Source organism: Leptopilina heterotoma, unplaced genomic scaffold, assembly GCF_015476425.1.
Source record: "Leptopilina heterotoma isolate Lh14 unplaced genomic scaffold, ASM1547642v1 Lhet_181, whole genome shotgun sequence".
NCBI classification, from domain to species: Eukaryota; Metazoa; Arthropoda; class Insecta; order Hymenoptera; family Figitidae; genus Leptopilina; species Leptopilina heterotoma.
In genome coordinates, this window is record NW_025110898.1 from 73,315 (window position 1) to 143,443 (window position 70,129).

The 70,129-nt window shown below is 26.3% G+C and overlaps 10 protein-coding genes across 13 annotated transcripts; 6 read left to right on the forward strand and 4 right to left on the reverse strand.

Annotated features, from left to right (window-relative positions):
* The first annotated feature begins 3,238 nt into the window (after positions 1-3,238).
* On the forward strand, positions 3,239-7,917 carry LOC122500075 (neprilysin-2-like). The gene is made up of 10 exons (XM_043608798.1): positions 3,239-3,576; positions 4,544-4,641; positions 4,812-4,943; positions 5,093-5,341; positions 5,480-5,697; positions 5,811-5,951; positions 6,103-6,555; positions 6,672-6,963; positions 7,070-7,320; positions 7,464-7,917. Exons 1-10 carry the CDS (start codon positions 3,545-3,547, stop codon positions 7,800-7,802), a joined length of 2,205 nt encoding a protein of 734 aa, XP_043464733.1. The 5' UTR covers positions 3,239-3,544; the 3' UTR covers positions 7,803-7,917.
* A 1,084-nt stretch (positions 7,918-9,001) lies between these two features.
* LOC122500082 (protein takeout-like) lies at positions 9,002-17,220 on the reverse strand. The gene is made up of 4 exons (XM_043608807.1): positions 16,842-17,220; positions 11,558-11,650; positions 11,044-11,325; positions 9,002-9,927 (listed from the first exon to the last, which is right to left on the reverse strand). Exons 1-4 carry the CDS (start codon positions 16,969-16,971, stop codon positions 9,623-9,625), a joined length of 810 nt encoding a protein of 269 aa, XP_043464742.1. The 5' UTR covers positions 16,972-17,220; the 3' UTR covers positions 9,002-9,622.
* A 2,099-nt stretch (positions 17,221-19,319) lies between these two features.
* On the reverse strand, positions 19,320-21,759 carry LOC122500070. Its single transcript, XM_043608792.1, has 4 exons — positions 21,157-21,759; positions 20,690-20,804; positions 20,313-20,609; positions 19,320-19,870 (listed from the first exon to the last, which is right to left on the reverse strand). Exons 1-4 carry the CDS (start codon positions 21,190-21,192, stop codon positions 19,710-19,712), a joined length of 609 nt encoding a protein of 202 aa, XP_043464727.1. The 5' UTR covers positions 21,193-21,759; the 3' UTR covers positions 19,320-19,709.
* Positions 21,760-22,059: 300 nt separating this feature from the next.
* On the reverse strand, positions 22,060-27,933 carry LOC122500058 (F-box/LRR-repeat protein 2-like). Its single transcript, XM_043608774.1, has 7 exons — positions 27,763-27,933; positions 27,000-27,091; positions 26,431-26,558; positions 23,947-24,215; positions 23,267-23,781; positions 22,913-23,189; positions 22,060-22,844 (listed from the first exon to the last, which is right to left on the reverse strand). Exons 1-7 carry the CDS (start codon positions 27,836-27,838, stop codon positions 22,336-22,338), a joined length of 1,866 nt encoding a protein of 621 aa, XP_043464709.1. The 5' UTR covers positions 27,839-27,933; the 3' UTR covers positions 22,060-22,335.
* Positions 27,934-28,473: 540 nt separating this feature from the next.
* LOC122500060 lies at positions 28,474-30,288 on the reverse strand. Its single transcript, XM_043608778.1, has 2 exons — positions 30,086-30,288; positions 28,474-29,220 (listed from the first exon to the last, which is right to left on the reverse strand). Exon 2 carries the CDS (start codon positions 29,217-29,219, stop codon positions 28,650-28,652), a length of 570 nt encoding a protein of 189 aa, XP_043464713.1. The 5' UTR covers position 29,220; positions 30,086-30,288; the 3' UTR covers positions 28,474-28,649.
* Positions 30,289-30,898: 610 nt separating this feature from the next.
* Positions 30,899-33,759, forward strand: LOC122500059 (reticulocalbin-2). Of its 3 annotated transcripts, none has more exons than XM_043608777.1 (5): positions 30,899-31,691; positions 32,346-32,493; positions 32,675-33,130; positions 33,219-33,409; positions 33,480-33,759. In XM_043608777.1, the coding sequence occupies exons 1-4, from the start codon at positions 31,478-31,480 to the stop codon at positions 33,388-33,390; spliced, it is 990 nt and encodes a 329-aa protein (XP_043464712.1). In that variant the 5' UTR covers positions 30,899-31,477; the 3' UTR covers positions 33,391-33,409; positions 33,480-33,759. The 3 variants fall into 3 exon arrangements, with proteins under 3 accessions (XP_043464712.1, XP_043464711.1, XP_043464710.1); XM_043608776.1 differs by having other exon boundaries at positions 33,219-33,404; positions 33,475-33,759; XM_043608775.1 differs by having other exon boundaries at positions 33,219-33,759.
* Positions 33,760-35,906: 2,147 nt separating this feature from the next.
* On the forward strand, positions 35,907-51,392 carry LOC122500061. Of its 2 annotated transcripts, XM_043608779.1 has the most exons (9): positions 35,907-36,167; positions 37,438-37,462; positions 40,085-40,286; positions 40,442-40,694; positions 48,646-48,900; positions 49,756-49,860; positions 50,367-50,549; positions 50,654-50,962; positions 51,032-51,392. In XM_043608779.1, exons 2-9 carry the CDS (start codon positions 37,444-37,446, stop codon positions 51,200-51,202), a joined length of 1,497 nt encoding a protein of 498 aa, XP_043464714.1. In that variant the 5' UTR covers positions 35,907-36,167; positions 37,438-37,443; the 3' UTR covers positions 51,203-51,392. The 2 variants fall into 2 exon arrangements, with proteins under 2 accessions (XP_043464714.1, XP_043464715.1); XM_043608780.1 differs by lacking the exon at positions 37,438-37,462.
* A 4,533-nt stretch (positions 51,393-55,925) lies between these two features.
* Positions 55,926-56,866, forward strand: LOC122500068 (odorant receptor 9a-like). The gene is made up of 4 exons (XM_043608790.1): positions 55,926-55,949; positions 56,291-56,427; positions 56,530-56,662; positions 56,816-56,866. The coding sequence occupies exons 1-4, from the start codon at positions 55,926-55,928 to the stop codon at positions 56,864-56,866; spliced, it is 345 nt and encodes a 114-aa protein (XP_043464725.1).
* A 728-nt stretch (positions 56,867-57,594) lies between these two features.
* LOC122500083 (pescadillo homolog) lies at positions 57,595-59,699 on the forward strand. Its single transcript, XM_043608808.1, has 3 exons — positions 57,595-57,657; positions 59,171-59,470; positions 59,550-59,699. Exons 1-3 carry the CDS (start codon positions 57,643-57,645, stop codon positions 59,697-59,699), a joined length of 465 nt encoding a protein of 154 aa, XP_043464743.1. The 5' UTR covers positions 57,595-57,642.
* Positions 59,700-67,757: 8,058 nt separating this feature from the next.
* On the forward strand, positions 67,758-69,264 carry LOC122500084 (odorant receptor 9a-like). The gene is made up of 5 exons (XM_043608809.1): positions 67,758-67,766; positions 67,901-67,991; positions 68,661-68,797; positions 68,907-69,039; positions 69,208-69,264. Exons 2-5 carry the CDS (start codon positions 67,962-67,964, stop codon positions 69,262-69,264), a joined length of 357 nt encoding a protein of 118 aa, XP_043464744.1. The 5' UTR covers positions 67,758-67,766; positions 67,901-67,961.
* Positions 69,265-70,129: the final 865 nt, after the last annotated feature.

Here is a 70,129-nt window from a genome sequence, read left to right on the forward strand (position 1 = left end):
AGCATTGAACAGAATTCTTGAATTAAGAATTTAGTATATGGCGGAACTAAATATGTAATTATTTCAACCAAATATTTTACTTTTCCGAAGTACCAAAAAGTATTGAATCTAGAATATCATGTTCTTAAGCGAAATAATAAAGTATTGTGTGGAGAATTCATGTTTCTTGAATCGAATCATTTTATTTATTTGCTTTAAAACTTTTTTTTACTTGACACAATGCCGGTGTTCTTGATCCAAGAAAATATTTTTCTTCAAATGTATATGCAACTTAAATATCAGTTTTTGAAAACTGTCCATTGAGGCTAGGATGGCATAGTGGTAGCGTGACGGCTTCTGGTGCGTGCAACCCGAGTTCAATTCCTCCGACCGTGGATAATTTTCTTTCAAGGTATATTTGTTGTATTTGTGTTAAGTATTAATTAAATGTAAATATATATGTAAATATATATGTAAAATAACAATTATTTAATTATTTAAATAAAAAATATAAATGTTAATTAATTATATAATAAAAATGTTTGACCTAAGTATTAGAAAAGATGGGATAGGGGTAAGGGGGAGGGGTAATTTAAGTAAATAATTTACTTGTATTGAGAAAGTATTTTTTTGATTGAAAACTATAAATTTTCTCAAATCAAGAAAATATTTTCTCGGACAGAGAACATACTTTCTTGATTTGATACATAAATGATTTTGAATTAATATATTCTGCATTTCTTACATGCTACTTAATTTCTTGATCGAATTCCATATTTTCTTGGATCAAGAATATCTGTTCTTTTCCCAAATATCCTGTGTCAAGAAAATCGTTTTCTTAAATCAATACTTTAATAGTCTTGGCCGTATTCAATCCCACGATTTGCTTCAACCAAGAAAAATTTTCTTGGTTCAATACTTTTTTTTTTCACTGTACTATGAGTCACAAAATATATAATGACTCGTTAGAAAAGTTATACAATATAAACTGAAAAAAACAGTCAATGTCACACACGAGAAACTGGCGATTTCGTCACTTTTACTTACTTTTGTCGTTCCCTACCTAATTAAACTGATTATTATACACAAGGTTTTTATATTTAAAGAGCACAAAAATTTATCAAATTATGGTACTGCAATATTATTTTTATAATTTTTAAAATATAATAATAAACGGAAACAGAAAGTTTAAAAGTTCTAGAAATATGCCCATATTTTCTAATGCCCACTGGATTTTTTTTAAGTCTATATTCTAATATATACCCAATATACCTGAATCTGCATCTTGAAATTCTGAAACATTTAAAAAATTTTTAATGAATATTATTGATAATACTTTAGAACTTGTTAATGACAAAGTTACTTAGAATTTTCATCATACCAATTCCGTACATTTCCAGTTCATCTGTAAAGTGATATTGCATTTTATATTTTATGTGTAATAATGTATAGATATAAAGAATTATAATATAATAAATATATAAAAAATTCATACCTCTTCCTAAATCTGGCAATTCGTCTATAACATGAAAATATAAATATTTAGGATTCTCAAAAACTGATATTAATGGATAAAAGTTATAGATTTGTGCAAAAAGCACGAAACTCGATAGAATTTTTTTAAACTTAAACTTACTCAGATTATCCCATTCATCCATAGTGTTCACAACAGTGTTAGACCATATTGATAAAATACAGAAAATAACGCAAAAATTGCGCAATACACGATTTGATGCCATTTTGTTTAAATGAATAATTACAAACAGCAACAGCGTGGTATCCTTAATGAATCCTTTCAATTTAATCCACAAAGTCTCGCCCCAAAAATCTATTAGTTGCAAAATTTGAATAAATATTGTATTCTATGTTAAAAATCATTATTTATTGTTAATATTTTTAAAAATCCAGTAAAAAATTATTATCTATTAAACGTGAAGTTTCAATAAATTCTACCATCCCATAAACATATAAAAAAAACTTAATAGCTTCAAATACTTTACGTAAATTTCAATCAGTTTATCTTTTTTTTCAGTTAAAAACATTTTCTTATATTACTTCAAAATACTTTAACGATTTTAAAATTCAGAGTTTTGTTTTATCAAATTTTTATCAAAGAAAATTTCACTATTGCCAACTTTTGTGAAATTTTTAAATTCCAATTTCCAAACTTACAATGAATCAGAATTGAATTATTTTATAATAGGTATAATATTTTCCTATATCACTCTTTTCTTTTTTTCAAATAAAACTATTTGTTTAATATTTATTATTATTCTTCAAAAATAAAAATTACTTAAAAAAAATTTTTAAATCAGAAAAATTCTAAAAAACAGTTATAACATCTAAATAGAGAAGTTCTAATATAATAATAGTTAATAGTTTATTTCGCGTATAGAATAGAATCAATACATTTCGTTTCCTGTTAATTTCCTTTGAGAAAAGAAAAAAAAATGCATAGAAAAGAAAATCGATCCCCTTAGCTTTTCGCTACAAGTCTGTGGAGGTAAGCGCAATCAACCACATAATCTTGGAAGTACATTCACAAAATTAATCTTTTGAAATCAGAACTGAAAAGAAATTAAATGGGATTGAAAAAAAAATTCCAAATCCTGTATTTATTATAGGTAGAGAGATAATTTCTTATTTCTTCTAATTATGAAGCATTGAATAAAATTATAAAATACACAACTACTTTTTTCTATACTAAAATATATTTAAATATATTTCCTTTTTTTTTTGCGACACCCAAAGCATGATTTCTAATTTTTGGTGCAACGAAGGTCTGGATTATCTGATAATAATGTAGCTCTTTGAAGAAGAAAAAACACAAACGAACAAGTAAAGATGATTTTTTTCAAATATTACGATCCACGTACCGGAATTATAGTAAAAATTGTTTTTTTGCATTAACAATTATTAAAAAAAAGCTTAGAACTAAAAGGCTTAAAATTAAAAACTGACATCCTTCATTTAAAAAAGATTAGAAAAATAAGATTTGAAAAAAATTTAAAAGATCAGTTAAATTCTTGGAGGTACAGTACTTGGAAAACCACAAACTCTCTAATTTGAAGAAACGTAATAAATACCAGTGATATCATACAATAGTTACGATAGGATTGAAAGATAAGAATTTATTTGAACTCTAGTAATTAAACCCTTTTACAATAAACGCTTATAACGATATTTTAATCTGAATTTTAAATTTATTCTTCGAAATTCCATAAATCATAACGTATTTGTTAATGGCCTAGTAATATTTGATTATAATATCACTTTTGTCATTATAACTCGATCTTACCTTTATTTAATTAGTCACACTCAAAATTCTAGTTAAGTGGATGACAAATTAATGACGTCCCCAAAAGTATATTAAGATAATTTGTACAATGGTTTGCATAGATCTCGTCTCTATATAATATTAAAAACACGTAGAATACATAACATTTCGAGTTTAGACTGAGACAAGTGAACATATTGTAACTAAAATATATTATTTTGCAAATCTATAAAAGGTTAAATTTATAATTGTATGTGGTTAAAAAAGTTTTTTTTTTAAATTTGCAAAATGCTCAATAGCGAAGAGGAAAATTCTGACAGGTAAGGTATTTTTTTTAATAAGCAGAAATAAATTGAAAAATTTAATTTATCTAAAGGTGTGAAAGTCAAAAATTTTATTGAACATTTAATTCAATTGACATAAATTTCATTTAACGTAAAATTTGCATTTGATATAAATTTCATTTAACATGAAATATATTTGACATACATTTCATTTAACGCATGTAATTCATTTGACATAAATTTCATTGTACATAAAATTCATTTGACATAATTTTCATTTAATATAAAATTCATTTGACATAAAGATCAATTGACATAAATTCCATTTGATATAAGTTTAATTTAACATGAAAGTTGTTTGACATAAAGATCAATTGACATAAAATTAATTTGACATAAAGATCTATTGTATATTAAATTCATTTGACAAAAATTCAATTTAACATGAAATTCATTTGACATAAATTTCATTGCATACAAAATCCATTTTACATTTTCATTTGCATATAAAATTCATTTAACATGATATTCACTTGACAGAAAATGCATTTAACATGAAATTCACTTGATATAAATTGCATTTAACATGAAATTTATTTTACATAAATTTCATTTAACATGTAAAGATCTATTGACACAAAACTCATTTGACATAAATTTCATTTAACATAAATTTTATTGCATATAAAATTCATTTTACATAAATTTCATTTAACATGAAATTCATTTAACATCAATTTTATTACATATAAAATTCATTTGGCGTAAATTTCATTGCATATCAAATTCATTGGACATAAAGATCAATTGACATAAAATGCATTTGACATAAATTTCATATAACATGAAATTCATTTGACATAAAAATTAATGCGCGAATTTTAAAATTGTCAAATCCCAATTTCCTGATAATATCAAATTATAGCTACTTTTAGAATTCGCTTAATTTTTTTTTTAAAAAAAGATTTATATTTATTTATTAACAAAAATCTGTTTTCAAAAGGTGTCGAAGACGATTAGGATTAAAACATGGATTAATAGTTTTATGCCTTGTAGTCTTTGTTAATTTATCAGAGGCACAAAATTATAATTCACAATATAGTAAGTGTTTTTTTTACCAAAATATAATTAATATTCTATATTTATTAACATCAACTTTAAAACTTTCCTGTGTGTTAATAAACAGAGTGTTAATTTTTAAAATATTTTTACTTTTCTTATAGAATTATTATTAAGGAATTATTTTTAAAACTTTCTACATCATTTTTTAGATTTCAATTTAAATTTATCTCCGTATCCATTATCAAAGACTATCAATGGAAGCATTCCAGAAATAAATGGTGTTCAAAAAATATCAGATGATACAACTAAGTATTGCATTAAACCTGAATGCATTCACACAGGTTAGTATATTCATTTTTAAAAACTATTTCTAATATTTACATAATTTTTTTTTTTTATTATTTATAATTATGTCATAAATGTTTTCTAAAATAAGAACTAGAACAAGTGTATTTAAAATCAAATTTTACTGAAAACGATTCATTTACAGCATCAAGAGTAATGAATTATATGGATGAAAGTTTAGACCCTTGTGACAATTTTTATAAATTCGCCTGTGGTCAATACATGAGAAAACAAGTACTTTCTAATGACAATATTTTTATAAAGAACAATTTTATTTCTATCGATAAGGAAATTAAACAAAAGATGAAAAATATTCTAGAACAAGATTTAAAACCTACTGATGCAAAATATGTGAAATTAATTAAAACATTTTACCACAACTGTATGAATACAAGTAAGTAATATTTCACATTATTATTATTTTAATCGACTTTTGATAATTTTTTTTTAAAAATATTTATACCGATAAATAATTTATATAACTTTTTCGTCGTATTCTAATTTTTAATTTATATTTTCCGTACATATAAAGCATTTGACGAGAAAGAATTAAATTCAAAAGTGACCGTTGATCTTATAACAAAAATTAATGGATGGAGCTATTTAAAAAAAAGTCATATGAAAAATGAGAGTTTCCATTGGGAAAAATATCAGTTGAAAATAATAAAAGAGTCTAGTATCTTAAGCACAGCTTTTTTTAAGGTGAACCTTATATTGGATACGAAAAATAATTCAAATATTGTTCTTAGGGTATGTATATGAAAATATTTTCTTATAGCAGATAAAATTAATTTTTTAAAAATTAATTTTCAAGTGCAAGACATAAAAATTTATGTTAGAAAATAATTAAGCTCTTATTTTAGCTTGAACAACCTTCGGATCTTACTGCGTCTATCAGTGATTTTAGTGGACTAAAATACTTTCTTCCTGAACTTATAAAACGCAAAGTACCATTTGAAGATGTAATCAAAAAAATTAATGAAATAGACAGTATGCTCATTAATGTAAGTATATTAATTTTTAAGATGAGTTCTGAATCTATTTTTATTTAGATTTTTAGTTCTTGTTTTAAAATTAGAATTAAAAAAAAAAAATTTTTGTTTTTTTAATTTTTACTTTTAACTATTAAGAAATAATTTAATTCTTATTTTACAGATGTCTATTCCCGAAAACGACAGACAATCGCATATTTACGATAGAATCACTGTTAAAGAACTTGAGGGAAACTATTCGAATATTTTATGGAGGGAAATTTTTAATGGAATATTACAACCATCGACGGAAGTTAGAGATGACGATATTGTACTGGTTTCAGATAGCAGTTTCTTTAAAAAATTTAACGAACATATTAATAACATTTCAAAAAGAGATCAGGCAATGTATGTAATATGGACATTCGTTAAGGATATTCTCAATGACAATTCTGAAGTGAATCTCTCTGAAATCAAGGAAAAGTGGGGGAAATGTTTTATATTAACGAGAAAAGTATTCTTGTCTAATTTAGGTACTCTTTATGTCAAAAACTACGTTAATGAAGAATCTTATAACAAACATGTTGAGGAATTGATGAATAATATTTTCCATCAATTCTATATCATCATTAAAAATGTAAGAACAGTATTGAAAAATCTGCCATTGATATTGGTGTATAGAAACATTAATAATAATAAAAAAAAAAGTTTCAATGTCAGATTTTTAAATTGTTTAAATTCACTTTTATTCAGGTGGATTGGTTGGACCAGAAGACAAAGGACTATGCTCTAGAGAAACTTTCCTTACTCCATGCTGAACGACAAAGCAATTTCCAAATTTCTGATGACAATGAAATTGATGAATTTTTCAAAGACTTGGAAATTACTGCAGACGATTTTGACCAATCTATTTTGAATATTACGAAATTTGAGCATAAATTACTAAGTAGTTCGTTTAGGGTACCTGTAAATAGGTCCAGCATGTTGTTTCGGGAGGATGCAACACATGTAAATGCATTCAATGTTATCAACAAGAATAGTTTTAGTATGTTAATTATACTGTTAAATTTTTTTAAAAATAATTATCACTGTTAATTTTTTTTTTTTTTTTTTTTAATAAATATGAAAATAAAATTTTTCCCTTAATTTAGGTATACCACCAGGAATTTTTCAAGGAATATTCTTCAATGAAAGCAGACCAATGTACATGAATTATGGTGCAATTGGAAGTATTGTTGGTCATGAATTTACACATGGTTTTGACTCTCAGGGTAAACATTATGATAAAAATGGAAATTTAAACGATTGGTGGGAGCCTACGTCTCAAAAACAATTTGCAACAAAAGCACAATGTTTTATTTCTCAATATGGAAACTATACAGTTGAAGATGTTAATTTGAATGTTAGTATAAAAGAATCTACTTTTTTAAAAAAAAGTCTACTTTTTTTTATTTAATTTTTAACGGTTAATTTTTTAATTGTAATCTTAAAATTTATCTTATTTTTCGGTGTCATTTTTAATTTTCTATTTCTTCATATCTCTAGGTAAATGGCATAAAAACACAAGATGAAAATATTGCCGATAATGTAGGATTAAAAATAGCATATTTAGCTTATCAAAAATGGGTGAAGGATCATAGCTCAGAGCAAATGTTACCTGGTTTGAATTATACGCAGTCTCAACTTTTTTGGATTAGTTTTGCACAAGGCTACTGCGAGAAGGTAACTCCAAAAGTTCAAAAATTATTACTCAATCAAGATGTTCACAGTCCAAAGGAATTTCGAGTAATAGGTTCCCTAGCGAACCGTCCAGAATTTGCAAAAGATTTTCAATGTCCTCTGGGTTCAAAAATGAATCCTAAAACAAAGTGTTCTGTTTATTAAATTTTTATATGCTTTTTCTTAAAGATTTTTGAAGATTTTTGATGATTTTTTGATGACTTTTGATGATTATAGAAGATTTATTGATGATTTTTAAAGATTTTTAAAAATATTTGATAATTTTGGGAGATTTTTTATAATTTTTTGAAAATTTTTTATGATTTTCAATGACTTTTGATGATTTTAGAAGATTTTTTAAAGATTTTTAGAGATTTTTTATGATTTTAGAAGATTTTTAATGATTTTTGATAATTTAAAAAGATTTTTTTGCTGATTTTTAAAGATTTTTGAAAATATTTGATGAATTTTAATGATTTTTGAAGTTTTTTAAAAATATTTGATGATTTTTAGAGATTTTTGATGATTTTAGAAAATTTTTTGAATAGCTTTGAATATATTTGAAGATTTTTGATGATTTTAGAAGATTATTTGATGATTTTTGAAAATAATTCATGATTTTTGGAAATTTTTGATGATTTTAGAAGATTTTTAAAAATTTTTTGAAGATTTTTGATGATTTTTTAAATAATTTTGAAAAGTTTTAAAGATTTTTTATGATTTTAGAAGATTATTTGATGATTTTTTAAAGATTTTTAAAAATATTTGAAGATTTTTGATGACTTTTAATGATTTTTAAAAGATTTTTAAAGAGTTTTGAAGATTTTTGAATATTTTTGATGGTTTTAGAAGATTTTTTATAATTTTTTGAAGATTTTTGATGATTTTAGAAGATTATTTGATGATTTTTGAAGATTTTTGAAAATATTTGATGATTTTTGAAGATTTTTGATGATTTTAGAAGATTTTTTGATGATTTTTGATGGCTTTTGATGATTTTTAAAATATTTTTGAAAAGTTTTGAAGATTTTTTAAGATTTTAGAAGATTATTTGATGATTTTTGAAGATTTTTGAAAATATTTGATGATTTTTGATGATTTTTGAAGATTTTTGATAATATTTGATGATTTTTGATAGTTTCTGATGATTTTTGGAGATTTTTGATGATTTTAGAAGATTTTTGATGACATGATGATTTTTAAAATATTTTTGAAGATTTTGGAAAATATTTGATGATTTTTGGAGATTTTTGATGATTTTAGAAGATTATTATATTTTTGAAGATTTTTGAAAATATTTGACCATTTTTGGTGATTTTTGATGATTTTTTTGTAAGGGTAGGAAACTGTCATGTAAATAAATGAGATATTTTAGAAAGTATGGAGTAAATTTATTTCTTTTTAATTCAAACCTTTTGTCGCTTTTTGACGTTATCGTTTAAAATTTTATTGCTCTGTCAAGTATTTTTAGCGAAAATAAATTTTCAAAACCATATTGTGAACAACGAATTACATAGAATGTGCGGTTTCTTATAATTACTTTTTTTTGCAAAAATATCCTTTCTACTTTTACTTATTTTTTAAACATAAACTAATAATTTTTTTATACAAAATTCGATGAATTTAAAATTGAAAAAAATTTTCTAATAAACACTTTTAATACATATAATACATCAGACATTACATTATATAAGATAAAAATTAATTTTATAACTACAGTCGTTTTCTATTTATATAAATCTTAACTAATTCCTTAAATTATCTCAATTTGGTAGATTTTCGATTGTCTAAATCTCTAAATTAACTACTTATTTAACAAAAACATACTTTAGCAATTATATAATTTTCACATGAAGTACGATTTCAATTTGGAGTGGCCTAATTTTTCCTTATTTACCCTCGATTGTAATAATAATTGCAATGTTGAAAAAGTAAATTTTGATAAATATTACAATTGTGATTTTTAAAAAAATTTTCGAATTTTATTAATTATCTCTTAGCCAAACTTTCATTGGAACTTTAGTAAAGGCTGTATTTAAAAACGATTGAAAATGCTTTGCAATACTTGATCTTGCTGCTGGTTTCATTTCATCGATTATTTCTTTAGCATTTTCATTTAGAAATTTATTCATTGCTTGGCCGAATACATTATTGATTTTTAACTGATCCACCACATTGAATGCGGCTGTGTCTAAATTAAAGTCAACCAGCAGACGTGCTATCCTCATGTAACTAATTCCATCCCTTATTTCTTCGACACCTTGTACTTTGGCGAGGGCTACAACATCACCTGTAATAAAAAAAATAATAAATTTTCATTATCTACAAGAATTTAGCATTTTAAATTACATTAAATTTAAAAAAAAAATTTTTTTATTGTATTTTAAAATTTAGTCGTTTATTATAGAAAAAAACTTGTTGAAAAAGGCATTTGCTTTTCCAAATGGTGTTTCCCCCCTTAAATAGATATTTAAAGCAAGAATAAATTTACTTCTATTAAAGAGAATGATCAATCAACATCTATCTATATAAGGCGTTTGCGATTAATTTTAAACCAATGAAAAAACGATCAAATTGATCTAAATTACTAATCGTATTGATGGGCTGATTTAAGTAGAAAATTTTTTCTTCCCTAACAAAGGAAAGTAGGCCCAGTGCTGCCAAATGATTAAAACGACAAATCTTTAAACTTTTCTTTTCTATCTTCAGAAATCTTTAAACTAAACAAAAAAATTTTTTGGTTATAATTCTCGCAAAAAATATTATTATTTATAAAAAGAATTAAATTCTTCCAAAAAAATGTTATGAAAATAATTTAAAATTCTTAATGAAGAAAGATGAATTAAATTTTTTTGGGGGGGCCACTGTTTTATATTTTTAAAATAACATTTATGTATAGAAATGAATGCTTAATTGCTGAATGGCGCGGTGACATGTTTTTTATAATACACAGGACAGGATATAGAGAGATTGTTGACCATACTGATAGTACTTAATGTCAAATCAATCTCGGGTTGATTGACAATTTACTATTGAGTGCATACATAACATGATTTCTTTTAATTTATTTTTAATTTCATTATCTCGTTGACTTCAAATATAAATGAAGAATTATTAACTTAATCATCATGATTGGAATTGGAAGTTAAATATATAATCATTTTTAATTAATTAATAAAATACATATTAAAAAGTCCTGGGGAATAAATTTTTTTCTTCGATTTTAAAAAAAATTGTGTATTTTGCAAAAAAAAACAGAATTTTTCATCTAATCGTTTGTAATAAAAAATACTCTTTAAAACTGATAATAACATTTTTTTTTAAATTCATTCAACTCTGGCAGTTTTTTTTTATTGACCCCAGTGTTAAAATTCATATTTTTACGTAAATTTAAAACCATTCTTACCGAAAGAAGCCCAAAAGTCGCCTTCACTTTGAATGGGAAATAGAAGGACATTTCCAACCACCTTATAATGTCCTTGCAAGTCAATCTTTGGAATTTTTAAATGAAGATCGAGTCTCAACGTTGTTATGTTTACTCGAACTTTTGTGATGGAATAATTTCCAGGTCCAAAGGCTGTAATATTGGAAAATAGAGCATGTACTCGAACTGCACCCTGATCATTTTTCATTCCCAATTCTGGAATAGTTAACGGCTCGATTGGTGGCAAATCCAAGTCTGATATTCCTGAAAAAATAAATTAGAAAGTAAAATTTTTCATTTCTATCAAAATATTTATTGTTCGTGGCATATGAATGTTTTTTTTTCTTACGTCATGAACTAATTTTGATAGAAATGACACGATTTTTCAAAATTCAAAGATATTTGAATGTTTTTAATGTTTAAATAATGTTGATGAAAAAAAAAAAAAATTTACACTTTTTTTTTAAACTATATATTACTTAAAATTAATACTTACCTTTTACAAGATATGGTCTTAAATGATTGAACGATTTTTGAATGCAAACATCCAGCTTTACGTCAGATTTATTGCATGGAAGAATGTACTCCGCTGCAATCAGAAAAGCAAAAATTAAATATAATATAATAATAATATTAAAAGTGATTAAAAATTTAATAATTAAGTGAACAAAAATAAAATAATTAATTGTGAACAAAAATCAAAAATAATGATTTGTGTTTAACTTCAAAATGTGTTAAAGATAGTGTTAAAGTGAATAAAAAAAAAAAAAAAAAAAATTAAAAAATTATTGTATTTAAGTGAACAAAAATGAAATAATTAATTGTAAACAAAAATAAAACAATGTTTCGTGTTTAAATTAAAAATGTGTTAAAGTGAATAAAAACAAATATAAAAAAATAAAAAACAATGTTTCGTGTTTAAATTAAAAATATCTTTAAATGATTCTTTTTTAGTATAACAGAATAAATGAATAAACCCACTATATAATGTTATAAAGAATAAAATACTATACTATTATTTTTTTAACACGATAATTGAAAAATTTAATTAATACTCCACGATTATATTAAATGCGCATATGATATTTAATAAAGGATATTTTTTTTTATCAATTAGGTGACATTATAAATTGTTGGACTTCCGTCAGGGCAATTTGTTTTCAAGGTAAACAGATTTTAAAATACCTGATCACTGAAAAAAAAAAATCTGATTCAATTAATTTAATAAAAATGAAAACTGGATAACATTTTTTTTTTTGGTAATTCTTATACTTACGGAAAGTGTTCTTTAATTTTTTTCTTTCAATAAAAAATAGTAAAAGAATTCATAATTTAACATATTGTTACTTTATAAAATCGTGATAAATTGATTTAATCCGTGTGAATTACAAAGTGGAAAAATCTTGCGACTTGTATAATTTAATGTAATGAAAAAAAGAGTTAATTAAATACAAGAGACTGAGAGTAAAAAATTTTTGAAACTTTGTCATAATCTTTGTTTACAATCTATTACACTGTTTTACTAAAAAAAAACATGGAATTTTTCAATTTTCACATTTTGAATAAAAAAAAATTTCACAACTTTAAATAAAAATTTTATAAAGCAAATTAGATGTAATGTAAAAAATGCATTACAAATGAAAAAATCAATACTAATTTTCCAGTTAGAAATCCTTTTGAAAATTTCAATTTTACAATCATTTATTTAAAAAATACCAGCCATATTGGATCCGCCATTTTGAATTTTCAAAATCTGATCTTAAGTTCGTTTTCAGACTCAAAAATCATGTCAGAATGTATGGCATATAAAATTAAAGAAGAATTCTCTTTACTTTAGTTGCAATTTATTTTTTTAAGTAGTAAAAATTTACAAATATGAATTATTTGAATACAAAAATTTTTTGCATCGTTTATTTTAGTTTCAAAAGAAGAATAATTTAATAAATGCAGTTAAAATAAATTTCAACTTAAAATAAATAAAATAAATAAAAATTGACCGCATGAACACTGTATGCATAATATAATGTAATGATTGTAATGCGTCTTAAGTGGTTGAATGAAAAGAGCAATAATAACACGAATAAATGAACACAGGAAATAAATCAAGTGACCACCGTAGCAAAGCATAAACACAAATTAAACTACAATTTTGACTGACATGTGAACAACTTAAGATTTATTTTTATAATTAAAAATAATTATATATTAATAATTGCAGTCATCAGATTTTTTAATTTTTTTCATCGACGAGGTCATCGATATGGGCATCGAAAGTATATTTAAAATAACACAAAAATATTTTAAACAGAATTATTTTCTTAAATATTAAAAAAAAAAATTTTTTTAATATTAAAAATAATTTTTTTTAAATATTAAAAAAAAATTATTTTATTTTCTTAATTGAAAGTGATAAAAAAAACGACGCTGCGTCAATGTAGTTGAACCTAGATTTGCAAGTTTGAAATCGCAGATACTTATAGTCAAGTTGCAACCATCACTCACAATACTATTTCTTTCTGTTTCATATTTTAACGAATTTATATTCATGAAATTTTTATGGTCGAATGAATCCTATAATCTATTCCATTTTGCATACTTTAAAAAAAAACGTGATTTTTTTCGACACTTGTATACATTTATATTGAAATGTTTAAAAATTTATTCTACATTTTTCTGCTTTAATTATTGTATAAAAAGTTTTTATATCAATTAATTCAAATAAAAACAATTCTTTTATAACTCTTTTTTATCTCTTTTTTAAAGAAACATTATAAGTTTTAAAAAAATTTTTTTTAAAAAAACCAATGACGACTTTAATTCTTTTTAAACTAAATTACAAAATTTTTGATAATAAATTTTTATTTTAAAATAGAATAATCGAAAAATTTAATTGAAAACAATTAAAAATTTCGTTAAATTTTATTAAAAGAAATTTTATATTTTAAAGAAATTATTATTATTTTTAAAAATAATCTTGCGCAAAGAATATTTAAAATTGGGAAAAAATTATTTAAAATTAATTAAATGTCAACTTAAAAAACAAAAAAAAAAGCAAAACATAGGTACGAGAAAATGAATCATTTTAAATGTGGACAGAATATATGAATTATTCCGTGTGGTAAAACCAAACTTGGAAAATCCCAATCTGCTTTGGATTGCTTCGGATTTCTTCAAAAATTTAATTACTTTTTTCATATTTTTCAAAAATTCAATTATTTCCAAAAGATTTTACGAAAATTTAAATTATTTATTTTCAAAGGGTTTTACCATAAATTTCAATTGTTTGGAAATTTTTCAATTTTATATAATTGGAACACAAATTTTTAGAAATTAAAAATTAATAAATATATTAGCTTTCAACAATTATTTTTAAATATTTAAAAAAAAAATTAATTTCATGAAATTCCTTATGATTTTACCGAAATAGCAGTTATTTTTTAAAAGATTTTACAAAATTTATTGTAAAATCTTTTTAAAAATAACTGCTATTTCGGTAAAAATTTAAATTATTTTTTAATAATTTTATCATATTTTAATTATTTGAAAATTTTTCAATTGTATTATAATTTATAATTAAAGAGAAAATTTTGGAAATGAAACGCAGATAAATAATTATCTTTCAAAAATAATTAAAATTTGGTAAAATTATAAGCAAATTCATAAAATTATTTTTCAAAAATTATTTTAAAATACTTTTTAAAAAAATTAATCTTATGAATTCTCTTATAATTTAACCAAATTTCAATTATTTTTTAAAGTTTTTATCAGATTTCAATTTTTTTTAAAGATTTTATCATATTTTCGTTTTTAAAATTTTTTTCAAATATAATTATTAATTAAGAAACTATTATTTTGAAAATTATTTAAAAATATTTTTATTTTAAATTAATTTCAACAATTTCTTTATTATAATTCTTTAAAAATATTGTACCTTACTAACTTTTACATATATAGTTACAGTTACAATTATTATAAAAAATTAAATTTTTGTATTTAAATATTTATAAATTCTCGAGGAACTTTCGGAAAATTATTATAGAAATATTTGCTCCAGAAATTTAGTTAAAGTTTAGTTGAAAATTGTGTAGAAAATAATTAAAGTTTAGAAAGGATTATATTTGTAAATTTTTAAAATTATTAAATTTGAAAAGGTTTTATTTAAAAAATTTTTTTTTTATCTATTAGCAAGTGAAACTTCAACAGAAGTTTATTCCAGCTGAACAATAGTTTACATACTTAGACACAATAACTGGTAAAAAATATATTGAAAGAAATAGAAACTGTTGGAATAATTTTTAATATACTGGAGTATAGCAAGAATTACCAGACTATCAATGTGTCATATAGTGCCCATACGCTATTAATCAAAATCAATGTCATTTTGGTCCATTTATATTTAAATAATTTAAAATCTGCATTTAATTATAACACTTTTTTGTCATGATATTCTATAAAAACAAAACAATCAAATTTTTTGTTCTACTTTTTTTTTTTTTTTTTTTTTTTTTTGTTCTTGTATTTCATAATTTATATTTGGATTTTTTTCCTTTTCTTTAAACTTAAATTGCGTTATGGTTTATTATATAGTGAAACAGTAAATTTATGATGCATACAGTGTATAAGTTGAAAAATGCATAATTGTAAGAGATTGTGTACTATCAGTTTCAACTCTCACTGATTTTGTATATACACACATAAAAGAGGTTGTGTGTCTTATATACACTTTCACTGACTCATCTGTTTCATTGAGTGATGTGGATGAGAATGTGTCTTGGATAGCTCCAAAGTAGCACTCATATATATATATATATATATATATATATATGAAAGAAACTAATGCTTACTTTAAGTTCATAATACTTTCTCCAGCCAATTCAGCTGAGTAACTTATGCAATCTCTGACATAACCTTCGGCATACCAAGTTACGCCACATTTTCTATTATGCCTTATTCCTTTTTACTGGATTACCATGCCTCAAAATTACTTTACACAAATACACGATTCCATTATTGTTTTCAAATACCAATAGAAAAATTGTTTTTAAATCCCAAAAAAATAGTTTTTTCCCCATTTACAATGTTAATGAAAAAAAAAAAAAAAAATGGGTCTTTTATTATAAGAAAATATTTTAGAATTTAAAACTCATTGTTGATAATTATTTCCAAAAATGGTCAATTTTAACACACGTGATGAAAGGCTAAAAAACTACTGTCTTATTAAAAATTGTGCAATTTTTTGGTAATTGGCAATTAAATTAGAAAGGAAAATAAATAAAAAGAAAATATTTGATTATACGGTCTTTTATAATGAGGAAGACGGGTAATTTTCGAAACGACAAATTGAGTGTATAATAATATAAACAATTTGTTCGTGACTGAATGTCTTTTAAAACAATGTCCAGAAGAAGAAGAAGAAGATGATGACTATATTGTGTAAGAATTTACTTAATGAAAAGTTATTAACGAATTTTTATTTTCATGTCAAGTGTACTTTATAAAATTCTTCGAAAAAAACAATTACTTTTCTTTTCTATACTCAAAAAAAAAACCATTACTTGTCTTCCCTGTACCCAAAAATCATATTTTTGTTCTTTCTTCACCGAAAGAATAATTCTCTAAACCAGAGTTGAAAATATTGAAAAAATTTAAGACTAACTGAATATTTAATGATTTTAGACCGAAAATTCAGTTTAGATTCAATTTTCAGCAACAATTTAAAAAAAAAAATTTTTTTTTTTGAAAAGTGGGGTAAATTTTAAAAAAAGTAAATTTTTTATTACGTGTGTCAAAATTCGGTTCTCTCGATGTCTGATCAAACTTTGTTTGAGCCGTGATAATAGTTTGACCCACAGCACTTTGGTAGTATAATCCCAAAATGAGAATAATCATCATCCTCACTGGTAAACACATTTTAAATTTCAAAAATTGAATAAAATAAATAGTAAATAAAAGAAGTAAAATGGAAACAAATTATATCCAGTGTCTATAGAAGCAAATTCACGGAAAATTTTTAAATTTTCATTATTAAAAGAAAAAAGAAAACAGTCTCTTAATTATTTCTCACGAGCATTTTTGCAAATCACCGGATAATATTTTTTTGTTAAAATTAAGAAAGAAAAAGTGATAATTAATTGGAAAAGAATGAAACGCGATCTTAAATTAAACTAAAGTCGGATCAACTTTATTTCTGTCTTATATGCTAAAACCCCTTCTCTTTAGGTATTCTTTCGGTTGAAAAGGCGCAATACAACATCATTTCTTTCTTCATTTTTTTTATTATATAGAGAACGCGTGGTTATACTCTAAAATGATGAATGCTTCACATTTATGGGCGAGATATTTTATTTGGACGCAATTTTTGAAGGACATTTGTATCTTTTTTAGAATAGCAGAAAAAAATTTAGTTAGTTATATTCGTCACACTATTGTGATTATCAAGAATTATGTCTATAATGGAAGTGTGGATCAAATTAAGTTTGTACAAAAATTGAAGGTACAAAAAATAAATTGATGATAATTAAAAAAATAGAATATGTAAATAAAACTTCTACGATATTTTATTATTTTTTCATTTTTAGCTAAATCCAAAATATAAAGAACCATGAAAGGTAAAAATAGTTTTAAAAAAATAAAAAAAAATTTTTTTTTTAATTTAAAATTCTATATTTTGACTATGGTCTATAATTATCGAATCATGGCCAATGACAAAAATATTTAAAAACCCAAAAATTTCTCTATTTTGGTTAAAATCTTTCGAACCGTGGCCAACGACAAAAATATTTCATCAAAACCATTAAAATTTTAATATTTTAACTATGGTTAAAAACTAGCGATTTTTATTAGTTTAAAGATTATTATGAACATTATCTTATCAAAAGATTATCAATACAACTTTTAATAGAAATTTTAAAAAATTTTGAATTTATAAATTTAATTAAAAAATTAAATTAAATTTGTTAATTGATACACTATTTTCTAAAAAAAAAAAAATCAATTTATAATCATAAGAATTTTAATTAAATTAATTAAATTTATAAATATTAATTATACAATGTACAAGGTCTTAAAAAAACTCTTGTTTGTTTTTTGCCTTTTTAAATTATTTATAACTTTGCTAAAAAATTCAATTAGAATTTTTTTAAAATTTTAATTATTATTTGTTAAATATATATATCTAGTGCGAAAATAAATCGATTGGTGTATATAAACTATTTTACCACAGTATTTATAAAGTTAATCGATATTTTTATTTTTAAAAATAAAATTTTTTTATTTTTTCAAAATTTATTTTTAAAGAATTTAAAACAGATACTCTACAATTAAAAATATAAAAATATAGCAATTAGACTACAAACAAGAAAAAAGTTATAGTATAGTATAGTAAATTTTAAATAAATCAAGCGAATTTAAAAAAAACCGCCATATTGAATCCGCCATTTTAGATTTTGAATAATTATAGAATAATTATGAATATAATTTGACATTCGATTTTCATAATCTATTAATTATGAATAATTATGAATATAATTTGACATTCGATTTTCATATTCTAAAATGTCGGATTCAATATGGCGGTTTTTTTTGTCAAAATTCGCTTTTAAAATTCGGTGACGAAAAAAATTTCAAACTTCGGTTACGGATGTAACCAAAGATCGTAGGAAACTTAAAGTAAATAGTTTTCAAGCGAATCTAGTGAAAATTTAATAAAAATCGCTCCATATAAGATCCGCCATTTTGAAATTTAGAAATTTAAATTTTGAACGAAAACAAAATAATTAAAAAATTAGAAAATGTTACATAAGTATTAAAAATATTTTGAACTATTTGTAAAATGTAGATTCTCCTAACATCTTATAACAGTATTTTCAAAACCAATAATAAAATATTCGAACAATTAGAAAATAAATCGAGAAAAAATTACAAAAAAATTTTCTCGTATTTTTATGAACTAAGGTTCATAAACCAATTTGTATTTTTTAAAAAATAATTATTAAATAAGCATCACGATATGGCCTCTCGTATAATCACTTAGATCTCCATATAAGGCATGACCTTTGAATCAAGTTGTTATTTTTAAAATTAAAAAAATCTAAATTTGGATAACATACTGTGCTAATTTACGTATAATATAATATAGGTATATAATATATATTTCCAGGAAATTTGATGATATAATAAAGTCGGGAAACGAGAACAAAGAAAAAAAATTTTATGTTTATGATAATATGTAAATCTTTACTATAATGCGTCATTAACCTGTAACAGTCGAATTTGTTCTTTATAATGTAAAACAGTTTTTAAAAAGTGTTTAATTAATTTTCATGTGTATAAAGGGGGTTTTTTGTGTCAATTTGAAATTTTTAAAATTTGAATTCAAACGTCTTTTTTCACAAATTTTTATCTTCTGGTTCTACCAGCTACGACTTGGGTTCATAAAGATTAAAAGTACTATAATAATAAATGTTTTGGTACAACAAAATAGTTTTTTAATTAATTTTTTTTTCATTGTTTAAACAAATATCAGTTTATTTTTTTAGATATAATTAAAAAATAATTAATTATTTATTCCATTAGTTATAGACATCAAAAAGTATAAATTTTCAGTAATTAATTTCTCGGATATAAAAGTTTATTGGGTTATAATTTTATTAAATTTTTCGATATTCAGGATCACCGGGCCATGGACCATTTGGTCCGGGAGATCCAGTTGGCCATGGACCACGTGGTATTTCAGTCGTTGTTGTTGGTCTTTCTGTTTTTACCGTAACTTCAAGATCCTTATGTAGTTTCCTGGGTACTGGAGAAAAATCTGTAAAACAATGTTTTATTAATTTAAATATTTTATCAAAGATTAAACTTAGAAAAATTTATTTTATTCACTAATGACCAAATTAAAAAAAAAAAAAAAAAAAAAAAAAAAAAAAAACTTTTTTTTTAAATCTTGATTTATAGAATTTAGGTTTTACAGACTCGAGTAGTGTCACAGACTTGCAACATTCATAGAACACAACGTGTAAAAACTGTGGGTTCCTATTTTTTTTTTTTTTTTTTTCAGTATTAGATTTCGTTTTTCTTAACAAAAAATCTTGATAAAATTTAGGTTCTAAAGACTCGAGTAGTCACAGGACTTGCAACTTTGATACAACAAAACGTGAAAAATTTGTAGGTTCCTAAAAAAATTTTTTTTTTTTTGACACAATAGAGATTTTTTTTCAACATTTCGATAAATTTCGAATGTTCTACTTAAATACCTGTATAGTTTTCACAATTCGATGGAAAATGTAAATTTTCCCAAGAAGTTGGTGTTCCTTGTTGAGGATTGAATGGTTGCTCTTTGTTTGCCGAAGGTAAATCATCATAAAGCACATTAACTTCTCCTCTAGGATGTATCACTCGATATCCCCAACTATCACTAATATAGAAAATTACTGTAAAATTTCCATGGGCATTGATGTAACCATAACAACCATAAGTTATTCCTTTAATGTCTTTAACTTGATGGTGAAACTGATTGTGGAAATTTACATTGTATCCATAATTAAAAGTATCTGCATAATATATTTATATTAAAATGATATTTAATTTATATTAAAATAATATTTAATCCATAAAGGACGATTTTACTCACCCCGATTAAAATTTTGATTTAAATATTGTTCTTTTTGTGAATCTTTAATAAGTTCAATCGATTCATTTATATCCTCTTCTTCTGCTATTTTTACATTTAAAGCAAATATCTGAAACTAATTAACAATTTCTAAGAAAATTTATTTTTAATTTATTTTTGAATAAGTGTCAAATGATCACTCCACCCATTACACTTCACTTACATTCCTTATGGAATGTAAAAATTTCACTAAAACTACATCTTAAAAAAATATTAAAATTATTTTCTACTTGTGATTCTTAATTTTCATAAATATTAAATCCAATGTCGTTAAATTTAAAGTAGAATTAATTATTTTTCCCTTAATTTCTTATGCGAATAATTAAAGACTTCGAAGCACCGATAAAATTTTTACAACTTCTATTAAACTTGACAAAATTAAAAATTCTGAATATTTACAAATTAAAAAACAAAATTTTTTTACATACCATTGCAAAAAACACCATAAACAGATGTAAAAGCATTATTAAACTTATTGTTAATTATAACTATTTTTTATAATTGTAAAATTTTTAAAAATTACGTATTCACCAGTCAAGAGGCGACTTGAGGACTAAAGTTATGAATAAATATATATTAGATTTTATGCTAACAGGATTCAGCATTTATATTAACGATTTATTTCGCACTGTACTTCGACCTTTTCTCGCACTCGTCCTCTTAGTTTCCTTTATTTCAATATGACTCATTAAACACATATACTAAATCTTTATATAAAGATTACACTAATTGAAGATACAATTATTTTTTTTTTTTGTTCAATTAATTTATAGGCATCATTTTATCAATATAAATATATCTACTAGTAAAAATAATTAAATAAATTTTATGTACACACAATTTGTTATGATAAGTATGCGGGTAGTTAATTTTCAAGTTCAAGGTTCTGTTGTTACAAAACTAATAAACGTGCTAAATTAGAAATTAATATTGCGTATTCCAAGAGAGACATAAGTTAAATTTTTTTTTTCGTTGTTTTTTACAGAGAAAAATGTGACTAATAAAATAGTTTTATCAGAAGTAAGGAGTGTCTGTGTTAGAAAAATATATTTACTGGAAAATCATCTTCTTAAAAGTCTTGATAAATTTAAATAATATAAACTAGTTTAAGCATTATGCAAAAAAGATTTCTGATATGGAAAAATATTGCATATGGATGTTATCTTATTTTAATGTTTAGATAATGTTTAATGTTTTATATTAGCGAGAAAATAAGTTATCAGATGTACTGGAAATTTTATTTTCATGAAATAATCAACTGATGCGTGAAATCTATGGCTGTATTTTTGGAACAGAAAGTTGGAAAGTATTTGAAATAATCAAAAATTAGATTTACAAGAAGTCTTCAATTTTTTAATAGAATTAGGCAGTATATTTGTATAATTGTACAAGTTTATTATAAGGAACATAAAATAACAATTGACGTTATGACATAAAAGTTCAAAAACAAATTATTCGTTAAATATTATTTTGTAATTAACTCTTTACATAAATTAAAATCTTCATCTTTACAATAACTGTAAATGATAACGCAGGCCTTTAATATTCCTTAATTTTTTAAATATTCTTAAATATTCTTAAATATTCTTAAAGTTCTGAAATATTATCTAAAATTCATGAGAACTGTTTGATGACCAAGAGAGATTATCAAAATCATCTTCATAGTCCGAATCATCATAATCGTTTTCTTCGGGAAAAAAGTAATGATCAAAATCAGGTCTCAAGTGTTTTATACAAAGATCAACATTTATAAGCTGAAGAAAAGGTGAAACCTCTTTAACACTACCAACATCAATTCCTGAACTTCCAATAAATACTTTTAGAATAATTCCATTTGTTCGACTTTCAGTATATCTTATGGCGCAATCAATCCAATTATTCGTGACACAATTACATCCGGAAATGTCCAGTAATTCTAATTTAGTTGCCATAAACGCAAGAGTACATAAACCCATATCCTTAATATCCGGACAACCTCGGCATTCTAAAATTCTTAAACTTTGTAGATTTCCTAAATGCTGATCCGTTACTTTTCCCAGATAGCTTATTATTAATACTTCTAATTTTGGTAAAGTGACCAGACCTGCAATACCATTATCAGTAACTGCTTGACAACCTAAAAGAAAAAAGAAGCTGAGATTCTATTTCTATTTAAAAACAATTACTTTGGGAATAGTAGGTTACCATTAATATCAATTGATTTCAATTGTTTGCAGCATTCACTGACGACTAGTAAACAATCGTCCGTTACTGAAATATTCTGTCCAAGATTTAGTTTCTCTAAATTTACTAATTCGGCAAGATTCTTTAAGGCCTGCGATGATAGCATTGGAAAGTACCCGCTTAATTCCAAATTCTTCAGACTATTTGTACGTAAACGTAGTGCTTGCACTACACTATCGTTAAAACTCACGCAAGTTTGTAGCGTAAGTGAATGTAAATTATCAAATTTCTTTAAAGCCTGAAATTTATTTGTTTTTTTTTAATTAAAATAATGAATAGTGAAAATGAATAGTTTGCCAAATAATATCAACTTACATTTAAAAAGAAACATGGTGACACCATATTACATTCGGAGAGAATAATTTCCTGTATTGAATCCTTTGGCAGGTATGAAAGACATTTTCCAGTCAAACAATTAGAGCTAATTTTTAAATACTTCAATTCCTTGTTTTTAGTGAAAAGTTGTAGTAAATCGTTGTCACATGAATTTGAACATGAACCCAAGGACAATTTCGTGATATTTGAGCAATTTGCAGTTAGTGCAAGTATACCAGAGGATGATACGTTTAATGACGATAAGTCAATTGACTGGAGATTTGGACAAAATTTACTGACAATTGTTAAAGTACTCTGACTCAAACGATGTAGGGGTTGTGAAAAATCGATGTGATTCAAAAAGCGACCACATCGTAGTAATACTTTTCTCAGAGTTGGTGTATCGACATATTTCTTTTTATTTTTGATCGTGAAACCCCAAGTTGTTTGAGATAAATCTAAAGTTCGAAATCCACGCCATGCTTCTTGACATACTGCACGCCAACGTTGACAAACTAAAGAGGAAGTTAAAAATTTTCAAACAAATAGAATCCCAATTGATCCAACTCTCAGTTAACTTTACAACTAAGGAAGTGGATCAATTGAAAATTAAATTAAATTAAAAATTAGAACAATTAAAAAAACTAATTCTACTTTTCGTTAGGATGTTGATTTCTTACCACTTTCTATTTTAACTCTATCTACAATGGGAAGATAATGAAATATGTGAATTAGGCAATCATCATTTAGTCTATGAATTGGAATTGTATCATCTGTCACGTAACTTGTCTCTAAATTACTACTATCATCAGTTTCTTTTTCTTTCTTTTTAAAAGAATTTTTTTTTATATTCTCTATACTGTCGGGTTGATGCCAGGAATCTGCAGGCATTACCCTCAAATCCCGATTATGTAAATGAATTAATTTGTTATACCCATCTTCTCTAGCTCTGAAAGAAAATAAACTATTGAAAACTAGAAGAGAAAAAGCTTTGCTATTAAATGATAGCAGAACATCTTAAATTTCTTTAAGTTATTTAAGATATTCTTCGAAATATTATGTTCAAAATATTTAAGATATTGTTTAAGATATTTAGGATATTGTTTAAGATATTGTTGTAGATATTGTTCAAAATATTGTTTAAAATATTATTTAAGATATTGTTTAAGATATTGTAATAGATATTGTTCAAGATATTGTTTAAAATATTGTTTAAGACATTTAAGATATTGTTATAGATATTAAAGATATTGTTTAAGATATTTAAGATATTGTTATAGATATTGTTTAAGGTTGTGTTTAAGATACTTAAGGTATTTAAAATATTGTTTAAGACATTGTTTAAGAAATTTAAGATATTGTTATAGATATTGTTTAAGATTTTTATGATATTGTTTAAGATATTTACGATATTATTTAAGATATTGTTTAAGATATTTAAGATATTGTTATAGATATTGTTTAAGATATTTAAGATATTGTTATAGATATTGTTTAAGGTTGTGTTTAATATACTTAAGGTATTTAAGATATTGTTTAAGACATTGTTTAAGAAATTTATGATATTGTTATAGATATTTAAGATATTGTTTAAGATATTTAAGATATTGTTATAGATATTGTTTAAGGTTGTGTTTAAGATATTGTTTAAAATACTTAAGGTATTTAAGATATTGTTTAAGACATTGTTTAAGAAATTTAAGATATTGTTTAAGATATTTACGATATTATTTAAGATATTTAAGATATTGTTATAGATATTTAAGATATTGTTTAAGGTTGTGTTTAAGATATTGTTTAAAATACTTAAGGTATTTAAGATATTGTTTAAGATATTTACGATATTATTTAAGATATTTAAGATATTGTTTAAGATATTGTTATAGATATTTAAGATATTGTTATAGATATTGTTTAAGGTTGTGTTTAAGATACTTAAGGTATTTAACATATTGTTTAAGATATTGTTTAAGATATTGTTTAAGATATTTAAGATATTGTTATAGATATTTAAGATATTGTTTAAGATATTTAAGATATTGTTATAGATATTGTTTAAGGTTGTGTTTAAGATATTGTTTAAAATACTTAAGGTATTTAAGACATTGTTTAAGAAATTTAAGATATTGTTTAAGATTTTTATGATATTGTTTAAGATATTTACGATATTATTTAAGATATTTAAGATATTGTTTAATATATTTATGATAATGTTATAGATATTGTTTGAGATATTTAAGATATTGTTATAGATATTGTTTAAGATATTTGAGATATTGTTTAAGACATTGTTTAAGAAATTTAAGATATTGTTATAGATATTGTTTAAGATTTTACGATATTGTTTAAGATATTTACGATATTATTTAAGATATTTAAGATATTGTTATAGATTTTTAAGATATTGTTTAAAGTTGTGTTTAAGATATTGTTTAAGATACTTAAGGTATTTAAGATATTGTTTAAGACATTGTTTAAGATATTTAAGATATTGTTATAGATATTGTTAAAGATATTTAAGATATTGTTATAGATATTGTTTAAGGTTGTGTTTAAGATGTTGTTTAAGATACTTAAGGTATTTAAGATATTGTTAAAGACATTGTTTAAGAAATTTAAGATATTGTTATAGATATTTATGATATTGTTTAAGATATTTACGATATTATTTAAGATATTGTTTAAGATATTTAAGATATTGTTATAGATATTTAAGATATTGTTATAGATATTGTTTAAGATATTGTTTAAGGTTGTGTTTAAGATACTTAAGGTATTTAAGATATTGTTATAGATATTGTTTAAAATATTGTTTAATATACTTAAGATATTGTTTTAGTAATTAAAATATTGTTTAAGATATTTAAGATATTGTTTAAGATATTTAAGATATTGTTTAAGATATTTAAGATATTGTTTAAAATATTTAAGTTATTGTTTAAGACAGTTAAGATATTGTGTAAGATATTTAAAATATTGTTTAAGATATTTAAGATATTCTTTAAAATATTTAAGATATTCTTTAAGAAATTTAAGATATTCTTTAAGATACTTCTGTATGCAATGTAGCTTTTCAATTATTTTTATTCTTTGACAAAATTAAAGTACTTTCTATACTTTAAACATTGAATTAAAACCGGTTGGGTGTATAAAATTACATTTACCTTAAAGCATCTTCAACATTATTAAATGTTACAAAAGCGTATTTATTTTTGCTAACGTTCCTTTTCAGGTAACACCCATCTAATTTTCCATACTTGGAAAATATCTTTTCTAAATCTTTATGGGTTGTCTGAAAAAAATGCGCAATGATTATGAAAAAGCACCTAAACTTGGAGTATATTTCTTCACCCTTTTTTAGTGAAATATTTTATGACTTAAGGATAGGATATTTCAGAGTATGGACGTTTTTGCAACTTTTAAATCACCTTATATGGAGAACTTACAGGGCTCGAATCATAGTGAAAGTTTTTAAAAATACGGATGTATAATATAAAATAATTGAATTATTTAGAAGAAATTTATCAAAAAATTAGTAAATAATTTTGAATTCTTGTGAAATTTTTATTAATTTTTGAAAATAATAGAATTTTTGCGAAGAATTTTAATACATTTTGAAAATAATTGAATTTCCGAAATTATTTGTATGATGGTAAAAATGATATATGTAGAAGGAGAAAGATGTGTTTTTTAACTAATGAAACATTTTCATTCAATAAAAAATAATACTAACCCTTTGAGCTATGTTGCCAATAAATAGTTTCCGAATTGGAATTCCATCCTTAGTGAGTGAAAAAGCATCTTCGTTACTGGATAAGTCATAATCTGAAAAAGAAAATTCAATCGTGAATTTAGAATATTAAACGATGTAAGATCGTAATGATTGTAAAGATGATTGTTTTTAAAAATTCAAAATGGCGGATCCAACATGGCGGCTGAAAAAGATAAAAATCACTGCAACATTGGCAACATTGCAGCAAGTTTAAAAAAACGACTATTTTACATTTCGAACTTTTTTAATATTTTGAATTGTTAATCATGGAACATCTTAAGTTTTGAAGTTGCACTTAAGTTCATAGGAATTAATTTCATATTAACATTCAAAAATCGAAAAATTAAGTTCCTAATAAATTTTGTTGCTAAAATAAATAAATAAAATAATTTATTTTTAAGATGCCTTATTTTCTCAGAGAATGACTCTAATATGAAAAGTAGTTTTAGCATTTAAATTATAAAATGAATCTTATTTTAAAAATAAGAATTAATAAATTTTGGGTCTGCTGTTCTTCCGATAGGGTTATAGTTTTAGATCTGAATTTGTAATGTGTATCACCTTTAAATAATTTAGTAACACATGTAAACAAAGCTAAATATTATGTTCTAATTCAAACTCAACTTTTCATAGAAATAGTATATAGCATAATAAAAGAAAACAAAGAAACAATCTTTTGAGTGTCGAATCTTTAAATTATGAAAATATTTTTAAAAAAACTTACCGTCTTGTGATAGAATACTTAAACGATGAAGATAATCTAAATAATATTGTCCTGGCTTTCCTATATCTTCGTTCATTTTTTTTATTTCTCCTTTACGAGGGATTTTTGTAGTACATTATTTTTTTCTAAAACTAAATAGTAAATTCGTCATGAAGTATCTATCAACTATATTCAACTCTGACCTTTCTGACGGAAAAAAGTGTCTTTTCTAGTGAATTACACTTTGAGCTGCAAAATATTGTCACCAGGGCAGCGCTACACTACACGACTCCGATTCTTATTTTTTTATTCAAACTTTTTTTTTAATTATTTCATTCATCAATTTTTCCTAACTTATCGTAATTAAATTTTCCAAAAAAAAATATCGAACTTAATTTATTTTGAAAATTGTAAAACATTTAAAAACAAAACCATGACAATTTAAAAAAAAAAGCTTCTCTAAATAAATAATTTTTTAAAACTTTCGGAAAATTCTTCGAGAATTCAATTATTTAAATACAAAAATTCAATTTTTTATAATAATTGTAACTGTCCATGTTGAAAAAAATTATTATGGGTTTAAATATATTTTCAAAAAATTATAATAATGAAATGCTTAAAATTAATTTTTTTTAAATATTTTAAAATAATTTTTGAAAGTTTTTTAAATATAATTGAAAAATTTCCAATGACGAGAAATTTCGCTTTTTACAAAAATGAGTAATTTTAAAATTTTGTGATTAAAAATAACTTATCTTTATTATCATATGATTATTAACTTAAAATATAATTTCACATGTATAAACAAAGTAAATAGTACAGAATTAAATAATTTCAGACAAATGTAAACGAATAAAAATTTGTAGTTACAATTTTTTAATTTCGATTTTACATCAAAATTTACAAAATCAATCGATTTGCTTTTTAGGCATTGCTGCAATTTCAGCAACTGTGACTTTCGAATCCATTTGAATGAGTGTTTCAGAAATACTGTTAATTATAGAATTGTATTTATCAAATAACTCGTAAATTTCGCTATTCAATGCCTTTGATTCTTCATTCAATGGCAAATATTTAAGCGTCAAGCTATTTAATTTTTTCGCCAATTCAGGCGCTTCTTTCATACTTTCTATTTCAAGGGAGGGATTTAATTTTTCAATTTCTGTTAATAATCTCAAATTTTCCTTTATTTGCGACTCAGAAGCGAAAATATATTCTAATTTAGCGTCAATTTGCGAGCCACAATCTTCAAAATTTGGATCTAAATAATTAGTCAATTCCGGTAGTCGATTAATTAAAGCATTTGTACTCTCGCGGCCAGAAAGCGCTGACGATATAAATGTATTTACATTCAGTAGATTTTCAATAACTGGAGTTTCTGAAAATGTTTCCTCAGCTTCTGATAATGAAACATTTCCGTAAACTTGCTTTTCAACAGCTGCAACTCGTTCCTCTAATATTTGAAGACTATTCGACATTCTGAAATGAAATATTAGGAAATTTTTTTTTTATTTTGCAATTTCGATAAATTTAATAATGGGGGTCAAATTAAATTGAAATTAACATCGGTCTTTTTGTCGAAAATTGTTGATAAAATTCTTCAAATGACTAATTATTTTAAAATTTTTTGATAAAAGGTTTGTAAGAATTTAGTAGGTTTCAGTGCATTAATTTTAAAATTCAAAACATTTGAAAAAGAAAATATAAAAAAGTTAAGCAAACAAAAACTAACTTCAAACTGCAAACAGATTCAAACACAAAAATATTAATTTATTTCTTTGAAATTGCTTGTGAAATTTAATTTATAATATTTTAGAAAAAATTATAACCAAAATCTAAAGAAATTTTTTTTGACTAGTTTAAAGATTTCTGAAGATAAATTTGAAGATTTATTGTTTTAATCTGGCAGCACTGATTGTTCGAGAAATCGTGAAACAAAATTTCTTGTAAATTTGGAAAAGCTTTTGTCATTCTTGACAATATTTCTTACATAACCTATAATATTTCCATAGTGGACAAATAGACCCATATTAATAATGGTAAAGTTTGTCAAAGTCTTACAAATTTGACTCTTCGAAACCAGAAATATTAATTTTACTTCGTATTTCTTTAAAAAGATGGATTTTTGCAGCTGTCTCATTATTCGATTTGTTTAGATATTCAAAGAAAGCATTTAGAACGGGTACGAATTTGTAGCATTTACGGCTACGAGTTTAGAATCTCATTTTATTGCATTATATAACTATAATACAAATTTAATTAAGTTTGATAATAAATAAAAAAAATTTGTCATCGGTAGATGAAAAAAATGTTTTTTGAAAATATAATTTGTTGAGAAACTCACTTTCAAGAATACAAGTATTCACAGTTTGATTATTAATGCATAAAATACTTTTTATAGGAACAATCTTTTGGCAATTTTAATGCAAATGTTTAACGATTTGAATAGGTAATTATCCTGTGTATCTAATTCAATTCTTCAAATTCTAACAGGAATTCTGATTCCAAATAATTCTCAATCAAAACAACTTTTCTTTATGTCAAGCATAGAGTATTCGCTACCTAGATAGTACGACTCATAGTCTCTTACACTTAAAATATGTCGACCTTGAAGACTCTTGAAACGTATCAGTTTCTGTCCGCAGCGTCACTACTGTCACTAGGTTGGAAAAAGAAATTTTTTAAAGAAAAGTGTATAAACTGTATAAATTTATAAGTTTTAATAATAAATTTAATAAATTTCTTTATAAGTTTCTCGATATATATTTTTTCGTATATACTTTTAACCTATTTAAAAAAATAGGTTCTTTATTTACAAAAATGTTATTTATTTATTCTAACGAAATTATATTGTTATTGAATTATTTATTATTTATTTTTATTTATTCGTTTTATTTATTTTAATTATTAATTAATTTAATTATTAATTTATTTATTAAATTTCACTAAATAATTTGTTAAAGCTATTGAATATAAAATTCTTAATTAATTGATTTGGTTAATGAACAAAATAATTTTATCTTTAAAATTCAATACATGTTTTCAATCTTATTATATTATAATGAAATTAAAAAAAAATTGAAAAAAATATATTTTTTGAAAACTCCCGCCTTTTTTAGCCAAACTCATAGCTCTCTATTCTAAACAAGTGATCACTTTCGTAAACACTTCTATCGCTACGGACGACATTTTACTGTACTGAAAGTTTTCAAACCCTAGTTTTTCATGTATACAACTGTGCTTCCGGAGTAAACAATCCAAAAGATATTTAAAAATTTAAACTAATTAAAATGTGTAAATTCTCTACCCTTTAAATAAAAGTGTAAAATATTAATTTCAACGAAAGTTACCATTTGTTAAATTTCAATCTAAAACAGCACACTTACAAAATTATTAAGAATTTCTATAAATATATAATTTCTGCTTAAAATTTTAAGTTATAAATAGATGTGTTTAAAAAAAAAATATTGACATTTTCTCTCTTTCTGTCTAGCCATAGCTGTGAATAGCTATTTTACAATTGCTTCCGGCTTTAGACTCTCGATTAATTCATTCATAAACACGATCAGGGTTTGAATCCCTAAGTTGACATATAGCCTCTGAAAGTGTTGCACGCAGTAATTTAATGTTTATAGATTAATAAATCTGCTTTTTAAGTATTAATAAATCTGTTATATTTAAATTAATAAATCTGTTTTTAAATTAATAAATCTGTTTTATTAAAGTGTTGTAAATTATGAAGAAGTATAAATATTTGGGATTTTTGATTTATTGTTTAAATTTTATTGACATTTCACAAATATTTTGTGATGCTGCATCAGCACATATACATCATCATAGAGAATCGTTTGAGAAAGAAAGAACTGAAGATGGTGCATTTAATCCAAGAAGTAATAATCATTATGTGAATGGCGAACATCATCAAGAATTTGACCATGAAGCTATTTTGGGTAAGTAGACAATTATTATTTTTTACTTACAGAACCTCGAAGTAGTGATAAGCACATCAAGACAAGATTATTATTTATATATGTTGATTTTTAATAATTCTTGATCTGCTTTGTTGATTTAAAGTCAGAGATTTAATAAGAATTGAAAAATATTTTAAGGGTGCCCCAACATGGAATTTGTAAAATGCAAAGATCTTTTATTGTAAGAGGCGAAAGGCTGTGGAATAAGCTTTCAAATAATATTCGAGATGCAACTACAGTAGAACCTCGATTATCCGAGGTAATGTGGGGAAGAGGTACCTCGGATAATCGAAAACTCGGATAACACGGAACCAATGAAAATTTCAAAATTTTAAATTATTTTTCATGTGTTTAAAGTGTTAGAATAATATTAAATGACAAAAATGGACGAAATTTTAAATGCAATGATCACAAATAGTGGTTTTGTAAAATTTATTTTCCAAATTTAGTCGCTCGATCCGTTTTATCCGAGTTATTCCACATTATCCGAGCATGTTTAGTGCCTCGGATAATCCGGAATCTCGGATAATCGAGGCTCGGATAACCGAGGTTCTACTGTAATCTTAATTTTTACAAGACTGCTAAATTACTTACTATTAATTTTTTTCTAATTTCTTCAATGATCCCAAACAGGAAGTGTTAAAGCAGCTGAAGAATTCGACAAATTACCAAAAGAGGAATCGAAAAGAAGATTAGAAATCCTCTTGACCAAAATGGATCGGAATAAAGACAAGTACATTGAAAGGAATGAATTAAAATCATGGATTCTTCGATCCTTTAGGTAAGATCTTACATTGGGGGCCCGACAACGTCTTTGTTCTGGGAAAGTTTGTAAAACGTTTTTAGAGCATAAAAAGTTTTTAAAACGTTAGGTGGAGGACCTGAAATGTTCTAAAAACGTTTCAGTGCCCACAGGGTTCCTAAAGGTTTTTTAAAATAATAATTTTTTATTTTTTCCACAGTATGTTGTCAGCCGAAGAGTCACAAGATCGATTTGAAGATGCAGATGCAAATGAAGATGGAAAAATAAGTTGGGAGGAGATTCTTCAAGACACATATGGCTCGGATTCGGAAGATTTGGCAATTGATGATAAATTAGTGAATGATGATAAAATGACCTTTGAAGCTGCTGATTCCAATGGCGATGGTTATTTAACAGCTGAAGAATTTAAAGCCTATACACATCCTGAAGAAACACCAAAAATGTTTCCTTTACTATTGAAACAAGCAATTGCCGATAAGGATACAAATAATGATGGTTTCATTGATTTTCAAGAGTTTCTTGGTAATAGAGCAAAGGGCGAGGATAAAGAATGGTTATTAGTTGAAAAGGAAAAGTTTGATCATGAACATGATAAAAATCAGGATGGTAGGCTGGATGATGGGGAAATTCTTTCCTGGTTGGTGCCAAGCAATGAGTAAGTATTTTATATGGTGATTTTTAATTTAATATTTTCAATTTTTCCAATTTTGTTTCTTTTTAATAAATGAAAATGAAATTTTCAGTGACATTGCAACTGATGAAGTGGATCATTTGTTTGCGGCCGCAGATGATGATCATGATAATCGTCTGTCGTATGAAGAAATATTAGATCATCATGATACATTTGTTGGAAGTGAAGCAACTGACTATGGAGATCATTTACAAGATATACATCGCTTCGAAGATGAACTTTAAAAATAATTTATAATTTTAGGATAAAAATATTTTCTAAAATATTAATATTTTCTGAAATATTAAAATTTTCTAAAATATTAATATTTTAGAAAATTTTAAATCTCTATATTGAAAACACCACGCGGACTTTGGTTTTGAATTAATTTAATTCTAAACTGTTTTTTTAGCGCCTCCAGGTGATTTCAATGTGGAGTTTAAAAAATGACGAATGAATGTGACGTAATTTTAAGTTTTAATTAAAATCTATATAATTAATTTAATATATAGTAAATTTGACTGATTCACTTTTTGTAAGACTCACATTATTATTTATTGTGCAGTATGTTCTTTGACCAAAGTAAATATGAGGAGTTATTTCTCAAAATTTTACAAAAGTGTTTTATTTTCCAAAATTATTTTTCAAGTTCTAGCTTCTATTTGCTTTAAATTTTATTTTTTCTATTTTTTAATCAACAGCTTAGAAGAAGAGGAAATAAAATTTTAAAAATTTCAACTTCTGAAATTTAATAATTTCTAAAAATTAAATCTATAACCCTTCCGAAAATTCAATTATCTTCTACAATTATCTTATATTAATTTTTAATCTTACGAAAGTTCTTCGAGAAATTCAATTATTTAAATACAACAATTTAATTTTTTTACAATAATTAAAACAGTCCATTTTTCATTAAAAAAAAATTTTTTTTTTTAATTTTTAAAAGAATTTTTCAAAACTTTTTAATAGAGAAATTCGTAAAATTAACTTTTTAAAAATATTTCTAAATATTTTTTGAAAGATAATAGTTTTACAATTACCTATCTACTTAATTTAAAAATGTCAAAAAAAAATTGAAATTTGGTAAAATCTTTTTTTTTATATTTCCTTTTGTTTTTTTATCATACCAACCCCACATAACCTTGGAGTGCGGAATCCAAGGTATCTGTAGGCAGATTTCCCAAAAGTCCCTAAGCAAAAAAAAAATAAATAAATAAAACAATTCTAAAATTTAGTTTTTTATAAATATTGTTATGTAATTTTGCGAAAATAATTAAAGAATTTAAAAGAAAATAATTTTTTGAAATTTTTTTTTTTATTAAAAATTTTGAATTATTTTAATATTATTTTTAGAACCCAATTTTCATTAATTTTCATTTTTATTGAATTTACACTTGAATAAATTCATTAAAATTTTTTAAAATTTAATTATTTACAAAATTTTCGAGAATTCAATTATTTTTAAAATTTTTAATTAAAATTGTTCAAAAGTTAATTTTTAAAAATTGTAATACAATGCTTTGAAAAAATTATTTATTTCCAATTAAATTTTACAAAATTTCAATTATTCAAAATCTTTTTAATTGTATATTTCAAAAATTAATTTAAAAAAATTATTCAAAAATAAATTTTCAAACATTTTTATATAGTTATGCTTTTCAATAAAAATCGAAATATGTTGAATTTTTGTACTAAACATATGGTATTTTGTCGCAGAATTTGGAAGAAAAGTCGAAAAAGTCGCAATTTTTTTAATATAAGTCGATAAAAGTCGCATTATTTGAAAATAGTTCACAGCGCATGCGCATAAATGTATTACGTGTGAATTTGTTTTTTTTATTAAAAACTTTTTATTTTACCTACTTTTCAATACGTGACATTTTTTTCTCTTACTATTCAAAAAAGTTTTAAAAAATAAGTATAGAATTTTTTTCAAATTTAAATTTTATGGGTAAAATAGTTTTTTTTATAAATAAACAATTCTTTTGTTTTTGTAAAATTCAATATATCTTTAAACAAAATTTGAAATTTGTATTCAAGACAAAAATAATGCCGGTAAAATCATTGAAATCGGTCAAAAATTTTCTGTGAAATTAATTTTTTTAAAAAATAGTAAAAATATTCAATTTTCAAAAACAAAATTAAAAAATTCTTTTTTTCTTTTTGCAAAATCCTTTTTCTTATAAAATGCTAGTGAAATGCGGTCTTCAGGGCCGCTAATTACGAATATAAAGTCAGATTTTCAAAATTCAAAATGGCGGATCCAATATGGCGGACAGTTTTTTTTTAAATGTTCAAATTTGCATAAAATTTGGTACTCGGGGGTTTTTAGGGTTGCTGATTACGAATCTAAAGTCAGATTTTTAAAATTCAAAATGTCAGATCCAATATGGCGGACATATTTTTCAAAATTGATCAAATTTGCATAAAATTTGTTATTCGGGGTTTTTCAGGGACGCTGATTACAAATCTTATATTAGATTTTCGAAATTCAATATAAAAATTCCAAATTTAAAAAAAAGATGCAAAAAATAAGAAAAATCGTGTGTGAAAAAGAATTTTTTGATGCTTTTTAAAAATAATTATAAATTTTTATTAAAAAAAAGGTATTATTTAATACATAGTTTATCGTAGTTGATAAAAAAAAAACTTAAAATGAGAGTACATCGTATTGAAGGAACATAAGAGTCTGGGCAGGTTAGGTGGTTGGTGGAGATGTGAACTCTGAGAGGGGTCTAAAAAGGGGTTGGGTTGGGCTTGTTCCAGGGGTTAGCATTGTCGAAATATAAGTCACGTTCTTTCGTTCCGCGTATTAAGAAATAAAAAAAAGTAATAATAGAAAACAATGTTTTTAAAAGGAAATAATTGCTATTAAGTATTTTGTGTGATTATTTTGTAATAATTTGTTTAAAATTTTACAAAATTCTGTGAATTATCAAATGTTGCTTCACAATTTAAAATTCATTCTGTATCATCTTATTTGCGTATCATCATGTGTTAAAAAATAAATCGAAAGTACAAGGTACGTAATGAAAACACATTCTTTTGCATAGCTTGAAAAATATATTGAATTTTTTCCTAAAATATATTTTAATATCTTAGGCGAATAATAAGCATCATTATTTTTTTAATTTTTAATTCGGATGATAGAAAATCGTATTATCTCATAAAAGTTTTTATATATGTTTGGATACTTTCGAAAATTTTATATATTTAAATTTTAACTTAAAATATAAGCGAGGTCGTGAATATTCTTTTAGAATCGACATTTTATTCTTGAAATTGTATGAAACGACATTAAAATTTTATTGTCTCGCGAAATACAAAAAAAAATTGCTCATGGTTTCGCAAGTTCTAAAAAGATATTTTAAACGTAAAACATTTATTTTAATAAACTATTAAACTTTGTAAAATAATTTTTAAAAATGGAATCAAAATTATAGAAATTTAAATTTAAAAAGTTAAAAAAATTTTTTAAATTTTATGTTTAAATTTAAAAAAAAAATTTTTTTAACAGTTTAAATGTAAAAAATGAAAAATGTTAATAACTAATTAAAAAGTATAGATACAAGCAAAGATAGTTTTCAGGGAGGTACATAAATAAAATATTTATAATATAAAAGGTATTAGTCTTTCATTTATAGAATATATACAATAAGAGTTCAAATATCTAAACTTAGCCACTTAAAAGCATCTTTGCTATTGTTACCATTTCTTTTACGCAAGTTCGTTTAAAAAAGGTCAAATAAAAATTTTTACAAAATAAAAAAAAAAATTCAAATTCAAAAAAGTTTCGTGAATTTAAAAATTCTCTAATTTAGTATATTATTGGTAATCCAATTTATCAAATTGATAAATTAAATTAGATTATAAATTGAACACGAATAGAGGAGAATAGTCGGAACACCCGTATTTCTCTGTAAATTAATCATACTATATTACTAATAGAGATACAGCCATCTATGATTGGTATTTTCCCTATCTGATTTTCGTTGACAATTATATATAGAGATTCAAATATACTATATTAGCAAATATTAAAATTCAAATCATGGAAATAAATATGTAGATAAATAAAACAATTATAAAAATTTATGAAAATTCATAAAAATTCTTAAATATTCTTAAATTGTTACATATAATACCTAATATAAAATATGATGCAATGTAAAATTTAAAATAATCCAATTTATAAAATAAAGAATACGTCATCTGCAAAACTAATAATATAAGTAAAAAACACTTCTTAAAAATTAATAATTAAATAATTATTATTTATTGCCGCATGGCAGACTATCATGGCAGCTGGAATTGCAAGTAAGGTTTTTTATTTTACACAAACATTTTTTTCATATTAGCAAATTTTTTTTTATTGTAAGAACGTATATGAATCCCTGCGGTGTAATCGATGATTTTCTTGCGATGCCTACAACAGGAAATTTTTAGAAAAAAAAATCTTAAAAAACATTAAATTTTGACGTAGAAAGAATAGTATTTATAAAATAAATTTATATTTTCGCATTTTTTTAAAAATCTTTTATAAATTTTCGATGAAAAATCAAATAATTAATCTTATCTAAAAATCTATAAATTTTTATAATAAAAAAATACTTTAAAAATAAAATTTAATCTTATAATGTATTGTAATTAACCTCTTCGCTGTTTGAAAAAATATTCGTATGATTGTTTCAAAATGTCGGCAGCAAAATCTGGTCGATAAATTTTTATGACACTATGTATACATGCATTTTTGCGGTCGCTGAATTCAAATATGATGTCAAAAAAAAATTCAAAATGGCGGATCCAATATGGCGGAAAATTTTTTTAATTTTAAACAGATATTTATAAAAATTAGTATACAAGAGTTTTTTGGGTCGCTAAATTTAAAAGTGACGTCAAAAAAATTATGTCCGACATTTTGGATACTCCATTTTGAATTTCTAAAAATGAATGTTAAATTTGAATTCAGCGATCCAAAATACCCCTTGATACTGAAATTGATAAAAATCGAAATAAATTTTAAAAATTATGTCCGCCATTTTGAAATTTTAAAAATGAATATAAAATTAGAATTATGTCCGCCATTTTGGATCCGCCATTTTGAGTTTTTAAAAATGAAGGTCAAATTCGAATTCAGCGACCCCAGAAACCCTTATACACGGGGTTAAGTTAATTAAGTTATTCTACTAAGGGGGTACAATAGCCATAACAATTTTTCTTTAACGAGGTTATATACAGTTGTACCGCGAAAAAAGATGAAATTTTCTCCATTTTTTTTTGACACCATAAAAAATATTTATTCTAAATCAATTATTAGATTTTGATCTTTTTCTCATATTCAAAAACAATATTTATTTTATATTATTGATAATTATCAAATTTGCTTGAACATGCAATCTGATCTTGATCACTTGACTTTGTGGTGTAGGAACAATAGAGTCTCTGTGAATGTCAATAAATGGGACGTTATCTAGTTCTACCTATACGGGCACAATATTGTATAATTATAGCAAGCTATATGAAGCTCTTGGCTTTATCATGTTTAACGCAATTAATATCTATAATTTAATTACAAAATTAACTTTCTTTTAAGGCTAAAGATTCAACAATTGTTACCACTAAAAATGTTCTAGCTTTCGATTTTTGTGCAATTATCTTTTAAATTGTCGACGTCTGTGAAAAAAAAATTATTCTAACCTATTTTTCTTTGATTTTAAGAATATTTTCTAGTTTTTCTATCAATGGGACGATTTTGATATTTTTTATAGCGTATATCGAAAGCTTGACTTTTTTCCTACGAAATTATTTTTTAAGAAAAAATGAAAAAAAAAAAAAAAAAAAAATGAAAATGAAAAAAAAAAAAAATGAAAAAAAAAAAAAATGAAATTGAAAATGGGACTGAATGGATTAATAAAACTGGAAGGAGGTTGTAGTTGTCTTGTCTGAGGAGCAAGCGCCTCGAAGTGAGTCCGCAGTGAGACTGAGGAGCAAAGTAGTGCGTCGCGGTATATAAGCAGTTGGCGGTGAGGGTGAGGGAAGGAGAGGAAGAGGCGCAAGCGGTATGCGCCGACGCGTCATCGTCAGTCTCGCTCTGATTGCGAGGTGTACACAACTAACCTTCTCCCCATAGGGAACTCGGTCTTTTATAGTAATTTTGGTTTCTACAAACTTCCACGACAATTTTTTTCTTTTTTCTTCTTAATTCTCTTCCGGACCAATGGTACTGAGGAGACTTGCCAAATCAATTACAATTCTCTATGTAGTGTAGTAATTTCTCTAGAAAGTAGATATCTGCTCTTAAAATCAGGAGTAACTTTGTGGACCCAGGTATCCTAATCGACACAATCTAATTTTTTATACGACATCATGTCTGTGCTGTATAATGTATGCTATTGCTATATTAATAACACAAAAAATTATCGAAAGCCAAAATGATGATCCAGTATTAATTTCCCTTCAATAATAATATTTTGACATCTAATAGATGTCACTATTTTCCAGGGTCGGATCCAGCATTTACAATAGGGGGTTGTCAGCTTATATAAATATTTCAGAATTGGGGGTGGTCAGCTAATACATATAAATATTAAAAAACAACGTTAAATTAACTTGAAATGTTCTTTCATAATATTTACTTAAATAATAAATACTTAAAAGCCTAGGCTTTCCATAAAATCACTTAAGCTTGAAGCCAGTAAACGCATCCCACCGCGTCTCTAAAATGACGCTTATGATGCCAGCGAGCTTAAAAGGTTCCTAATTAATGAAAATCCTAATAAAACTATTCTAATATTTAACAGTACATTAATAACATAATTTCCATAATGTTTTGTAAATATTTATAAAATCTTACTAAATCATTGCAAGTCGAAAGATGTAGCATAGAATTAAGACTATCAAAGCAAGCGAATGAATAATTAAATGTATTGCCTCTTTCAGATTCTTACAATACAATGATTGGTGCCAATTTAAGATTCGGAATTGGAGCCTCTGGAAATGTTACCTCAAATGCAAGTAAAGTTTTTCAGTGTCATCCAGGAGGAAAGACGGAGGCAACAATTATTTTTGGCTTGGGAACTTTGGGAATGAGTGCTAATATTTTACTGATGTCGTTAATATTAATTAAACAACAGCTACGAAGGTATTACTAAATACCTAAATATTCAAAAATATACCTAAAACCTAAATATACCCTTCAGTTAAAATTTTGTCAAAAACTATATTTCCAGACTCGGATTTTAAGTCAACATTAAATTTTTTCCATAGGCTAAGTTAATTACTTTTTCTCGGTTATAGATGGTCCCAGGGACTATTATTCCATCAAGCATTTATTGATTGCTCAAGAGCTGCAATACTTTTACCTCTTGGTTCGAGTATTCTCAAGTGTCAACCGATAAATAAGTGTTCTTTAGTTGAAACTGCTTTTTTATTATTAGTAACTGTTTCAACAGTCAACATGCTAACTATTGTACTGAATGATAGTCCAGTATTTCCAGAGTGTGGAGAGGAGACGGATTTAATATTTCCCCTACTAATGGATTCACCGCAGGTAAATTTTAACAAACTTTTAATTAGACTAATACTTTTCAGCAGTGAATTTAAGATAACAGTTTACAAAAGTTTCTGTACTGAAACGTTTCCAAGTTTTATTGTACTGATTTTTTATTCAAAGTACTTTTACTTGTATGACAATTTAAAAAATGATTTGTATTCTAAAATTGGTTAGAAAATAATAATTATAGAAAAGGATTTAATGTTTCTTGGAGGGAAACCCCTAGAAAGTCTCTTATTCGAGTTTAGGTTCGAGAAGGCAGATGATAATCTAAAAATGATATTTCCAAATAGTTGTTGCAATACTCCAATGATTTCCTTTGCTTGAAAACATATGTAAAAGTTGTTTCATTTCCTAATTATGGCTTTTAATAGTTAATTTCTTTCTTTAATACGTGTCCTAAAATTGTGCATGACTTTGTAAGGGAAGTAGCACCCCAAGTGGGAATTTTTATTTAAGTACTAGAATTATAATAAATCCGCTAAAGAGGAGTTAATAGGTAAAGACGCTATTCTGCTATTTGAACCAGTGTGAAAGTATAAAAAAAGTATTTGTTTCCAAAGGTGTGGGATATGAAAAATTAGTTCAAAATACGTGCGATTTTTAAATAGTGACTTACTAAGAAATCAAGTGAAAGAACAATAATTAGGCACATATTAGAACTTTAAAAACAGTATTTGGCGTATAGTAAAGGAAATTATTTACTAAATCCTAAACAACAAAATGTTATGCTTAGATTTGAGTTTAAAAAATTAATTTTTTTGAGTGTCCTTTACGCGAATACGTTCAGAAATAAATAATAACTGCATTGATGAGGTAAGTATACTCATAAGCATTTATAAAGTAGTCTTTCAAATTAACTTAAACATAACTGAATGGGAATGCAAAGCAATTAAATATAATGTAAACCAAATAAAATAAAAATAATGTATAAATACATGTGTGCTCATCTTAAAAAAAAGAGGTACCTTCAATTATGCATGAAAGTAAAAGTATTTAAATTTAAAAAAAATTGTTTTTTATCACAATATCCTGAAAATGCTTATTAGTCTTTTGGCTTTAAGGATATGAACCCTTAATCCGCTTTTGTCATATCGAACTTGTAGAAGTATGTGACTAACAGAACATATCATGTAGTTTAGTATGTTTAACCACTAATTGTTAATTAGTGGTTACATCTACCCTGATTAATTTTAACTAAAATAATTTAGAATTGTTACCAATTACGCAGCACCCATATGGACACGGTAACAACATCTTTGTTCTAGAAACGTTCCTAAAACGTTTCATGTCCGCTACATAACGGCTTAAGAACGTCCAATACTCCAAAGAGTATTTTAAATTTTTTTCTATCTCCACCTTTTCGCGTAGGTGAAATAAAAAAAGTCATTAACTTTTTCTTAAGATGAATAAGCACACAGATAAATAATAAAACAATAAAATAAAGTGGATAGTCACAATAATTATAATGTATTATCTAAATAAAAACACATTGTAAAAAAATTTTTTGTTAGGATTCTGTTTTATATTATTTAATAATTTTGTGCATTAAAGTATTGTGTTATTCTATATACATAGAATGTTGTAGATTGCGTTGATTTTCATAATTTCAAAAATTACTTTATTAAATACCTCTAAATGGCTTCAAACTAAGGGATAAAATATTTAACACTCCATCCTGCTATAATCGCATCAATGAAGACTTTTTTTTGAACAAGTGTCTGCGTCCTGTTAGCCAAATACAACTCTGCATATTTTTTCTGTCCTACTATGGCAGAACATTTCAATGTTCTGACAGTGTAAAGCGCATGAAAACTTCTTGACAGAAATGTATAAAATTATTTTGAGTACTTTGGATTATTCTTATTGTTAGTTATTAATTATTTTCCTTTACGGGTGCTATTGAACTTTGTAGTTTTCATTGGTCCTTATTAAGTAAAATAGCTGCGACGATTCGTTTGTATAATTAAAAATAAAGTTTGTTCTCTTAGGATTTTTTTACGTTTCAATATTATTTGTTATTAAATGTAATTGTAATTTTTACTTATCTGAATATTCTTTGTAGTACAAAATATTATTTGGTAATTTACATAAAGTACCCTACCGTGATAAACTTCTGTTGTGCCCAGTAGTATTTTGAACCGTTCTTCATAAAAATTTAAAGTTGATGTTATATTTTACCCAGTGTATTGAAAACAGTACTCCCATTATTTCCCATAAAGTGGTCAGGAGAAAGTAGTTATCATTGTACTATTATTTAATCTTAAAAAAATGAAAAAAAACAGTGAACTGGTTGAATAGTTTACGAGAAAAATGATGTCTACTATCCCCTATATTTAAATTTATTTTTATATGATAATTTAGAAAATGCTTTTAATAGAATTTTTGCCTTTTTGGGTCAACTGGTAGGGACGTATGATGGACCAAAAATTTTTTCGTGGAGTATTATTTGGTAATTTTTCGAACAAACTTCTCTAAATTTACTGTTAGACGGCTTGAAGCGTTACTCAGACTTACGTGCCTTGAACTTGGAGTCACTGGAAGAAATATTAGGTTTATTCTTCGGTCAATTCACGGCACAATACTGGTTTAGACTTACTCATCAAAACAACTTATTTTTATCAACTTTTCTCTATTTCACAACACAATACTGGTTTAGACTTACTCATCAAGACAACTTTTTTTTATTTCGCCAGGAGTCAAAGTCAAGGCAACTAAAAATAAACTCGGAACATAATTGAATAGTTTAATTAAACAAAATGGCTCTTCAGCACTTTTAGGCGTGCTAAATACCATTTTTGTCAGCCCTTTGGCTCTTCAATTCAGATTTTTTTGTTCGGGTCAGGCCTTCCGGTCAATGACTCAGGTAATATTTTCTTTTTCCCTTCATCGCATGGAAGAATATAGATAAAAGTATGAAACTTAAAGCGTTACTCAGACCCAACGAAGGATTACCACAAACAATACGAACCCTTGAACTATTAGCCTTTCTAAATGAGGATTAACTCCGAGAACCCAGGTAAACGATTTGTTATTAAATATATAGTTAACGTAAATTTGTTAATTCTTCCCAGGCGCGAAAGACCAATGCTGACGATGGATTGAAGATTTATTGAGCCTTGAACGCCCAGCCTGGGTAACCCAGTGTTGAAGCAGTCTTTATACCACTGTCACTCAATGTTGATTCAGCATTGGACACCAATGTTCGTTCCATGCTCGATTCAAGACTCGGTCAATCTTCGTGAGTGAAGCTCGAACATCTGATCTTAATTCAAGCCTGAATCAATCTTGACAGTTTATTTATTGACGTGTGCACTTAAAAATATTAAATATAAATATTTATAATTTATAAATTAATTAATATTAAAATATTTTTTATGATAATTTTGTATACTATTTAAAAATTATTATTAATTATTATTATCAAGATATCAATTGGTAAATAAATATTAATATTTATTTAGTGTATAATATTTATATTAATTATTAATTTATTAACCTTGAGACGGCCGGGGTGGCCACTATAGTGGCCACCATTAATTTTCACTACTATTTTCATCGAATTGACTTTTTATTTAATTTTACTTATTAAAAAACTAGTAAAATTTTTAAAAATTTTCCGGCCCTCTAAAGGTTAATAATAATGATTATTATTATTATTATTATAAAAAAATATTAAATTAAAAATAAATATTAAATATTATTATTATTATTATAATAATTATTATTATTAATTATATAAGATTTATATAAATAAAGTTAAATTATACATTATTATTTTTTTCTTGCACAGTGTCAAATAATTGTATTCAAAGTTCAAGAGTTTCGTTTGTCTGAAAAATTTTTAGTGAAAAAAATGTTTATTAGGGTGTAATAAATATTTATGCCTAGTAGTTTTACACTAGGATTAACTGTTTAGTAAATATGTATTATCAAAAAACTATTTTTTGTCAAACGCGTGCGATTAAACACAAATAACCTTGAGACTTTAGCATTGCCAACTCAAGAGTTTAACGTATGTGTTGAGTTGGTAATGCTGAAGTTTCAAGGTTATTTGTGTTTAGTCGCGCGCGTTTGACAAAAAATAGTTTTTTGATAAAATTTACTAAACAGTTAATCCTAGTGTAAAACTACTAAGCATAAATATTTATTACTACCTAATGAACATTTTTTTCACTAATAATTTTTCAGATAAACGAAACTCTTAAACTTTGAAAATAATAATTTGACACTGTACAAGAAAAAAAATAATATATATAATTTAACTTATAAAATTATCATAAAAAATATTTTAATAATAAATAATTTATAAATATTGATATTTAATATTGTTCAGTGCACACGGTAATAAAGAAAGTGAATATTGTATCAAGATTGACCGAGTCTTGAATCGAACATGGGACGAACATTGGTGTCCCATGCTGAACAAATATTGAGTGACGCGCCGTATATACAGAATATACTGCGCTGGCATTGAAATAGTAGATTAGGCGAGGTGCCTTCCAGCCTTCTGTGGCCGAGCGGTTTAAATGCGTGCGTTTAGGACTTCCGGTATGCGTTAGGGGCGGGGTGCGTGAGTTCGATCCCACATGCGAGCGAATATTTTTCATTCTTTGTTTTAAGCGTTATATCTAATAATAAAATTGTGTGTTGTGTTGTGAATAAAAAATGTGAATATGTTTGTAAATAATATTAAAAAGTCTGCTGAAAAATCGAGAAAAAAATGTACCGATTAACAGAAAAATTGTTTTCTTTTACTAAAATTATTTTTTTAATATTACTATTTCAAATGACATTTATTGTTATAGTAATATATTATTTATATGATAATAATATAATTATTATAATAGTAACTTAATGCCATTAAATTAACAAACGCATATAATATGAATAAAAATAATAACAATAATATTCATTACTATTATAATTATAATTATTACTATTATTATTATTATATACAATTCATATATCCATATTATATTGAATGAGCGCGAGAGACGCGTAAATTTGGGAACAGTGGAAGCAGCCTTGTTTCAGTCCTGCATTATAGGGTTCCGCAGCATTGATTGAACATTGAACGCCAATCTACAACAAAGACTGGAGCGTCAGTCTTAAATAAGTGTTACATTATAGCTAGAAGCAACCTTCGTTCCGCCGTCCCACCAAGGCTTGATCAATGTTGACCAAGCCTCAACGAAGGTTCCGTAAAGCCTGAATCCAGCGTCAGTTCTCGCCTGGGTTATTGTTATAAATATTCACGAACCCAGGTCCGACGAGCAAGTTAAAAATCATTGCAAGTTAAACATAACGAATGATAATTAAAAATTAAGAGAATACTGTTCTTTAAATTATCAAATAATACTACAACTTTGAATTGCTAAAAAATATTGGCCAAAGCTTATATGACGCCGAATTTTATAATAGCTTACGAACCCAAGTAAAATAATCCACAGAATGTCTACAAACTAATAATTACTGTAATGACTAATAATTTTTTAATCTTTTAACCACCACACTTTCGAGAGAGACTATCAGTCCACGTAAAGTTTGCAAACACTCTCTAGACTATTTTACTTGGGAACTCCATAAGATTTAAGTATCTATCTTCATTTCTGTCCAAGAATATCGTTTTGACATTCTGGACCATTCTGGACTACACAAAATAGCGAAATGTGGAATAAGTAATTCGACATCAGGAATGCGTGATCGGATTCAAAAAATTGTAGAATAAGGGATCGAGAATGTGAAATACGGCATTCAAAGTTTTTAGAATCGGGAACGAAAAAAATCAACTTAAAATTGTTTTTACATGGTGAATTATGCGTAAACCTTAGGATTTTTGGCATTTTGGACACTTTTATTGTCCCAATGGATATTCTTTTGTGTCTGCAACGGTTGCCGTCATTCGCTGGCTGCATTTAAAGCAACTAATGTTACTTGAATTTTTATTGAATGCAAAAATTTTTAACTTACATTTATTGTCGAAAATAACCAATAACAATATTCATTAAACTTCGTATTCTGTACTTCTACAGAATTCTATCTGCAAAGTATAATTATTATCTAAAAATAATCTATATTTTGCACAACGAAAATAGATATAAACCAAAATATTTAAATAGGATTCAGTAAAATAATTTTTAACCAACTTTAGATCAACTTTTGATTATTAGTTTTTTATTCTTATAATTTTATTTTATGAAAGTTTAATTTTTATTAATTTGACCAAATAAAAGATAAAAACACTGCGTATAAAATTTTAGTATTACTTAAAACTGTAAATAATACATAAATGGAGATGATAAAAGTAATGTTTAATTCTTGCATAATAATAGTCATGTAAATATATATTATATTATATATTAAAATAATTATATATTTTTATAAAATTGAACTTGAAAGTTTATACTTTAAATCACAAAAATTAAATATCAAATACTTTGTTACCATTTGATGTATATCAAATATTTTGATATTTTAAATCGAATTCAGTATTTAAAATGTTTTGATTAAGATTACTTTTATCAAATCTACTAATAAATTAAAATTAAAATTAATTCAATTGATTTCTTCACTAGAGTCTTTATGATTTGATTGTAACGAACTTAAAATTGTCAGAGTGTTAATACAATCTTCAGGTGTAAATTAATTTTTTTTCAAATTATCATAAAGAAAATATAAAATTTATTGTAAATCGTAAAAGTCATGAATATGACAATAATGTTAAATTCATGAAAATTTACTTTAGATATTTAAATGTCCTATTTTCTTCAAAGGGAAGACTGTTCAGAATTACAGTTTTTTAATAAATTTTTTACCGATTTAGATATTTATAAGTATTTTTCTATTCATTGATTAATATTTCAATTATTTATTTAATTTTTTTTGACAATAAAAACTACTATAAAAATTTACCCGTACATTATAGTAAAGGTATACTTAAAACAACAAATTCTGACAATTCCTGTTTGTTCCTTTCGTCAAATCATATAGATTTCTATGTAGTGCCATACTGTAACGAAATAATATAATATTAATGTTGTGTTCGTCTTCTTTTTTCAGATAAATGTACATAAATATTTTGAAAACCGACACTGGCAACAAAAAATGGCCAAAATAATTAAAATAATATAGGCTGCAGAAGTGAAAAATGTATAAAAAGGTCTAACAATGGATTTATAAATTAAAAAAAAATATTTTCCTTATGGTAGGTACTTTTATTTTAATTTATAATAGTTTTACTTCTTACATCTGAGAGCCAATACAGAATGGCTCTGTCATTTTTCCACCTAGTTTAACAATAATTTGTTTATGCACCGAAATGTAAAGTAATTTTTTCAAAAAGTCTTATCTGTTAAAAAGCAATTTATAGAAACAAGTTTCTAATTGCATTTGTTAACAATAAAATCGCCTTGAACTTTCTAAACGATTCCTTCAAATAATTTCCATCACGAGTTAAAAAATTATTGATTTCCATTATATTTATTTTATATCCAAATATTTTTTTAATACGCAAAGTGAAAAGTGTTAATTTCAGAAGAATCACCACAATATTAAGAAGTTACTGATGTGTAAATTGTAAGTGAAAAATGAAACAATGAATAATTAATAATTAATTTAAAGAATTCCCAAGTTTATACAGATAGGGAGTTAAAATTTAACAAAAAATAAAGTACAAAACATTTTGTACAAATGTGAAATAATAGTTGAAATAAAAATTTATACTTTATACGTATTTTGTGTCGAAACTTATTTACCATTATTTAAAAATATAATAAATTGTAGAGAGTAGTAAATATTTTTATTTTCAGCAAGTGAAATCTTTTAATGATTGTATTGGAAATTTTCAATTCTTTGTTTCAATTAATTATCTTCACATTGTTCGACTACCAAACTTTTTTTTTTGTTGATTAAAATTAAACTAATAATTTAATGTGGATTTTTTTAGTGCGTACTATTTGGTACGTTCATGATATGGTTTGCAAGTATCACAATTAATCTGGGCCCAACTTTCTTAAGTGGAGCTTTGGCAGCAAATACGGATACGGTTCAGAATGCACCAAGCTGTCCATTAGTCCATGGACCATTTCGACATTACATTCTAAATGTACTGTGGATCGCTGTTAATATTATTTGCATTGTCTTAACATTATTTCACTTAAAAAAATTGCACAGGGATTTGACAAAAGCGAATGTTGAAGCGGTATGTAACATTGTTTATAAGCTCTTTATTTTTTTTAAAACTTTTTAAAAACAGTTAATCTGTTAATTAATCTGTACATTGAGTATTTAATTTATAAACTCAAGTAAAAACGTCTGCAGAGTGTCTGCTAACTTTCAGCGGACTCCCTATCTTCCCAGAAAGTCTTAGGGTTCGAAAAATTTCAAAATTATGTAATAACAGTTTTTAACAAATTTTTTAAAACAACCGTACATACTTTAATCAGAAAAGAATCCGCTCGAGGTCTGCAGAAAATTTGCAGGCATTCTGTGGACTGTTTTACTTGAGAATCTGCACATTTTCTAGCACAATTTATCTAAATAAGCATTGAATTGTTTTTAGTTATTGTTTTCGAAAGTCAAATTTTGATGTAAGTGTAATGTCTGTTAATTATTTAAGCAACCTTTGTATCAAAATATGCAAACACATAAGTAGGCTTTTCGACCTGTAGATTTTGGGATATATTTAAGACTTAAAGATCAATAAACGTCCCAAAAATACCTTAAGTTTTAGAAGGGATCCCTTAGATAAAAGATATTTTTAGGACGTTCTTTAAGGAATTTGAACAATCTCTTTTTAAAAACAAAATATTATTTTCATTCAATATTTAAATGTCATCATTATGTTTATTTATTAGTATTTATCATCATTATTTAAAAGTACTTTTCTGCAGTGTTTTGGCTTAGTTACTTTTCAGAAAATATTTTAGATCTGCAGGTCTATGTGTAACATTAGATAATGAATATATAACCTAAATGTTTTATTTTTATAAGAAAAGCAATAAGTTAATAGTAATCGTACATAATGCTTAAATCTTAATTATATCACAAACTTTAGGTTAGAGTTGCTGGCCTAGTTACCACTCTTGTTAGCGTGACTGGAGGGCATAGTGTCATGGAGGGAACAATTACTGAAACACGGCCTACAAATTCTGCATCTAAGGTTAGTTTATTTTAAAAAGTACAGAGAGTTCTCTATAATTTCAGTTAACAATCAGGTTTAAATTAACATAATTAATTAATTGTGATAACGAGTAGAAATTTATAATAATTATGCAACGGAATGTGGATTAAGATTTACCATTAATATTGTTATCGACTTACGTGTCTTGAAGTCACTGGAACAAATATTAGTTTTATTCTTCGGTCAATTCACGGCACAATACTGGTTTAGACTTACTCATCAAAACAACTTTTCTCTATTTTGACAGGAATTATAGTCAAGGCAACTAAAAATGAACTCGTAACATAATTCAATAGTTTAATTTAACATAGTTTTCTGTTCGGATCAGGTCTTACGGTCAATGACCTCTTCCCGTCAGGTCTCAACCATCACTGCCTTGAGCACTTGGTCCCTTCTCCTTCTCCACTGCTCTCCCTCCCTTTTTCTTCCTACTTTTAGTAGTACCGGGGAATTGTTTTAATTTTAAATTGTTGTGTGTTCACTAGGATGACGGAGCAATTGCAGAACACCGAAAAATGAGAAATTATTTTCGACGGATGGAAAGAGATGGTGTGCAAAGAGTAAAAATGTTCTTAGTAATAACAGCTGCTTATGTGCTCTTTTGGGGACCCCTCTTTTTTGTAACTCTAGTACAACATCCTTCTATAGGAAACCCTACTGGCTATGAGGCAAGTAATTGTAAATATTTTAGTGAAATTCTATTAAAATAATCAAAATTTCGATGTAGATTCCCATATTCCACTTAGTTTATTTACACAAAAAATATTTGCAGGTAACACTTCATATAGCCTACGTTCATGCATTCGTAAATCCCGTCTTATTTCTAACTCTTCATCGAGGACTCCGGAATTGTTTAATGGAATTTTGTTGTGGCTGCTGCATAAGCTTTGTAAAATATTTAATGGATAATCCACCACCAAATCCTGTTGAATCTGCACCCTCAGTTATATGCGATGCTTCAACAGCAATACCAATGCGACAGGATTCTGATTTCAGAGAACGGATTTCAAGTCTACATGACTACAAAAACATTGTTTTACTAAAACCGCCAATATCACCACCACCATTGCCACAAATGATGGTAAGATACACTATTAAAATAAATAGACTTTTATCAATGAAGAAGATTTTATGAAATATATTTATATAGGAACGGGAAGTACCGGATAATATTTGGCGATCAATTTGTCGTCAACAACTAAATGAACAACGTGAGGAACCAAAACTCAGAATTCCTGAAGCTTTACTCCCATCGACACTCGACTTCAATGATCTGCATTGCGTATTTACACCTGTAAGCAGTGATATATCAAGTGAATGAAAACAAAAAATTAGTGTACTGAAGGAAATAGAACAGCACAATAGACAGTTTTTGCAAGTGATTCTCCTTAAATAAAATTTATGTTCATGACAAATATTTATTGTGAGAAATAATTTATACTTTGTCACATTTCTGATTATATTTAATGATTGTATTAAAGTCTAAATCTATTTAAAAATAAATATGCACAATTTACAAAGAAAGTTTCGATAATTTAAAACTATTCCAGAAACTTAAAGGGAATTAAGGGAGAAGTATGATTTATAAATAAATCTTTGAACAAAAAATTATAGTCTTAAAAGTTTTGTAGCTTAAAGAGAAAGTAATAATTTCAATTCATATCGGAATCTTATTTCAATTTTCTTAGTTGTATGTTAGTTGATCAAACTACGACTGATAAAGAAATCTTTTGCAAGCTAATGCTGTGAAACTATAGAGTTTCTTGCTGTATTGCAAATAAAGATTTTAGTGTCGAAGTGATAGTAAGATAATGGATAGAGCGAATAGATGAATACGTAATGCTAAAATAACACGCTTAATGCATTTATTTCACCAACTGACTTTAAATTCATTGTAAGTGAATATAATATTTAATAGTTCTTGGCAGTCAATTAAATGTTTTCAACTAATCAATAATCTTATTTTCCAAGGACGATTTTTTCTTACAGTTTCTCTACAACAGATGAACGATGAATGTAGAGACAGAGGGATCGTTATTTTTGTAACAAATACAATAAATCTAGATTCCAGTAAGATTAACAAGTAATCATTGAATTCTATTTAAGCAAAAGTGTGATCATCAACTATTTTATCACATAATGTTTCAATTCTAAATACAATAAGGTAATTTCAAAATAATACCTGAACATACTTCTCAATAATACAGTTGAATGTTACGGATTTTTTGTTAATCAATACTTTTCAACCAATATCTTTTATTAATTACGGTCACTTAGTTTAATGAACATTATCATTTAAATTTTTTTTAATCTTATATTTTTGGTTGCAATTAAAAAATCGATTTCGAAATTGTTTTAGAATCATTGTTTTTAATTATTTATAGAAAATGAAGTATCTGAATAGAATTGATGACTATATAAACATTAACAAATTCTTTATGTCCATTGTTGGACTATGGCCCTATCAGTTATCAAATGAAAAAATAATTTTACGTTCACTTTGTTTCGGAACAATAACATCATTTCTGATTCCACTTGTAAGTATTATTATGAAGTATGAATTTCACATAAATAAAACATTCTGCCTAATGTCAAGCAAAATCTGATACTTTCAATAATGGAGAAATTTGAAAGAAAATTAATTTTTCCAACAGAGGTTAATTAATTTTTAAGAATAGATTAATAAATTGTGTTAATAAACAAAACCTTCGAGACTCTCTTAATCGTCAGAAGGAACTCTGACTGAACAAGACTGGTGATCAGAAATGCCAACGACGTGACATGACAGGTACTTTACTGACTACAACACTCTGATTATGAACTACATTTCGATTTCTTCCTACAAATTCGTTGACGTTAGAAAATAAAAGGATGATCCCAAAGTCTACACTTTTTTCTCTAATCCTACTGTCATGTGACTACTTGACTACTAATTAGTTGATTGACAGATTTTCACTATGACTAGTGGTTTACTTGTCAACTCTGGCTTCTGACGATCACGGTTCAGGGACAATTCCGACAGATGACGTGACGATTCACATCGTCACATTATTATATTATTCAGAAGTCATTTTCCAAACGGAAGAAACTTTTAGTATGTTTCTGTCCTTTAGGGCACATCCTGAATTAAGAATCATCTTCGCAGAGATTTAATTATTTCGGTATATTTCTTTTTGGGCAAGAGGCTCTAAGTCCCACCCGATAAAATTAAAAACCTAATTTTGTTATTTAGGCAATAGCTGCATATGATGTAAGACATGAGTCTATTATTTTGGTCGAATGCATCCCACCACTATTTACAGTAATTGGTGCCTACATTTGTGGTATATCTCTTATGATTAACATGTCTAAGGTATGTGTCTATTACTTTATTTTTTCATTATACTAATACCTACCCTGTTAGAACGGATATTCAGGGATATTCTTTAGACGTCCCAGGTCTATAATCAAATTATGATAATTCTAAAATGTATAATTCCCGATCATTCTCGGAATATGATACCTTGAATATCCGGATTTCTGTATAAGAGTTTAGAATATTTAGTATCTTTTACTTTTTTAATTTACAACTTTATTAATACAATAATTAATTTTATGTAATTTAAATTTGTTAAGATGAAATTACTAACTGATTGCATGAAAAATGATTGGCAATCAAATCACAGTGAATTCGAGTTCGACATTTTAAGGAAATCTGCCCAAAGAGGAAAACATTTAACATTACTGTTTGCAAGTAGCTTAATTGAATATTTTAATTTATTAAAGTATATATAGAGAAAAGAAATGTAGATATATAAACTCTAAACTTTATATAATTCTCAGTATACGTGTACGTAACTGTAGCTCTTTACGTAATGATTCCACTGATGCCACAGTTTCTTGACATTATTTTACCGCTTAATGACTCAAGACCAGAATATTACATTTTTCATGTCAACTACATTTTTATGGAAAATAGTAATCACTATTATTTTGTATATGCACATTCAATTCTCGCTACATTCTTTACCATAACAAGTATACTGTCTTCAGACATTAGCTTTCTTTGCTTTGTGCAACATGCTTGTGGAATGTTTCAACTTTTAGGGTAAGCTAATTTTAAAATTTTGTAAATATAACAGTTACAGGAACAATTAAAGTTAAACATTATTCTGCATTTGTAGATATACTTTTTATTGTAAGAAATTCTCAGTCTAAGTCCTCGTCATCGTCAATGTTAATGTTGTCCTCGTCATGATTGTCTTTTTTTCCTCACGTTTCGTCCATTTTGTCCCTTTTATTTTCTGTTTTGTCATTGTCTTCATTCAAAAATGTCGCGAGATTCATAGAGGCGTTAACTCAATTCAACGATTATTGTTTTTAGGTGCATACCCAGTGTGCACGTTCTGGAACTGTTCTGTAACAGTTAATGGAAATAAAGAACAGTTACAGAACGGTTCCGGAATTGTTCCGGAACGTGATGCACACTGGGTAGGGTCTAAACTTTCCACGATGACCCTTGGTATTGCAAAAAGTTGTGCACCTCCATAATCCATGCACACTTAGATATCAGCCCTGGGATTAAATCATCTTTAATCCTAGAGCTGATGCCTAAGGATTTCCCATTTCCGGCCTGCTCACATGGGGTACTAAATCTAAATTATTTCATTACATTCTTGCTGTTTGATGATTTTAGTGCCCGTAGGCACTTCCTGTGGAGGCCATCAGCCTTCTTCTCCTTAAAAAATGATCGACCTAGTTGATCAACCATTTACATAATGTTTGCAAGTGTGTTTCCCAAGAAGATCCAGTATGTCTGTGATGTTACACGGAGAAAAAGGAATTTTTGTGGTAACTAAAAATTAAGTCCACATAACAATTCTGGATTGTCAATATTGAACTAGCAATTCTATTTGTTGTTGAGACAGAGAATAATTGTTAAAATAGAATTGTTATGAAAACTATTCAGATTTGTTCGATGAACAAGCAGAATTGTTATGGATAAGTTGATTGAACAAATCTAGATTGTCATTTTGACAAAACAATTTGTTTAATTAATTATCGTTAAATTAATATTTAATTTAATAGACATGTAACAAAAAGTGAGGTTATATTCAGTAGAAATCGTGTTCAAACCGATAAACGAAGAAATTATTTCTTCCTCTAAATCCCACTGTCTTAACAACTCGCGCACTTTTTTTTCTTTTTCCGGAATCATAACTAACTTATAAAATCACTTAATTTAGAATAAAACACTAAAAACGAAGAGCGGCACATATACGCAAGACGCTCAAGTATACGGATATGTACAGGGATGACAACGTGAACAATTAACCTGTCAGTCCAACAAATCCGAATTGTTCCATCAGCAATCGGCGGAAGATTTGCTTCTACAACAATATAAAATTGTAAACTGAACAGGCTGATTGTAACTAATTTGTATTGTTGCTAAAACAAGATACATTTGTATTGACAACAATGCGAATTGTAATTTCAACATTCCTAATTGTATCAAGAACAAATCTACTAATAACAATCCAAAAATTGTTTGCACAACAACACCTTTTTTTTCCGTGTATAGGTAACGGATTTAGATAGCTGACTCTTTGGGAATATTTAGAATGTTACGTCTCCCACTAAGACGAGATAATTTCTAAGATAAAATTTAATAAATTATTCAAACAAGTTTTTGTTCATTATAATATTCACCTACTTTACAAAACAGTTGTGAACCCTATTATTTCAGATATAGATTAAGAAATATTGAAGGCAAAAATTGTAATACTAAGGGGTGTAAAGTTACTGAGGATAATGAAGTTAATAAAAAATTGATTGAATGTATTCAACTGTACAACAATATACTTAAGTTAGTATACATAAAAGTGCATGTGTATTTACAAGCATATTAAAACAATTTTCAGTCTTTACAAAGCTAACTTTTGCTGTTTGAATTCTTTTATAAAACATTTATATGATGAACTAATACTTTCTAAAATAGATATACAGATAATATTGAACTCTGTTTTTCTAATGTGTTTCTACTTGTCATTGGTATTAATATGATAATGATAAGTTTCCAAGGGCTACAAGTGAGTTGAACCTATGTTTTTACTTTGGCTTTTTATATATGAAGCTATTTTTTTAGCTTATAGATTACAATCTTTGAAATTGTACACTTCTGTGCATATGTGCCTTCCCTTATAAAAGACAATAATTTGTTACAAATTATCAAATGTTCATGTTCTTTTATAAGTTAGTCCAGTGAACAGCAGAATACTATTCAAAATTTTGCTTTCAATTGACACAATTAATATAATAATCACAAAAAAGAAAATTAATTCCATTATACTCAGGGAAGGCATCAATGCACTAAATGCTTCCTATTCGGATCTTAAACTTTTAAGCAAACTATAAAAAGTTATTCTTACAGATTGTGCTGAACCTAAATAACATTGCGCTTCTTTTAAGACTTGTTGCCTTTTTTGTAAGTCAAATTATTCATTTATATTTTAATACAATTCCTGGTCAAGCATTAATAGATGAAAGCTCTAAAGTTAGTGAGTATTGGTAAGATTTGAACATTGTTTATATTTTTGTGCATTCGAATAAAATAACTGCTATACTTGATATTTATAACATAAAGTGCTCTTTGTAATTATAATTTTTTAGTTACAAAAGTAATTGGACAAATATGAAAACTAATTCTCAGAAACTCCTGCTATTTATGCTATTAAGAGCATCCCGCGAATGTAAAGTTTCTGCTGGCAAACTTTATATAATTTCAATGGAGAACTTTAGTGCAGTGAGTATTGCAGTATTTATGGGAAAAGAAAAATTTACCAGCTTAATAAAAAAGTCCCTTTTGAATTATGAAAACAGTAGATATAATTCATAATTTTTTTGATAACAGCAAGAATCTTTCAAAAATTTAAAGCAAATGAAATTTTTTCTCCAGGTTATCAAGACGTCGTTTTCATACTTAAGCGTTTTGACTTCAGCGCAATAGAAATAATAATTAATAATAATTATTATTTTTCAACTGGTAATAAATAAAAATTGTAAAATTATACTAGAAGAAAGACTCTATTGCACATTAGTGACTCTAATAAAAATTTTAATTAAACATTACATGAAGAAATTAAATTTATTAATCCACTTATACCTCCTTCAATATTTATTCCTGTCGGTTAATATTGAACAAATTTGTCGTTAAAATTAGTTCGAAAACTAAATGAATTCGGCGCTAAAGTCACTTTAAATTCGAAATCAAAATAGACAAGGGTTTGTAAATAAAAGATAGTATTTGTCGCACTTGTAATATAAATTATTTATTGCAATAAAATATAAGTAGGAAAAAAAATTTTCCTACTTCCAGAAGAAAGAAAAGGCCAAAAATTACTCATTGTGTGAGTTTCTCCAAAAATTTCCCTCACCAAATTCACGCATATGCTTCACCACGCCCCCTTTTTCACTAATAGAAACACTCGTCTCATTTTAAAAAAAGGAAACTCCCTCATTTTATGAAACAGTTAATTGGAGAAGGGAAAATTTTAATGATTTCCAAAAAAATTTTCAAGTTACGTAAAATTTTTCCTTCTTCAGTTCTCAGGCCCGGTTAACTCTATTGTATGAACAGGGCATTTTTTGGCGCCACCTACCATCAATATGTCAACTAAATTTGACCCAGCGTAAAAAATTTAGTTACTATATTGGTGGTAGGTGGCGCTAAAAAATGCCGTTTTCATTCAATTAGTTAACCGGGCCTGTTCAGTTCTCATCGACATGGCTTCACGAAAAGTGAGTATTTTCATTATGTCTCTCTCTTTCTCTTATTCTTTCCTTCTTATTCACACATACATACATACAAATTAACCATTTAATCATTTTTTTCAATTTCTCTCTTTTTCTTTTTCCACTTTTTAATTTCTCTTGTCCTTTGTATTATAATATTTGCATGTCGGCGACAATAGGGACGTTAGCTCCCCTGCCGGAACGAGTAGATGCAGGTAGATGCTTTGTTGACGCGAAAACGTCAAGAATCCGTCAAAAGTTGACGTTAACAAAAAAAGTGTTTTAAATACAAAAATATGATAAAGTGAGTATTGGGTTTTGTAGAAAAAGTGTTTATAAATCGTTTATGACCTTATTTGTTACAAATTAATGTAAAATAAGTGATATAAAAGATAAAATATGTGAAAATGTCAAGTGAATGTTTTAGGGGAAAGTGTTGTTGACATGACTTTTTAATGTAAGATAAATAGTGAATAATTGTAATTTTGTTGTTATAAAGTGTAATAATTAATGTAAGATGATGTTTTAATAGTATGAATAATGTATAGCTGAAAATAGCGAAAGACGGTTACCTCCACGCCGTTGATATGTCGCCGCGCATTTTGCACGACAGATGGCGGGAGTGACATTTGTCCATACGTATTTTATCACATGAAAATTAAACAAAAAATACTATTTTTATAGTGCAAGATACTTATAACCTTTTTTTAAATCATTTAAATTCAAAGAAAATAATGATAAATTTAAAGTAAAATGATAAATAATATAACTACTTAATTTATCAATAATTACTTTGTAATTTTGTAATTGATTAAATTAAAAAAAGGTTAAGTCCAGTATACAATCATACAACTTCTAGAATTAATTTAAATAAAAATTATCTTGAAAAGTTGGTTTTCCTATTTCTTGTTTTGAATGTGATAAAACAGAAAGCAGTTTTTTTGTCAATAAATATAAGATTAAAACTCTTTCTGTTTACTAAAAGCAAGAAAGTTGACAGAGAGATTTTTACCATGTATTTCGTGCTGTGTTCGTTAATAGTAATTATTGATAAATTAAGTAGTTATATTATTTATCATTTTACTTTAAATTTATCATTATTTTCTTTGAATTTAAATGATTTAAAAAAAGGTTATAAGTATCTTGCACTATAAAAATAGTATTTTTTGTTTAATTTTCATGTGATAAAATACGTATGGACAAAGTCACTCCCGCCATCTGTCGTGCAAAATGCGCGGCGACATATCAACAGCGTGTAGGTAACCGTCCTTCGCTATTTTCATCATTATTCATACTATTAAAACATCAACTTTCATTAATTATTACACTTTATAACAACAAAATTACAATTTTTCACTATTTATCTTACATTCTTGGCGTTTTCGCGTCAACAAAGCAACAACACGTTCCGCCAGGGGATCCCTATTGTCGCCGACAATCACATATTACCTAATTAATTAATATTAATACATTTATTATCATTTAAAAAAACATTAATTAAATTTTTTTCTTATTTCAGTTGAGGAACAATTATTTCACTGATAACGAACAAGAAAAGAAAAATGAGAAAAAAAGAAAAAAACAAGACGAAGACAGTGACGAGGAGGACTATAACGAAGACGATGACGAGGACAGTGACGAGTACAATGATGATGAGAAAAAAAAATTTAAAAAAAAGACAAAAAAAAAGAAAAGTGAAGCTTATGTAAAAAGAAACGCAAGGATGTATGATCATGGGGAAATATTTATCATTTTAAAATATTTCCTAAAAAAAAACATGGTCAATAATTCAAAGCCACATTTGACTGCCCTTTTAAATGTATGTAAAATTTTTTTATTTACATTTAATTAAAATTATTATTTAATTTTTTAATTAATATTTTCTATTTATGTTTCAGCTACTCAAAGATCGGACAGAAAAATCCATAAAATCATTTTTGGGAAAAAGATTTAAAACTCACTACAAAACGTTCATTAAGGACGCAAAATTAAAAAAGAGTGAAAAAAAGATTTTATTTTTAAAATGCAAAGAGAAATTTGGAAAGTGAAAAAAGAAAATCTTTTTTTCATCTTTTTTTCATCCTTTTTTATTTGTTTCTTTTTTTTGTTTATTTAATTCATTTATTTAAAAAAAACAATTTTTTTATTTAATTTTTTTTGGATTTATTTCTTTAAAATTATTTAGTTTTTGTTTATAATTAATTCAAAATATGAATTTTCTTTTTTTCTTTGATTTCTTTGGTTTGTAAATTAAAAAAAAAATTGTTTATGTATTAGTTTTGTTCTTGCTTTTTTGTTCTTTTTGATTAATTGTTTTTGTATTATATACTTTTATGTTTTAATTAATTGTTTGTAGTAAAAAAAAATTTGTTTAACTACTAAAAAAAAATTTTTTTATTTCCCATTTCATCAATTTCTATTTTTTTTACATTCTTTTCTTTTTTATAAATTATAAAAGATTTTTTCTTTCTTTATTTCTAATATTATTTTCATCAGATCTTTTATTAAAAGAAAATGTCGTAAATTTTTTAATTTATCAAATTATTTTAAATCCTTAATATGAAACGAGTAGATATGCAAATTAGGTAAAGAGAGACATTTTTATTTACATTGCCTTTTAGAGAAAGAACCGGTGCCGGTTCAAACAAAGCTGAAAAATGGTGAAACTGGATAAAAGGAAAATGGTTATTTTGAATAAAAACAAAGGTGGAAATTGGTTAAATTGGATGAAAGGCAAAATTGGAAATTGGTTATATTGGATAAAAAAGCTGGAAATTGGTTAAATTGTATAAAAGGTAAAATTGGAAATTGGTTATATTGAATAAAAACAAAGCTGGAAAATGGTTAAATTGGATAAAAGGCAAAATTGGACATTGATTATATTGGATAGAAGGAAAAATTTGAAAGTTTTGAATAAGGAGACAATTGTAAATTTGTTGTTATTTTCTATAAGAGGCAACATTTGGTAATATTGGATAAAAGAATATTATAAAATTTATTATTAAATGTATAAAACTTGATGTTAAAATTCTAATGTAATATTACTATATTTTAAAATTTTAATTCCTTGATATAAGTAAATTTTATAAAATAAAAGAACAATGTCTAACAAAGGAGAAACTGTTAATTTGACTACTCATGATTTAAATATTGTTGTCACTGAAGGAGCAATGCTAAATAATGATCATATGTATGAATTTCAAAAGCTATTGGGAAGATAATCACATTTTTTTTATAATATGCAAAATACTTTGTGTTTACAAACACTTGATTTGATAGTTCCAATCAAGAAAATTAAGCAGTACTGGAATGACTGGAATTGCCTTTTAAATGAAAAAGATATTCGACTTCAGTAAAATTCGCTTACCCATACATTTGCCAAATGAACAGAATGTTATTATTTGAGAAGAAAAAGATAGTAACGGCATTTCTTTTGATTTAAATAAAAATACAAAACTTCTGGATTATTTTAAACTTAACCAACGAGATAATAATGTTCAAAAGTATTATTATTCAGAAATACCAGAGCATTATACATGGGTAACAAAATCTCTTGAATGGAAACGAAGAATTCGTAAAGGAAAAGTATTGGGAAGAATGTATTCAGTTAATCTACATCAATTGGAGTTATTTCACCTTAGATTATTGTTGCTTACAGTAAAAGGAGCAATTTCTTTTAAAAGTTTGAGAACAGTTAATGGAGTTGTTCATGAATCTTTTACAACTGCTTGTTTGGCATTCGAACTTGTAGAAGATGATAGTGTGTGGATTAGGACAATGAAAGAAGCTGTTTTATGGATGATGCCTCATTCACTTCGCCAATTATTCACATGAATTTTAATTCATTGTCTTCCTGTACATCCGGATTAACTATGGGGACAATTTAAGAGTCAAATGTCAGAAGATTATTCAAAATTTAACGACATTGAAGCTGAACAAAGGGCTTATAGAAATATTAAAACAATGTTATTTAACGAAGGATATAATTATTACATTTCCAATTTGCATCTATGGATGCATTTGCAGCAGGATCGAAATATGATATTATAATTGCTGTTGATTTTCGCAATATATCAGGTTTAAATTGACAACATTTATTAATTGTAAACATAAGTGGAAAATTATAATTACTATTCAACGCCATGTGGATTAAATTGAAGCAGAGAGATTTCCCATTAATATTGTTATCGACTTACATGTCTTGAACTTGGAGTTACTAAAACAAATATTAGTTTATTCTTCGGTCAATTCATGGCACATTGCGGGTTTAGACTTACTCATCAAGACAACTTTTTTTTATGAACTTTTCTCTATTTTCAGCCTTTTCTGATCGAGTCAGGCCTTTTGGGCAATTACCTCTTTCCGTTGGGGAAGTAAATGAGGATTGACTCCAAGAATTAATTTGTCGACAACAACTAAATGAACAACGTGAGAAACCGAAACTCTGAATTCATGAAGCTTTACTCCCATCATCACTAGACTTCAATGATCCCACATAGCACAATAGTATGAGGTAAGGTTATGTTGAGTACTAATCGTAAGGCACATAAGGTTACACAATATTGCTGCGGTAGACCTGAGGTGAACTAAAAACTTCCGCCATGGAGGTAAGGTTACATGTTAGGGTGTGGTGAGTATATATGATAAGGCCATGGTAACCTTACACGTTAAGGTTAAGGTAACCTTACACGTTAATGTTGATGTAACCTTACACGTTAAGGTTGAGGTAACGTTACATGTTAAGGTTGAGGTAAGGTTACATGTCAAGGTTGAGGTAAGGTAATTATTAAGTTGTAAGGTTGAGGTAAGGCTAAGGTAAGGTTGTGATAAATTTACCAGTTATGGAAAATATTGAAAAAATAATTAATAAATAAATATTCAATTAAAAAGTTAGTTTGTTGCTCCTCTCTATTTTGGAAACCTGACATGAAGCAGAAAATTTTGAAAACAAATTTGGGGGGACTGGGATTTGAACCCGGGATCGACGCGCATAAACCTATCATTCTAACTAACTGAGCTAAGTAGAGAACTGGTAGAAGGAAAATTAATATTGCCTTTAAGGAGTTAATCATCTTCTTGGTTCACCTTAAAGGCAACATTAATTTTCCTTCTGCCAGTTCTCTACTTAGCTCAGTTAGTTAGAATGATAGGTTTATGCGCGTCGATCCCGGGTTCGAATCCCAGTCCCCCCAAATTTGTTTTCAAAATTTTCTGCTTCATGTCAGGTTTCCAAAATAGAGAAGAGCAACAAACTAACTTTTTAATTGAATATTTATTTATTAATTATTTTTTTAATATTTTCCATAACTGGTAAATTTATCACAACCTTACCTTAACCTTACCTCAACCTTACAACTTAATAATTACCTTACCTCAACCTTGACATGTAACCTTACCTCAACCTTAACATGTAACGTTACCTCAACCTTAACGTGTAAGGTTACATCAACCTTAACGTGTAAGGTTACCTTAACCTTAACGTGTAAGGTTACCATGGCCTTATCATATATACTCACCACACCCTAACATGTAACCTTACCTCCATGGCGGAAGTTTTTAGTTCACCTCAGGTCTACCGCAGCAATATTGTGTAACCTTATGTGCCTTACGATTAGTACTCAACATAACCTTACCTCATACTATGGTGCTATGTGGGATCTGCATTGCGTATTTACACCTGTAAGCAGTGATATATCAAGTGAATGAAAACAAAAATTAGTGTACTGAAAGAAATAGAACAGCACAATAGACAGTTTTTGCAAGTGATTCTTCTTAAATAAAATTTATGTTCATGACAAATATTTATTATGAGAAATAATTTATACTTCGTCACATTTCTGATTATATTTAATGATTGTATTAAAGTCTAAATCTATTTAAAAATAAATATGCACAATTTACAAAGAAAATTACGATAATTTGAAACTCTTCCACAAACCTAAAAGGAATTAAGGGAGAAGTACGATTTATATATAGATCCTTGAACAAAAAATTATAAAGTTTAAAAAATTTTGTAGCTTGAAGAGAAAGTAATAATTTCAATTCATATCGGTATCTTATTTCAATTTTCGCAGTTGTATGTTAGTTGATCAAACGACTATTGATAAATAAATCTTTGCTAGCTAATGCTGTGAAACTATAGAGTTTCTTGCTGTATTTCAAATAAAGTTTTTAGTGTCGAAGTAAGATAATGGATACAGCGAATACATAAATACGTAATGCTGAAATGACACGCTTAATGCACTTATTTCACCAACTGACTTTAAATTTATTGTAAGTGAATATAATATTTAATAGTTCTTGGTAGTCGATTGAATGTTTCCAACTAATTAATAATTTTATTTTCCAAGGGTGATTTCTGCTTTAAATTTCTCTAAAGCAGATGAAGGATGACTGTAGAGACAGAGGGATCGTTATTTTTGTAACAAATGCAATAAATCTAGATTCCAGTAAGGTTAAAAACAAGTAATCATAGAATTATATTTAAGCAAAATTGTGATCATCAACTACTTTATCAGATAATCTTTAAATTCTAAATACAACACGGTAATTTTAAAATAAGACGTAAACATAATTCTCAATAATACCGTTAAATATTCTCATGGATTTTTTGTTAATCAATACTTTTCAACCAATGACTTTTATTAAATAACATTATCATTTAAATGTCTTTTAATCTTCTTATATTTTTGGTAATCGGGAGTTTGACATTCAGAATATAGAAAAAAAGTAAAACATTACTTTAGATTTATAATTTTTTGGTTGTAATTAAGAAATTGATTTCGAAATTGTTTTTAATTATTTATAGAAAATGGACAACTTGAATAGAATTGATAACTATATAAACATTAACAAATTCTTTACTTCCATTATTGGACTGTGGCCCTATCAGTTATCCAAGGAAAAAATAATTTTACGTCTACTTTGTTACGGAACAATAGCATCATCTCTGATTCCACTTGTAAGTATTATTGTGAAGTATGAATTTTACATAAATAAAACATTCTGCCTAATGTCAAGCAAAATCTGACACTTTCAATAATGGAGAAATTTGAAGAAAAATTAATTTTTCCATCAGAGGTGTGAAGTATGATTTTAAACTAATATAACTAAGTCTAAATTTTCTGCTTACGTCAGTCAAAATCTGACGCTTTCAACAATCAAAATGTTTGAAATTTAAAGAAACAAATTTTGCCGTCAGGTGCCAATTGATTTTATAGCTAATTAATAAACTTTACTCTGGTTCATGACACAAACGACAGCAATCTCAACACCTCTGAGTTGAGTCGCTTGGCAATCGAGGCTTTTCAATTATCATACCGATTAATATTGTGGTTAGTGGTAGTGACGATTTATATCGTCACAGACGTTAATTAATTTTTAAGAATAGATTAATAAACTATGTTAATAAACAAAACCTTCGAGACTCCCTTAATCGTCAGGGGGAATTCTGACTGAACAAGACTTGTGATCAGAAATGCCAACGACGTGACACGACTAGTACTTTACTGACTTGTTTACTGGCTACAACACTCTGATTAGTTACTCCATTTGGATTTCTTCCTAAAAATTCGTTGACGTTGAAAATTAAAGATGATCCCAAAGTCTACACTTTTTCCTTTGATCCTGACTTCATGTGATTATTCGACTACTAATTCGTTGGTTAACACACTTTCATCATGACTAGTGGTTCACTCGGGAACTGTGGCTTCTGACTTATCCTACTAATTAACGATCACGGTTCGGGGACAATTCCGACAGATGACGTGACGATTCACATCGTCACAGTATTATATTATTCAGAAGTTATTTTCCAAACGGAAGAAACATTTAGGGAGCTTCTTTGCTTCAGAGTACATTCTATGTTAAGAGTCATCTTCATAAAGATTTAATTATTTCGGTATATTTCTTATTGGAGATGAGGCTCTAGGTCCCACCTAATGAGGACCCTAATAAAGCCTGTTTGATAAGATTAAAAACTTAACTTTGTTATCTAGTCAATAGCTGCATTTGATGTAAGACATGAGTCTATTATTTTGGTCGAATGCATCCCACCACTAATTACAGCATATAGTGCCTACATTTGTGGTATATCTCTTATGATTAACATGTCTAAGGTATGTGTCTATTACTTTATTTTTTCATTTTACTAATACCTACCCTGTTAGAACGGATATTTAGCGATATTCTATAGACGTCCCAGGTTTATCATCAAATTAGGATAATTCTAAAATGAAGTTCCCGATCTAATTCCTAATTTCCACGGACTAGTCATTAGGATACCTTGAATATCCGGATTTCTGTATAAGGGTTTAGAATATTTAGTATCTTTTACTTTTTTAACTTACAACATTATTAATACAATAATTAATTTTATGTAATTATTTTTGTTAAGATGAAATTACTAACTGATTGCATGAAAAATGATTGGCAATCAAATTACAGTGAATTCGAGTTTGACATTATAAGGAAGTCTGCCGAAAAAGGAAAAAATTTAACATTACTGTTTGCAAGTAGTTTTATTGAATATTTTGATTTATTACAGTATTTGTAGAGAAATGATATGTAGATATATAAACTCAAAAATTTATATAATTCTTAGTATACGTGTACGTAACTGTAGCAGTTTACGTACTGATTCCAATGATGCCACAGTTTCTTGACATTATTTTACCGCTTAATGAGTCAAGACCAAAATTTTACATTTTTCATGCCAACTACATTTTTATGGAAAATAGTAATCACTATTATTTTGTATATGTACATTCAATTCTTGCTACATTATTTACCGTAACAAGTATAATGTCTTTAGACATTAGCTTTATTTTCACTGTTCAACATGCTTGTGGAATGTTTCAACTTTTAGGGTAAGCTAATTTTTAAATATAACAGTTACACCTAAAATTAAAGTTAAACCTTTATCTGTGGTTTTAGATATACTTTTTGTTGTTAGAAATTATTTACCTACGGAATTATCGTCTTCGGTAACTTTGTAGAAATGACGATGTTATAATTTTTGCCTAGTCTTTGTGATTAACTTTGTACCTGTATTCTTCAATCTGTAGCAGATCATTGTAATATTTTACTGGATTGTGGGCATTTTTAAATAGTGCTGTTCGTCGTTTGTTCCCTCCTGGTTGTGCTAACGAAATTAAGCAGTTTTTATTTTAATATGCTTATCCACTGTGTTAATATTGAATTCGTTGGCCTGTGTTCACTCAACACCACCAAAATCCAACTTCAATTCTGGATCGAGACCTTTCATCACTTCGAATTCGCCAAGATGATAATGATGATTTGCAGATTGTTGATCAGTCGCGTCAAAGCTGATCATTTCTTTGGGGTTTGTCAAATAAAAAATGATTGAAACCCCAACACTGTCCTTATCGCATTGATTTCCTAAAAACTGTCGTTGTTGCAGTTGTTGAAGAAGAGTAGTTATTCCAAAGCGTCCTTCACTAATTTCTTAGTATTCTTGTCTCTGTTGCTTAGGATCTAAACTTTCCACGATGACCCTTGGTATTGCAAAAAAGAACAACGCCCCCTATTCCATACACACGTATAGGATCAGCCCTAGGATTAAATCATCTTTAATCCTAGGGCTGATGCCTAAGGATTTCCTGTTTCCGGCCTGCTCACATAGGGTACTGGATCTGAATTATTTCATAAGATTCTTGCTGTTTGCTGATTTTAGTGCCCGCAGGTACTTCCTGTGGAGGCCATCAGCCTTCATCCTCCTTGAAAGATGATCGTGTCCTAGTTGATCAACCATTTCCATAATATTTGCAAGCGTGTTTCCCAAGAAGATCCAGTATGTCTGTGATGGTAGGTAACGGATTTAGATTGTTGACTCTTTGGGAATATTTAGATTGACACGTCTCCCACTAAGACGGGATAATTCCGGAGATGAAATTAAATAAATTATTCAAACGAGTTTTCTGTTCATTATAATATTCACCTACTTTACAAAACAGTTGTGAACCTTATTATTTCAGATATAGATTAAGAATCATTGGAAGTAGAAATTGCAATGCTAATCAGAGTGAAGTTACTGACGATGATGAAGTTAACAAAAAATTGATTGAATGTATTCAGCTGTACAACAATATACTTCAGTTAGTATACATAAAAGTTCATGTGCATTTTCAAGCACATTAAAACAATCTTCAATATTTACAAAGCAAACTTTTGCTATTTGAATTCTTTTACAAATCATTTACATGATGAACTAATACTTTCTAAAATATAGATTTACAGATAATATTGAACTCTGTTTTTCTAATGTGTTTTTAATTATCGTTGGTATTAATATGATACTGATAAGTTTTCAAGGGCTACAAGTGAGTGAACCTTTATTATTATTCATGTATTTACATAGGTCGGTATTTTCCATTTGTATATAGATTCCATACAATTTCTCGAATTGTACACTTCTGTGCATTTATGTCTTCCCTTCGAAAAGACGATAATTTGTGACAAATTATCAAATGTTCATGTTCTTTTATCAACTAGTCTAGTGAACAGCAGAACTCTATTTTGAATTATGCTTTCAATTGTCACAATTAATTAAAACATCATAGAATTTAAAATTAATGCGTTAAATTAATTCCTTTATTGAGGGAAGACATAAACGCACTCGATTGTAGATTTTATAGTACCTGATCCGAATAGGAAGCGACCTTCACCCATCGCCCTTCACAATTGATTTTGATAATGAAATATTATAAACAAAAAAATAAGCAACCCATCTGTTGTCTATACTTTAGGATTCTTACATTCTATTAGTGTATACTTTATGTCGTAAGCAAGTGAGCGAAATACTTTTAAAAAATATTACAACTATCTTAATTAATCATACTCTCGAATATTTTTGTTAACCTATTCGCAATATCTTTGTTTAAATATAAGATTTGATTAAAAAAAATTTCATTTGGTAAGCAAATGGGTGTAGGTCGCTCCCTATTCGGATCTCAGACTATTATGTAAGTTGGAAATTTTTCTTCTTATAGATTGTGCTGAATCTAAATAACATTCCACTGATTTTGAGACTTGGTGCCTTTTTTGCAGGACAAATTATTCATTTATATTATAATACAATTCCTGGCCAAGCATTAATAGATGAAAGCTCTAAAGTTAGTGATTATTGGTAAGATTGAAAAATAGAAATGTTAACACTTTTGTGCTTTTGAACAAACTAACTGATATAATTAATATTTAATACACAAGTGTTCTTTTTAATTACAACAATTTTTTAGTTACCAATGTAATTGGACAAATATGAAAACTAATTCTCGAAAACTCCTGTTATTTATGCTATTAAGAGCCTCCCGCGATTGTAAAGTTTCTGCTGGCAAGCTTTATATAATGTCAATGGAAAACTTTAGTGCAGTAAGTAATGTTAGTTTTTATGGAAAAAGAAAAAATTTAGCAACTGTTAATACAAAGCTCCCTTTTGAATTATGAAGACAGTAGATATAAAGATATAATAAACAAATTTTTTGATAAAATCAAGAATCTTTTACAACAATTTAAAGCAAATGAAATTTTTTTCTCCAGGTTATCAAGACGTCGTTTTCATACTTAAGTGTTTTGACTTCAGCGCAATTAAAATAATAATTAATAATAATTATTATTTTTCAACTGGTAATAAATAAAAATTGTGAAATTATACTAGAAGAAAGACTCTATTGCACATTAGTTTGTTCAATAAAAATTTTAATTCATTATTACATGAAGAAATTAAATTTATTAATCCATCCTTCAATATAAGTACATAGTATTGTCTGATTTCTTGTAGCTGCAAGTCAATATTAAGCTATAATGTTATATTTGGGTAAATATTTTTTTTTTTGCTTAGGGACTTTTGGGAAATCTGCCTACAGATACCTTGGATTCCGCACTCCATGGTTATGTGGGGTTGGTGCAATGAAACAAAAGGAAATATTAAAAAAAAAAAATAAATGTTATAATAAATTTAATAAACTGGCGACCTACTACCAGCCCGACCCACTAAAACCCGTAACCCTTCTTCTGGAGCCCTTTACCCTTCCTCGGAACTGTCGTAAGACTTTAGCCTTCGAGGGTGGCGCTTCAACTCTGTCGCTAATGCGTCCTTCTCCCTTTCTCTGCGATCCTCCTGCGTCCGTAGTTAAAAAAATAATTAAAACTATTACAAAGTCCAAGCGGAATTTACAGCACAACAATAATAAAAAAACAAATTTTTTAAGAAGTGTAAAAAGTCAAAAGATAAAATTGTAAACGGATATAAAAAAGAAAAAAAAAGTAAACACGTATATAATGTTGAAAAGTTAAAACTGTATAAAGAAGAATAGAAAACACAAAACAAATTAAAAAATGTATAAGGACAAATAAATCACAAAATAAATTAATAAAAAACAAACAAACAAATTAAAAACTGTTTAAATCACGCTTTTTGGCGGCCGTCGATATCCTTCCTCGACATAACCGAGGTTACGAA

Bases quoted from the DNA above. Each gene is read 5' to 3' on its own strand.
- LOC122500075 (XM_043608798.1), top strand. From the start codon at position 3,545: ATGCTCAATAGCGAAGAGGAAAATTCTGACAG. The intron at 3,577-4,543 runs GTAAGGTATTTT...TGTTTTCAAAAG, and splicing joins GAAGAGGAAAATTCTGACAG to GTGTCGAAGACGATTAGGAT. The intron at 5,698-5,810 runs GTATGTATATGA...CTCTTATTTTAG, and splicing joins ATTCAAATATTGTTCTTAGG to CTTGAACAACCTTCGGATCT.
- LOC122500059 (XM_043608775.1), top strand. From the start codon at position 31,478: ATGAAGAAGTATAAATATTTGGGATTTTTGATTTATTGTTTAAATTTT. The intron at 31,692-32,345 runs GTAAGTAGACAA...GATCCCAAACAG, and splicing joins TGACCATGAAGCTATTTTGG to GAAGTGTTAAAGCAGCTGAA. The intron at 32,494-32,674 runs GTAAGATCTTAC...TTTTTTCCACAG, and splicing joins TGGATTCTTCGATCCTTTAG to TATGTTGTCAGCCGAAGAGT.
- LOC122500083 (XM_043608808.1), top strand. The intron at 59,471-59,549 runs GTATGTAAAATT...TTTATGTTTCAG, and splicing joins ATTTGACTGCCCTTTTAAAT to CTACTCAAAGATCGGACAGA.
- LOC122500084 (XM_043608809.1), top strand. From the start codon at position 67,962: ATGATACTGATAAGTTTTCAAGGGCTACAA. The intron at 67,992-68,660 runs GTGAGTGAACCT...TTCTTCTTATAG, and splicing joins TAAGTTTTCAAGGGCTACAA to ATTGTGCTGAATCTAAATAA. The intron at 69,040-69,207 runs GTAAGTAATGTT...TTTTTTCTCCAG, and splicing joins CAATGGAAAACTTTAGTGCA to GTTATCAAGACGTCGTTTTC.
- LOC122500060 (XM_043608778.1), bottom strand. From the start codon at position 29,219: ATGTCGAATAGTCTTCAAATATTAGAGGAACGAGTTGCAGCTGTTGAA.
- LOC122500070 (XM_043608792.1), bottom strand. From the start codon at position 21,192: ATGCTTTTACATCTGTTTATGGTGTTTTTTGCAATG. The intron at 20,805-21,156 runs GTATGTAAAAAA...ATTGTTAATTAG, and splicing joins TTATGGTGTTTTTTGCAATG to TTTCAGATATTTGCTTTAAA. The intron at 19,871-20,312 runs GTATTTAAGTAG...ATTGTTTTACAG, and splicing joins GAATTGTGAAAACTATACAG to ATTTTTCTCCAGTACCCAGG.
- LOC122500058 (XM_043608774.1), bottom strand. From the start codon at position 27,838: ATGAACGAAGATATAGGAAAGCCAGGACAATATTATTTAGATTATCTT. The intron at 27,092-27,762 runs GTAAGTTTTTTT...TTTCTTTTTCAG, and splicing joins AAGTATTCTATCACAAGACG to ATTATGACTTATCCAGTAAC. The intron at 22,845-22,912 runs GTAACCTACTAT...TTTTTCTTTTAG, and splicing joins GAAATCAATTGATATTAATG to GTTGTCAAGCAGTTACTGAT.
- LOC122500061 (XM_043608779.1), top strand. The intron at 49,861-50,366 runs GTTAGTTTATTT...TGTGTTCACTAG, and splicing joins CTACAAATTCTGCATCTAAG to GATGACGGAGCAATTGCAGA. The intron at 50,963-51,031 runs GTAAGATACACT...ATATTTATATAG, and splicing joins CACCATTGCCACAAATGATG to GAACGGGAAGTACCGGATAA.
- LOC122500082 (XM_043608807.1), bottom strand. From the start codon at position 16,971: ATGTGTTTACCAGTGAGGATGATGATTATTCTCATTTTGGGATTATAC. The intron at 11,651-16,841 runs GTAATAAAAAAT...TTCTGATTGCAG, and splicing joins AGAACCGAATTTTGACACAC to CGGAGTACATTCTTCCATGC. The intron at 9,928-11,043 runs GTAAGAATGGTT...TTTTTATTACAG, and splicing joins CGACTTTTGGGCTTCTTTCG to GTGATGTTGTAGCCCTCGCC.
- LOC122500068 (XM_043608790.1), top strand. From the start codon at position 55,926: ATGATAAGTTTCCAAGGGCTACAA. The intron at 55,950-56,290 runs GTGAGTTGAACC...TTATTCTTACAG, and splicing joins TAAGTTTCCAAGGGCTACAA to ATTGTGCTGAACCTAAATAA. The intron at 56,663-56,815 runs GTGAGTATTGCA...TTTTTTCTCCAG, and splicing joins CAATGGAGAACTTTAGTGCA to GTTATCAAGACGTCGTTTTC.